The 72,089-nt window shown below is 37.7% G+C and overlaps 1 long non-coding RNA gene across 1 annotated transcript; it reads right to left on the reverse strand.

The window, feature by feature from the left end:
* Window positions 1-18,677: 18,677 nt before the first annotated feature.
* LOC123282257 (uncharacterized) lies at window positions 18,678-50,834 on the reverse strand. The gene is made up of 3 exons (XR_006522290.2): window positions 50,667-50,834; window positions 49,084-49,371; window positions 18,678-19,951 (listed from the first exon to the last, which is right to left on the reverse strand). It is a non-coding gene; the product is annotated as an uncharacterized lncRNA (long non-coding RNA).
* Between the last annotated feature and the right edge of the window lie 21,255 nt (window positions 50,835-72,089).

Here is a 72,089-nt window from a genome sequence, read left to right on the forward strand (position 1 = left end):
TTAATACATATGTCTTCAAAAACCCCACAAAACTCTCCATTGAAGGACTTTATACAAAGCCACAGAAAATCCAAGAGATCTTAATAGATTTAATGTTTTATTTCAAGTTTTACTTATTTGAGAACGATATGAAGAAATAACTATGACTAGTATTCCAGACATGCCCCGAATTCTTGCGTCACCTATTCAATGTCTGTATTGGAAAACAACGCTATTGATGTTCTGTAAAAATGCTAAATGCTAGCTATAAAAACTCAAGCAATGTTGGCAAATACAAAGATGAAAACATTTTGCCACCCCAAAATAATCATCATTAACAATGTTTAAATAGCATTCCAGGTATTTCTTGATATATAGCTATATATTTATATAGATAAATATCTATATAGGTATATAACAATATCTGTATATACAAGAAAGAAGGAAGGAAATATAAATTATTTCATAAAATGGTCTTGAAATTAACTATATTTAAATGACCTTTATTAAGGCATAATTTATATACAGTTAAATTTGCCAATTCTAAGTGTGCACTTTGATTAGTTCTGACAAATGTCTACAGTCACGGAACTACTGGGACAATCAAGATAAAGAATATATCCATGACCCCGCATGTTCCCTGGAGCCCCTCTGCAAATAATCTTTTCCCCTGTTCCTGGCCCCTGGCAGCCACAACTGCTTTCTGTCATAGCTTGCAATTTTGAGAATTTCGTATCAATAAAATCACAAGTAACAGTCTTTTGCACTTGGCTCTTTTTCATTTATCACAATGTTGAGATTAATCCATTTTGTCGTATCAGTACTTCATTCCTTTTTATTTTACATGGTAATTTCCTGAACAGCTATGCCATATTTTGTTTGTCCATTCACTAGTGTTGGACATTTGTATCATTTCTAATACTTTGGGGCTATTATGAATAAAGCTGCTAAGACATTCGAGTTTTTATGTGGGCTTATGTTTTCAACTCTCTTTGCTAAATAATGAAGAATGAGATTTCTGGGTCATATGTTAAGTGTATGTTTAATGTTATAAGAAACTACCACTGTTTTTCCAAAATGGCTCTTCCAGTGTGTAGTCCCACCAGAAATATACATGAATTCTAGTTTCTACACATCTCCACCAACACACGGTATTATCAGTCTTTTAAATATTAGCCATTCTAGTGAATATGTAGTGTTATCTTCTTATGGTTTTCATTTACATTTCCTAATGACTAATGATGTTGGACATCTTTTCATGAGATTAATTTTTATTTATATATACTCTTTGATAAAGTGTCTGTTAAAAAATTCAACCCATTTTTTGCTTGTTTTCTTATTATTGATTTATAAACATTCCTCATATTACTAATACAAATTCTTCATCAAAATATGTGCTTTGCCAATATTTTCTCCCAAGTCGTGGCTTGCCTTTTCACTTTCTCAATGCTGCCTTTTGAAAAACATAATTTTTAATTTTGAAAAAGTCCAGTTGATCTTCTTTTATGGTGTGTATTTCTAGTGTTGTATTTAAGAAATTCTTGTATAAATAAAGATCTTAAATATTTTATCCTACAGTTTATGCTAGAAATTTTTAAGTTTTAGGTCCTAGGTTTATGATCCTTGTTGAGTTAATTTTCTTAATATATAATGTGAGATAAGGGTCTGGGTTCTTTCTTTTATCTCTCTCTCTCTTTCTTCTTTCTTTCTTTTTCATATGGCTACACAATTGTTCCAGGACCAATTTTGAAAAAGTTGTCTTTTCTCCATTAAATTAGCTTGAATCCTTTGTGAAAAAGCAGTAGGTCAAATATGCGTGCTACTATTTTGGGACTCTTTCTTTTGTTTCACTGATCTGTAGGTCTACCCTTATGCCAAGATCACACTGTCTTGTTTCTTATAATTTATAATAAAACTTAAAATCCACAGCTAGAAGGACCTGCAACTAAGATATACAACTATGTACCGGGGGTATTTGGGGAGATAAAGCAGAAAAAAAAAAAAAAAAGATTGGCAATAGTTGTTAGCTCAGGTGCCAATAAAAAAAAAAACTTAAAATCATATGATGTAAGAACTCCAACTTAGTTTCTTTTTCAAAATTATTTTGGCTATTCTGTGTCCTTTGCATTTCTTCACAAAGTTTTAAATCAGCTTAGCAACTTCTACAAAATACCAAAAGACTTTGTTTTAGTTATTTAATTTACTTATATTTCAGTTCATACATGAAGGGAGCCTGATGTGATGAAAGTACAATGGGCGTAGAACCAAGAGGCTGAAGTTTTAGTCCTAGAAGCTGGGTGGCTTCGAGCAAGTCATCAAATTACATGGACCTCTGTATGGTCACTCACAAAATGCAGACATTGGACAAGGTGATCACCAAGGTCTCCATCAGCCCTAAACTCTGTGCTGCAGCTTCTGTATATCTTGGTTAATAGATGTGGGAAGGGAACAAATACTATGGCAGAAGTAATGCCTACCCTGCAGGTTGCTGAAAGCATTAAACGAGTCTGCAGCACAGGTGGACAGGGCCTGGCCCTCGGTAAGAACTGCGTAATTTCCAAAATGAGGAGTTCAGATTAAACAATGATACTCAGTGTGCCACTACAAAAACTGCTCTGATTTTTGAATCAGTATTTGTAAAGATTCTGTATACCAAAACATTGCATTTATTGAATAACCATTACATTACTTTCCTACTTTAAAATAATGACTTACCAGCTTGCATATGTAAATCTTTTACTCTGGTTCTCATGTATGTGCTAAGACCAGAAGATTCAAGCCTTTTGGGGACAAGGTCTGAGGTGTGGCTGGTCATGACCACAGCTGTCAGGTGAGGGTTCCCCTAAGGAGAAATTAGAAAGTGTACCGTTGTTTGTTTATCTTCCACATATGAGTTAAATAATATGGTAATTGTCTTTCTCTGTCTGACTTATTTCTCTTGGCATAATACCCTCAAGGTCCATCCATGTTGTTGCAAATGGCATGACTTTGCCTTGTTTCCATTGTATATATATATATATATATATATATATACATATCACATGTTCTCTATCCATTCCTCAGTTGATGCACACTTGGATTGCTTACAAGTCTTGACTATTGTGAATAATGCTACGATGAATTTATGGGTTGCATATATCTTATGGAAGATAAACAAACAAACAAACAAACATGTAGATACAGAGAAGACATTGGTGGTTACCAGAGAGGAAGGTGGTGGGTGGAGGGTGAAAAAGAGAAAAGGGCACATGTTTATGGTGACAAAAGGAAACTAGACTTTTGGTGATAAAGATGATGTAGTCTATACAGAAGTCAAAATATAATGATGCACACCTGAAATTTACATAATGTTATAGACCAACATGACCTCAATAAAATAAATGGTAAAAAATGGTAACAACAATAAAAAAGAAAGTTTGTTGTTGTTTCTTCTACTCCAGGGTTAAGGGTGGTGGAAGGAGAATGGCTTACCTAAAATTTGTTTTACAAAGAAATTATGTTTTCCAACCGTAATGTGCAAACTGCGGATTGATGCTAATTATTAAAACTTTTCCTGTTTCTAATGATAAAAAGTAAATCCTACTTGTGCAGAAAAGATGAAAACTTCACTGGGGAATACCCACAGTGCTCAGGCAGGCCACCTAAATATATGGAGAAGGTGGGTCCTCGGGGAATAAAGTGGGATGCTGCACAGGGGAAATTCTGAGCCAACAAAAAATGTCTACAAGTCACATTTAGTTCTTGGCTGTCAGTTTGTAATCTCCCAGTTAAAACAATGTTTTTCAGTCACAGACAGCCCATGTCAAAAATTTAATGTGTATTCTTTCATTCTTTATTTATGTGCATAAAGTTTATGCTTAATGTAAGTTTAATTTTTTAACAAAAATTATATCTGAATGAATGATGTTTCTCTTGCTTAGTTCACTTATATACCATGAACATTTACTCATGTCATTAAATAATCCTTAAACACATGATTTTGATGATTGTAAAATTTTTTAACACATGCTCTGATTTAATGATTTCCTCCTTTTGGACATTTAGGTTGTTCTCCTCAAAATGTGCTTAAATGTCTGAATAAATGTGTGAAAGGCTTCGAGGTAACTTGGTTGAAAAATTATTATCTCTGTCCTTTTCCACCCAGATCTGTGTGGACTCTTGAAAGTGGCAGAGGGCTCCCGGAAGACCCAGTGCTGTCAGGTTGGCATGTATGAAATCGAGGGCTTGCTTTGTGTTAACACACGTGCCGGTCCTGACAAAAGGAAACAACGTCACGTCTGTGTTTTCTCACCAAACACACAGTGCTTGCCTAAATATTTGATAAAACTTGGGAAGTGCTGAAGGATGGAAAATAGCATTGATTTATTTATGGCCCACCTGAAATTTTCTGCATGTAACTTTGAATTGATTTCAAGTAGAATAAAAACTTCCTGACCGCATCGCAAACACACTTCTTGGTTTCCACTCCTTCAGATGAACAATTGCAACAACTTCAGACTGTTTGGTCTGAGTCTTTTCTTTCTCTGCTCCTAATCCGCTCTTCATCATTCTGAAAACTGCTCCATGATTTTGTTCCCTGCCCATCAATGACTTCTCACTGTTGACAGAATAAAGCTCAACTTCATAGCTGGGCATTCAAGGGCCTTTATCTGAGACTCCAAACTGCCATTACAACCTTATTTCCCAAGCTCTCCTTCACAAATGGTTTGCTATAGGCAAACTGACATCCTGTTAACAGCTATGGTTTACTAACTGCCTGCTGTGTGTCAGAGGGGGTCCATGTGGTATCTTGAATACCTACACCAACCCCGCAAACTGCAACTGTTATCTTTATCTTGTATACGAGGAAACTGAGATCAAAAAGTGTGTGGGCAAAGAGAGAGCATTTGAATCTCAAGTTTTTCTGCAGTAACTTTTTGCTTCTGACTGACTCTTCAGAGGTTTCTAATTCGCCTTTTGCTTTCCTGCCTCTGAGCTTTTCCTCCTGCTGCTCAGTCTACCTGCCCTGTCCTACTTTGGTTCTCTGTCTGTTGAAATCCTGTTCATTCTGCAAGGCTCGACCATCTGTACCTATCCCGATGGCTTGCACACAGTAGGTGCTCAATAACTAATGAATAGTTAGATTAATGTTTGCTATATCTCTGGTAAAGCATCTTAAGATCGCTAGAGGAAGAATATCTTACTCCTCATAGTGCCTGCGCACGGTAGACAGTTAAGAAGAGTTTATTAAATAAATGAGGTCCCCATAGCTCCTGGAACAAAAAATTACGCAGAACCATGTACCTCCCAGGGTATCCAAGACCCCATGTCAGAAATGCACATTTAGGCAGTAGGAACACACGGGAGGCAGGACAATATGAAAGTACCCTGGAAAATTTTGCTAGTTGGGTCAACTCCAATTTGGCAAAAACAGGCCTACTGTTCCTTCTCCAGGGCTCTTTCTCCCAGCATCACTTATTAATGCTAATTAGTCAAGGGTGCACTGTGATGCTGAACACTTGTGACCCGTAAGAATGAGAGAGAGAGAGACAGTCATTTCTCTAAAAATCCATGAAAGGCAGCGAGAATAAGCGATGGGGAAGGAGGGGTGGGCAAGGGGAACTTCTCTCTAAAGAACTGCACTGAAATAAGTGCAAGTAAAAATAAATCCCCATAGAAAACAACTGTGCAAATGGTCACAGTATTTTCACAGCTGGGTTTCTTTGCCTAAAATACTTAGCACTTACTTTAGAAAACTCTCTTCTAAACAGACACGGTCTGACTGGCCACAGAAGCTGAACCCTGATGGAACTCAGACTTTGAACTTCACTTTTGCCCCAATGGGAATAAAAACAATGACACCTTATAAGCAAGGACCTGAATCATTGTGAATTCACGTCAGGCTGTGAGGAGCAATCTTCATCTCACAGATGAGGACACTGAGATAGGGCGTAGTTTAGGAAACTGGATTCATACCATTCAGCATATTTATATCTCGATTAGGACTCTGGATTTAGAACACTGGAAAACACCAACTTTGTCTGTTTCCATGGCACTACACACACCCCACTTGAATAACTTCCCTGTCACTTATCATAGAAGGATTAGTAGTCTTCTAAAAGGATCTGCATTCACATTCCAGCTATTTATTTCCTGTAGATATTAAGAGGGTATGCCATGGTCTTTGGTTTCAAAGACTGAAGCCATAGGACATGACTAATCATTCTGACTCACTTTTAGGGACTGTCCCCTTGGAAGTGCCACCCTAATAGCATGAGGATGGGTTATAAACACATTAATGAAAATGCACGCTTCATCTCCAAACGACTAAGACAGAAGCCATACCTAAATAAAAAATAATATTGTAACGGTTTGCCATGGTTAAAATGTTGTGTTAATGATGTCATCTTCCATTCATTTATTTAATAAATATTTCATTAGTGATGGGACTTCTCTGTGTCAGAGCGCTAGTCATTGGAATACGGAAGTGGAATTAGAGACAGGCCATGTTTCATTGAGTTTGCAATCCAGCAGACACAATTCTCATCAACTAATGGGATTTTCTTCATCTGACATTTTTTTGGTCAAAGTAAGAGTGTCTTCAAAATTACAAAAAAATATATGTTTGGTAAGGAAACAGTAAACATGAATAGTTATTTCTTCTTGGCTAAATTAAGAAAACATTTTTTGTGCTTACAGCTCCTGGTGATCACCTCCTTGAGTTTGTGTGGTGTTAAATCATTTACATGTCTTCACTTTTCTGTCTCACTTCTCTGCCCAGATTGTGAGCCCTGAGTGTCAGGGCCTCTGTCTGACTCATCTTGGTGCCCACAGTGCCTCACATGAGCCTCATGTCTCCTAGTCACTTAGGCAGTGTTGGCTGAAGGAGGATGTCATCAGTGAAGCAAAAGGAAGGTTGACAACAAATTGTGAACACCAAAGTCACACGTGAAAGCATTGGCTTTTACTAAGGTTTTTATTTTGTATATCAGCACATACTAATATTGACTTTCTTTCTTTCATATACAGTTCTAAGAATTTTAACTTATTTATAGGTTTGTATAACCACCACCACAATCAGGATAAGAATGGTTCCATCACCTCCCAAAAAACTTTCCTTTACTGTCACATACTCCCTCCACTCACAACCCCCGGCAACCACAGATCTATTCTCCTTCACTATACTTTTGTTTTTCGAGACTGGCTTCTTTCGCTCTGCATACTGTCCAAGATTCATGCAAGTTGATGTCTGTATCAATAGTCCATTCTTTTCATCACTGAGTAGTCATGTGTCATATGGTGTACCACAGTTATTGTATCCTTTCCCCCACTGAAGGACATTTGAGTTGTTTCCAGATAAGGCTGCTTATGAACATTTGTGTACGAATTTTTATGTGAACAGTAATTTTCAATTACCTAGGGTAAATATCCAGGAGTAAGATTACTGGGTCATATGTATATTTAACTTTATGAGAAGCTACAAAACCATTTTCCAAAGTGGCTTTACCATTTTTCAATCTCACCAGCAATGTATGTGAGTTTAAGTTACTCTACGTCCTTGCCAACACTTGGCATTGTCAGTATTTTTTTAAATTTTAGGTATTCTAATAAATGTGTAGTAATCTCATTGTAATTTAGATTTGTATTAACCTAACGGCTTATGGTGTTTAAGATCTTTTTCTCATGTGCTTATTTACCATTTTAATATCTTTTTTGGTGAAGCGTCTGTTCAAGTCATTTTCCCATTTTTGATTGGGTAGTTTGATTTCTTACTGTTGCATTTTAAGAGTTCTTTATCCTGGATACAAATCCTCTGTTGGATATGTGATTTGAAAACGTTTTATCCTAGTTTGTGGCTTATCTTTTTTATTCTCCTGACAGTGATTTGGCAAAACAAAGTTTTTAGTTTTGATAAAGAATCATTTTTCTCTTATGGAATGTGCTTTTGGTGTCATTTCTAACACTTTCCCTAACCCCAGACCATGAAGATTTTCTCCTATGTTTACTTTTAAGAATTCTATAGTTTTTTGATCAATGCATTGACTTTTAATGAACAAAGGAAATGAGTTACTTGATACTAGACGTTTCTTCTTAATGCTGTAGTTTGCTTCTCCTGATTCTAAGGAGTTATAGAAGCCTCCTAGACAGGACGGCATGTCTGTGAATGGCTCTTTCATCATATGCAGAGAACCGCAGTCTGATATTTACAATTTAAAATTCCAAAGAAAAGTCTGATAAGCAAGTTTTTTCAGACAGATCAGATTCATTTGGTGATCACGCCTGATCTGAACCAATGCGAGACTAATTTTAGTCTTTATTTATGCCTCTTAATGCAATCTTTATACACTCTCTTACAGAACTATTCACGTATTAATTATGGGGTCTGCTCTAGACCCTGATTGGGGTATTACATGATATTCAATATATGAACTGTACTACACATCTGCCATCGGAAAAATTATGAATTCTGAAATATATTTGCTCTTAAGTGTTTCAGAAAGAGGATTGTGTATCTGAAATTTAAATGTCCCCTGTGATGTGGTAGTTCTCATAGCAGCTACAGCTAACCTCCTCTTCAGGCATCTCCTAATCCTTGTCAAAACTTCTCACTAATGTGACTGAGGAAAGGAGGAGGGGATATTGCGTGCACTGCTTTCTTCAACCTAAATCGATGTGTTTTCTCTTGTAAGGAAGGAGGATTCATGATACCTTTTCCCATCCTTCTTTGTGGTGTTAAATAAACATACTGGCCAGTCAGCCTCTGAATATCAGAGAAGGCCTTGGTTTTACATTACAGATGTGTATGCTGTACACACATGTGTGAGTTAGAAGCAGGATGGGAGAGCTGGGTTAGGCTCAAATGTGGACACCTCAGCCCTTCCTTTGCCAGAACTGGGATGCTGTGTGTCCATCAGAGCCAGCCTGAAACACCAGCAGGGGGATGGGAAGTATGCATGAGACAGTGCCTGGTGCACAGCAAAGGCCCAATAAAAGTTAGGTGAATGCCATCGTGACCACAATATCTTGTCATTTCAGGTGCAACAGAGTCTGCAACTGTCTATCAGGAAGTCATCCCATTGGATGAAGCATGCCGCCTTCTGGGGAAGCTTGAGGGGAAATCAGGGACTCTCCAGCTCTGTAGTGTGTCGTATTATCAGACACTTTGATCCGACTGGAAGACACACAGTGTCCTTCCAATGAATGTGTTTCCTCCTTAATGACTGCTACAAAGATTACAATGAGGACCCACAATTTGATTTCATTCTCCGTCTGACACCAAGTATACCCTGAAGAAGTTCAGGAACTACTTTCTATCAGCTTCCAGAGGCTTATCTCTGGACTTAAAAATTAAAGAGAACAAAACCAGGAGCCAGGAGCAGCAAGAAAGAGGGATTTGGCTTTCCAATTTGTTCAGTTACGTATTTTTGTCTGGCAGAGTTCAATTTGGAAAAAAGCAGTTAGACATGAGGTAGGGTCGGTTCAGGGGCAAGGCCATATTTAGAAGCTCAAAATGCTTGTTTATGTGGTGCCAGAGGAATCGACACTTCTTTTTTCTTCCCAAAAGAAAACAGAAGCTCATTATCCTGACAGAGGAAGTCCAGAAGTTTTTAGGTGGAGATTAAACCCTATTCGCAAACACTGAGGCTCCTGTTCAGCTTCTTGGTTAAGAGATTTTAGTAGCTTTTAAAAATGGTTAGCATGTACATTGGTCGACTTTCTAAATAATTTAGAGAACTTGTGACCTGGAGCCTTCATGGAGTTGATGTAACTGTTCTGGAAATCTCTTGACTTGAACTTGAGACTCGCTTTCATACAGCTGCACCATGTCCACCGTCAACAGCAGTCTGTACCCGGAAAGAAGGAGGGAAAATATGGGGGGATAAAAGAGATTCTCTAAGAATTCTCCTTCTTGGGTTGCAGTTCTACACATTGACCACCAGGTGTCCGTCTTCACACAAGCAGCCTTGCTTGTGTAACGGTGTGCTACTCCACTGTCAGATTATCTTTAAAACCAAAACGATTTTCTAGATGTTGGTACAAATGAGTATAAATGTGCAAATGTAAAGTGAGGTCTCAAAGCCAAAATAAATAATTTGGAATTACTGATCTACGTGGGAGTAATCAATCGGACCTTGTGTTTATCTTCTAACGTTTTTTTGGAAGAACTAATGGGGGCAGCAGTGCCCAGTGGATTTGGGAAACGGCGAAAACAAAATCGTTTGTCCTCTTCCAAAATCTCATCATCTGGTGTTTGTAAACTTCAAGGTTCTTAGCATGCAAACAGGTTTATATGTTCCCAGGGACATTTATTTTGGTAAAAATAGACAAATTATATTCTGAGCTGGCTCACGTATTCCATAATTAAATTTGATGGTTCAGTTTCTACCTTAATTTGTCCTCCAATTTCAATCCTTGACCCTGATATAGTTGAAAAATATCTCTACCAGGAAGTGCAAGAATGAAATTTGATTGCTTTCTTCCCAGAGTTGGGAGTGGCATTGTAATAGGCACCTCGTTAGATCACCCTAGTAAGGTCTAGATGCACAATTGATGCACTGAAGTCCACTCCAGGGAAGAAATGCTGTTCTTGGGGTTTGCAAAGAAACCTCACCAGAATTAGCGGTTTTGTGGATATTTCTTACATCTCCCTCCCTCCTTTTATTATTATTTTTTTGAGTTACCCAAAAGACAGTTGTCACCAATTCAGGAATCTCCTCTTTTGACTCTTGCTTGCCAAAACGTGGAAGTCTCTGAGAGTCCTAGATGTCCTTATTTATGCTTTTAATTAAATTACACACAGACAAGACTAAAAAAATCAACTAATACAGAAGATGTACTTTATGAGAAAGAACTATGCTATCCTATACGACCATTTTAGTGGGGTCTTGGGAGGGAGGGGATATAAACGTACTGTATATCAAAACACCGTGTTGAATCTGAAGACTGCCTTTTTGGTTGTTAATTTTTGCTTGGTTTTGTTTATTATTTTAGATGCCTTTAGGACAGTAAAATCAGTTTCTCCAGCAACTATACACATGAAGCTATTTGTAGCAGATGCAAACACACCCTCAGGGCTTTATGCTCTCGCCAATGTTGGTCTGTCATTTCTGGTCCCTCAAATATTTATAGATATATATACTAAAGCTCAGTTTGCTCCCAAATTCCTTGTTCCTTAACACCCTTTCTCATGTTGTTTGTTCATTAATTTGACCAATGTTTATTTACTACCTACTGTGAACTTCATGCTGTGGATAAAATAAAAATGACTAAGAACCAGTCCACTCTCTCACAAAACTATTAAAACAGGGAATAGAATTCTACGATCTATTTCCTAAATACATTTCTGGACCATATTGAATAAAGTGGAAATATTTAATGCTGCTGGTATTTGTGTTATAGACCAAATTTCTGGTTTTTGGTCATGTAACATTCTTTTAATATACAGTTATGTTTAGAAAGCATTGTTATTCAAATACGTGAAATAATGACTCATATTACAGTGGAAGAGGAACACAGTGATCTGCATGTTTACATAAAATTATCATGCAAGTGATCTCTCCAATATTATTTAATTAACCTAATGGATGCAAGCAGAGGGGCAAAGATTGCTATACCCATTCTATAAAAAGGAAAATAGAAATTCACTTTGCAAAATTATTTTCACTTGGCTTCAGTTATCTGGATATAATTATTTTACTTTTATTATTATATTTAAGTCATTACATCTGTTTGCAAATGTTCTGGAATGGAAGAATTAACAGGAAGCAAGTTGTGCAAGTGAAACCCCTTTTTCTCCAAGTATAGCATCCAGGGTGATGAATGAACATACGGGAGGAAATAAAAGCAGCAAAAACCTGGAAGGGAAACCTCTAAATGCTTAGGTGAACTTTGGCTAGAATGAAATGGAGAGGGTCCATCTCTGTTTCTTCTGAAAACCATTCTTAAACATCACAGAGTACATGTTACAGTAATAGTCAAAAGGTCAAACGAACTTTTTTTCACTAGTCAAGATAAAATGTTGGAGAGAAATTTGCATTTTTTGAGGATGTCAAATCTGGGCCAGTTACTTTGATTTGAAAAGGAACCAAGAAGGGCCACGCTACTTTGTAAAACTGTGAAAACAAGAAGTCTGCTTAACCAGAAAGGGCCCCTGTAAAGTCTGTACAAGACAAATTCAGGGTCAAGAAAGTTCTTCATACTCTTTCATTTATTAGTTGAGCTCTGACTAATTTGCCAAATATAAACTTTTGCATTCATCTTGCTACTTTCCACTTAATGAGGTAATTCACGAATTCATTGACTTAACATTTATTGAAAGTCAGCCACCTGTCAGTAATAGGCAGGTTAGCGAACAGACATGGGTCTTGCCATCAGGTAGCTCCCTGTCTCATAGGATAATAAATGGATCCCCCAACTCACCAAAGTATCACATTATGGATTTGTCATGATATGGACCCAATTCCAGCAGTTTAGAGAATCGATTCTTACTATTATACTTGGCCTTAGAGCGTAACTAGCTTTTGGTCAGCCGTGAGGTGGGGAAGGCACTTTACAGAAAAATGAAGAACACCTGGAAAATACAGACAACTTGGAAAATATATGCTTGGGAAAGAAGCATCGAATAGTGTGGCTAGCAGCAAGAGGTTACAATAGAAAAGGTAAATAGAAATAATGTTATGATAGTTCTTGATACCGTGACAAGGAGCATAGAACTTACTATGTCATAGCTACATTTAGAAAATGCTTTACAGGTTAAAAACAGACCAAAAAAAAGTGCACCATGACTTTACCATGAAAGACTCTTTAGGTTGTAAGTTACAAAACACCCAGCACAAATAGCTTAAGAAGAAAGAGAATTTATTGGTTTGCATAAATGAAAAAGCACATAGGTAGACTTCAGCACAGCTTGAATTCAATGACCAAATGACATCATCAGATCCATCTCTCTGTTAATTCTAGGTAGACTCCATTCTCACGCTCCTGCTAGCAAAGTCTCACCTCGCCCTGATGCTGTGAACTCAATGGTGCGTTATCAAACACCCTGCTGGAAAACCCCATCTCCTGATAATTTAAATGACACTGTCTTCGTTGAGTCCCTAATGTAGTCACACATCAAGTCTTGAAGCAAACAGTGTGGTTAAGGTAATTGGATGCAATGACTGCTTTTTTAGCAGAGGACAGGGACACCACCCCCTGTAGCCTGGGTTCTGCCAGTAATGTCCTCAAAGCACCATGACCAAAAGAAAGGTGAGTCAATGTTTGGCCACAGATATGGCTAAACTGAGAAGTGAAGGAAATTACTAGTAAGTATAAACAGCAAAGCCAATTCCTAGTCCTTTACTGTCGTACTGTATCATTTTAGAACAACCTTAACCACTGACCATGAAAGATTTAACGAAGGAGTGATATGGCCAGCTCCACTTTCAGGAAGGTGATTTGTGGCAGTATGGAAGACAGACTGAAGGCAGGAGAAACTAAAGTGAGCATGACAAGTTAGGGAGATTCCTTGTCTAAAGTACAGCAGGGCCAGTGGGACTGGCCAGGAGAGGGAGAGCAAGAGAGGCATTTCGAAGGTAGAATGAAGTGAACTTAGATTTAACAAGAGGAGGGAGTGGAAAAACCACCTCTTTTTCCTCGTCCCTCACCTTGGAAAGTGTGTTAAAGATCAGTTTCCCCGGAATTTCACATTTCTTAAATTCCTTTCAAATGAGCTAGTCATTCATTTGATAAGTCATTCATCTAATAACTAGTCACAGAGAATGTGTCTGACACTCTGCCAGGTACTGGAAGGAAACTTGAGTGACAGAGATCTACTCTTCCTTCAAGAAGCTGTCAACCAGATACTCTGGCATAAGAAAGTAGATATGAAGATGCCATTAACACAGGAAGAGGAATGGAGTAGCAAGGAGGAGAAATAATGAGGATGGACAGAGTAGATGCTCTGGTGCCACCCACGTCTCCCCTTTAGGACTGAGGCAGCCATCATTCCACCATTGCTGGGAGTGCTCATGGCAGACAGCTCTTAGTTTTATCTCCAGGAATTGTCCTCAGTTGAGAAGAGTCATCTCACTCAAGGACATGCCCCCTGGAAGTGATGGAGTTCACACAATAACTAGTCATCAGTGGGGTATAAATGCCCAACCCCCTTGCCTCAGGCAGGAGAATGCTAAAGGGTCATCCATCTCCAAACGTTCCAATAGGACCAGCTGGAGTCTTTGCTGTATCCTGCATCACAGTTCAACACCTTCCTCTGTGGAATCATATGTCCTTCACTCCCCTATTGGTTTTGATCCAAAGAGTTGTCTCCAATAAACTTCCTGTAAGCATAGCTTCTCCTCAGAGTACCTTACCGAAGACGGTGGACTGGACATGTTAAGTTGAGATGCCTTCAAGAAATCTATGTAGATGTCAAGCAAGCAGGTGTTACTCACACCTGGAGTTCGAGCTGTAGCTGTGGATATAGGCTTTGAGTCACCAACAGACAGGTGATGGTGAAGCTTGGAACTAGATGGACTCATACTTGGGTAAGTAAGGGATTAAAAATGAAAGAACGAATTGCTCTCTTCACTAATGCATGTTTAACCACAATCCTTTTACACACTATACTCCTTTAAGTGTTCATGTGCTATTTCTCAAAGATTTTTCTTCTGAAGAAAACTGACTGCTGGCATTAGTACTTTGAGTTTTGTGATTATTATGAACTATGTTATACATGCAAAAGAACATACGTATGTTAAAAACAATGATGTTATGAAATGAGCTCCCTTGTCAGTGTAAAACATAAAACTGAATTTCCTCTGTACCTTCCCCTGATGCTTTCTCTCTCCGCACCCCACAAAATCCTTGCAGGGCTAATGCTTAGCTAGTGCACGCTGAGATGACCATACTTGAAATAGTTACACATTGTTAGCTGAACCATTGCCTCAGGGTGCCCCAGCCTTTCAAGTACCTTTCCTGGAAGTCTCTGGACAAGTCCATCATCTAGCATCTTAAAGGAGTGCTCCCTGACATAGCAGGAGGCAGAGACCATTCTGACTGGTCAGTGTCTATGACACACCAGGGGCTGCATAGTATGAATAAATAAATGGTTTGAAAATCATTATTTTGAATGTTGCGTTCATCATTCTTCAGTTTTTCTTTGAGGGCAAGAGTTTGTATCCTTAAACAATATAATGTATATATATATATATACATTCCATCTGTGTTTTCTCATATGAAATGCTGTTCATGGCTTTTGCCAATTTGTCCATTGATGGCTGTATTTCTCATTGATTTCTAGAAATCACATATTTACATTTCCTTAATACCAATGCGTTGCTAGTTACTGGTGTTGTAAATATCTTCATTTTCCTTGTTTTATTCATGAATTTTTTTGATAATAGATGTTCTTAATTTCAATATATTAAAATTTATCAATATTTTCATGTGTGTGCATGTGTATATGTGTATGTTTGAGCTTAAGATGTCCTCTTCTCCTACCAATGTCATAAAGACTTTTCTATATTTTGCTCTAAAGATTTTAAGATTCAGTCTTTCACATTTAAATCCTTAATCTATTTGAAATTTAGTTTTCCATGATGTGAATCAGGTATCACGTTCATTGTTTCCACATTGATTACTAATTTTCCAGTACCAATTATTATTTACCCAGGTGCAATGTCATATTTGCCTTATATCAAGTTTCCAAATACATATAGGTCTGTATCCAGGACATCTGTTGTGTTCATTGATGGTTCCATTCCTGTTCCAGTATGACTCAGGATCATTAGTAAAACTTTATGTAAATGTCTAAATATCTGGAGGAGAAAGTCTTTCTACTCTGCCTTCTGCAGGGAGCTCTTGACCATTCTTGGCCCTTTGCTTTTTCATATAAATTTTAGGATAAATTTGTCAAGTTCTATGAAAGATTCTGTTGGGATATTGATAAGAATAGCATTAAACCAATCAATTAAATTCATAAAGAATTGATATGGTTATAATATTAAGTATTTTCAACCATGGGCATAGTGTACATCTTCATACAATTGCATATTTAAATTCATTCAATAAATTTTTGTAACCCTCTTACATTTATTTTGTTATCTTTATTCATGGGTGTTTTAAATTTTTAATTAATATTATAAATAAAATCTAATTTTTTCTAATTGTAGCTAGTATATGTAGAAAACTTGCATAACTTTCCTGTAAGTCTAAAAGTAAGTGTCTGCAGACTCTTCTGGGATTTCTATATAGAACATGATGTTATCTGAAAATAGGAATTTTCCCCCCTTTCCAACAGTTACATCTATTTTTATCTGACTCATTATATTGGATAAACCTCCAAGAAAATGTTGGATGGAATTGGTGAGAGTGGGAAGACGTATCATATTCCAAAATATTCCTAACTTTAATGGGACTATCTAAGTGTGTTACTATTTAGTATAATTATTTCTTTAATATTTTGCAAATGCCTTTTTTTTCAGGTTGCAGAATTACCCTCTACCCCTAGTTTACTAATGAATTATTAAATATAAGGAATGGATGTTGAGGGGCTGCCCCTGTAGCACAGAAGTTAAGTTCGCATGTTCCACTTCGGTGGCCTGGGGTTCGCCAGTTTGGATCCCGGGTGTGGACATGGCACTGCTTCTCAAGCCATGCTGTGGCAGCTGTCCCACATATAAAGTAGAGGAAGATGGGCACAGATGTTAGCTCAGGGCTAATCTTCCTCAAGAATAAAAAAGAGGAGGATTGGCAGCAGATGATAGCTCAGGGCTAATCTTCCTCAAAAAAAAAAAAAAGAAAAGAAAAGAAAAAAATGGATGTTGAACAATATTGCATGCTCTTTGTGTATATATTGAAGCTATTATGTGAATTTTGTGTCTGTGATATTTGCTCATGTGGTGAATCACATTAATAGATTTTGTAAGACTGAACCAATCTTGTATTCCTGGAATATACTCAACTCAGTTATCATGTATCACTGTTTTATACAATAAAGAATTCTGTTTGCAAATATCTTTCCTAGTTTTTTGCACATTTGTTTATGAATGAGAGCTTGTCTGATTCCCATGTCAAGATGTCTTTATCTTTTGTTTGTTTGTTTTGCGGGTTATATGAGCCTCATAAAAGTAGTTGGGAGTAAGTAGCCCCCGTTTTTCTGTTCTTTGGAAGATTTAGTGAAAGAAAAAAGTTATCTGTTCCTTAAAAATCTGGATCACTCAACTCTAAAATCATTTTGTGTCTCATGGTCTTCTGGAATCAGTTGTTATTTATATTTTCCTGGGAATCTGTCCATTTTATCTAGGTTTTAAAATAAATTAGCATAAACTTTTCATATTTTACCTTAAAAAATATCTCTGCTTCATCTGTCATCATGTCTTCTTTTAATTTCTAATATTGTTTATTTGGGCATCTCTGTTTTTTTCCAGATCAATCTTGCCAATTTTCATGTCTTTTTAAAGAACCAGTTTTGCCTATGTTCATACTTTCTTATATCATTGTCTTCTATCTTAATTATCACTGTTCTTGCTTTTATTATTTCTTTTTTTTCTTTACTAAGGTTTAATCTGCTCAGCTTTTTCTAACTCCATACCTTGGATACTTACCTAATTAGATTTTGGACTTTCTTATTTTCTAGTATAAACATTTAAAGCTTTCCATTTTTCTTAAACTATCACTTTAGTTAAATCCTACAAATTTTGAAAGGTGGCATTTTCATAATCATTCTGTTCCAAGTACTATCTATTTTCCACTATGAATTTTGGGAGCTTCTTTATACAATTTTTATAATATTTCCAAAATTATGGATTTTTAAAAACTAAAATTATTTTAAATAGTTTTTAATTTACACGAAAGTTTCAAGAATTGTACAGAGAATTTAGAAAGTTTCTATATATTCCACACCCAATTTCCCCTATTATTAACTTCTTATATTACTATAGTACATTTGTCAAAGCTGATAAAGTGATATTGATATATTGTTAACTAAAGTCTATTCTTTATTCATATTTCCTTGGTTTTTACCTATTTTTTCTGCCCCAGGATCCCATCCAGGATATCAGATTACATTTAGTTGTCATGTCTTTTTAGGCTCCTCTACGTTATGAAAATTTGTCAAACGTTCCTTGTTTTTGATGACTTTGACAGTTTTGAAGAGTATGGTCAAGTATTTGTAGAATGTTCTTCAATTTGGATTTGTCTGATGTTTTTCTCATCAGGGTTATGAGTTTTTGAGAGGAGGTAAAGTAGCGTTTTCATCACATCATATCAAAATACATAGTATTGACATGACGTTATTAATGGTGTTTACCTTGATCATCTGCTAAAAGTAGTATTTGTCAGGTTTCTCCATGGTGAAGTTATTCTTTTTGGCCCGTTCCACACTATGTTCTTTAGAAGGATGTTCCTCTACATAGTCCACATTCACAAAGTGGGGAGTTATGCTGTTATGCTCCCTCTCATTGAGGGCGAGCATCTGCATACATAATTTGGTGTTCTTCCTCATAGCAGATTGTCTCTTCGCCCCCATTTATTTATTCAATAATTTATTTATATCAGTATAGACGTGCAGGTATTTATTTTATACTTTGGGTTATAACCTAATACTATGTTATTCTATTGTGTTGCTCAATTCATTGTGTGTGTGTATGTCGGAAATACATGTAAAACTCTCCCATTACTGTGATGGCAAATTTTTCAATTTCCCTTTATATATCTGCCATTTTTTATTTGTATTTTTTACAATTACATTTTCAGAAAACTGCAAGATTTGATTTATTTTTTGTTTCCCTGATGCCTTAAAGCTAAAATTTTGTGTAGTAACCCTCTCTATAATAATACTTTTTACTAAAGTCTTATCTTTCTGACGTAAAATTGCCCAAGGTTTCTTTTGACTAGAGCATGCCTGCTGTAAATTTTTTCCATTAATTTACTTTAATCCTTTCTGTGTTCTTTTGTTTTAGAGATGTCAGTTGTAAGTATGAGATATCTTGATTAAAAAGATACATCATTTAGTTTTACAATCTTTGTCTTTGAACAGAAAAACTTAATTTACATTTCCTATGATAACTTCACATATGCAGATGTATTTATACCTCATTCTAAGCTTTCTATTCTGCTTTTTCTATATTTCTTTTTTGTCCTATTTCTTACTTATTTTAGAATGTCTAATTTTTTTACCCCTATTTTTTAGAAGGTATACATTCTGGGTTTTTTAGTGGGTACGATAGAAATTTAACACATATATACAACATACCAACATCTATAATTAATTGATATTGTTTATCTTATTTCAGAATAGTATAAGGAACTTCAAAACTCTTAACTTAGACTGCCCCTTATTTATTTTATGTTACTATTGATTAATTTATTCACTGCTTTTAAACTCCATGAATTAAGCTCAAATATATATTTTTACTTTTTTAAAGTGCAATTTATTCTGCATTTTAAGACTTTTTCTTGCTTAGTATTGTTTTAAATGATATTTGCTCCTCATATTACTAGAAATGGAAGTACCACCTTGGATTTTTAATTTCCCGGAGCTGTCCTTAAAATATCCACAGGCTTGGGTTTCACAGTTCCTATATGTCACATCATCGTGACACATCTATATTAATTCTCTCTTTCTTTAACAAGGGCCTCTTAGCAATTTTAAAATGTCACTTTGCAGTAGGACTAACTGAAGTTTTCTGAAGCTTGATTTTCTTTGTTTGGTTTAAGACCATAACTGCTTTTCTCTTGCTTGTCATGAAGGTACTATTTCTTTTTGAAACATGAAGCCCTTCTACCAACTATCTTCTTCACCCAAAAGAATGGATTTTTAACAAGCTTATTACAATGACGCAGTGGAACAGTCCACCTTGTTATGTACCAGTTCCATTTAAAGTCTCTGTTTTGTAGTAGAAGGAAATCAAAGCATACTTCCCCCAGTCCATAGAAAGAGATGGAACATCTGAACATTATCTGGAGCAGCCACATCTGGTACCAAAGAGAGCGTGGAGAACTCAGAATATACCTGCAACCACAACAAAGATTATACATAAGCATGGAGCATGTACAAGCTGATGGAGAAATATCTCTGGTATAAGACTCCATTTGTGAAATACGGAACTTATTACTGGGTTTTCAGTTATTAACAAGTGTACCAAAGGGTCTTGTGACTCAGCTGCACAAGAGAAGGTTTACTCTTGTCTGAATACAATCTGTCAACGCACCCATTCTGAGTCTAATGTCCTCCAGACCCAGACTCTTATCCACATTTTTCCTGGGGCTCTGAGACTCGTACAGTTTTACTTTTAACATCTTCATTGTTAAACATGACCCTAACCAGAAGTGACAGAGTTCAGACCACTCCAGTGCCGAGGGAGAAGGAATGCTTGTGACAGAGCTGTTACCCAGGGAGAGTGGCAATTGTACTCATGCTCATCTCTGCCCAGGGGAGGCTGCCCATTGGCTTTGATTACAGGGGCCAATGCTAAGGATCTTAGCCAAGTTCCACTCACATATAGGAAGCACACCTTCTGCAGTTTTATGAGAAATTGTGGGTATTAATATCATAAATCTCACTGATTGCTGAGACGGTCCTGCGTATTGGGGCCTCATTGTTAGTTTGTACTTTGCTCAGACCTGGCCCTAACACCAGGCTCCTTTCAAATTATTTTGGCAGGTGTGTAGGCTGCTCAGCAGTAATTAGGAAGAAGAATGAGGGAAACAGACCAGGCTCTCCCTTCCTTCTGTAGTTTGGTGGCCTGCTCCATGCCCTGTGCTACAAACCAGAAAGGGAGGGCTGAGGTTGTCATCCGGACCTGTGACTAGTTGGAAAATAGAAAATGGGAAAGGACTGAAGGATAATTATATCCCCCCTTTAGAGCTGACCTGAAACTTAATTTGCCATTACATTTCCCCATATATTCATAATGATGTTATATATTTAGAATCTCTGAAACTGTCGTGATTTGAAAGTAGCCCATCCTTATTGTTCCTAAGAGAACTTTTACTGTTATGAGACCATGTGTCCCAAATTTAGGTTTGGAAATTGTTTTCAGAATATCCTCACTCTGCCATAACCTCAACAGATAATCTCTACTGTCATTTGTCCCCATTCAAGTTGAAATTAGTGACAATGCAGAGTCCCAATTTATACACACTTGGCCCTCCAGTACCTGAGCTTTCTTCCTTCTGATATGACTTTAAAGACACCATTTAAGGTTGTGAGCCTACCACTTTCACGGATCAAATAAAGTGAGGAAACAAAAGAGATGGGTTCTGCATGCAGCCCGTGAATTAGCTTTTTTCTCACCCAGGGCACTCTCTTCCACTGGGCATGACCCTCCTTTGCTGGACCAGCTCACCAAGCTTCAAGAACAGCATCCCAGGCATACCAACTCATCCTCTCCCTGCTGCCTATGCTTTCCTGTCCTCAGACCCCAGCAGGTGATGATTTCAGACTCACCCACAAATTAAAATTCTCATGCACGTGACAGTGTTTCTTCTTCCAAGGTAGCATTTAATCCTGGTGTGTCTTGAATCCAATTCTTTTTAAAGATTGGCCATGAGCTAACATCTGTTGCCAATCTTTTTCTTTTTCTTTATCTTTTCTTCTTCTCCTTGAAGCCTCCCTGTATATAGTTGTATATTCTAGTTGTAGGTCCTTCTAGTTCTGCTATGTGGGACACAGCCTCAGCATGGCTTGATGATCAGTGCTAGATTGGCACTCAGGATCCCAAACCAGCGAAACCTTGGGCCACCGAAGCAGAGTGCATGAACTTAACCACTCAGCCACGGGGCAAGCTGCTGGAATCCAGTTTGAATCACAACTTAGGTGTGGGAATGTCATGCATATGCTCCAGTCATGATTTCAACAGGACTAGATTTTCATCAGACCATCTGGCACTTCAGGAAAGAGCTAGAACTGCAGAATATCTAGCCTCAGTGCTCTGATAGAGTTGTCCGCTGGGGATTTCCAGTGTGCATACTGGTCAAAGCCCATTCCTGGTTCTCATTTGCTGTTTTACTATTATTTTAAGTTACTGATGGAGCTCTTTCTCATTGTACTGTCTCCAAAACTGCTTTAACAGCAGTTGCTTCCATGACCAGATATAAATTCAAAAATATTAAGCTGGGCTACTTTCCAAATTGGCTTAAAATTTTGCATCATCACCAAGAATGCATGAGAATATCCATTTCTTCACATCTATGCCAGCAGTAGGTGTTGTGATTCTTTTTCATTTTTGCCACTTCTGCTGGGTAAAAAGTGATAGCACGCTACTCCTTTATTTTGCAGGTATGTGGCTTCCATAGAATTTGGATGTATTTTCACGTGTCTGGTAAACTTTTGCAGATGATTTTTCAATGAGTTGCCTCTACATGCTCTATACCAAATTTTATGACAGTTTAAAAAACTATTTGGGTACTATAATAATTATTCCTTTTGTCCACCCTGTGCATTACAAACATTTTCCAAAAGTAATCATGTGTTGGTAATGTTTATATTTTCCACATACATTTTTAGTTTACAATTTTGTTTTAATTAAAAATTTTAATTTTTATATATACAAAAATATTTATAGATTTTGAATTTCTAGGCTTAACTAAGAAGATTTTTCTTACCCTTGGATTTACTTGGAATATTCTAGAATCTCCAGTATGCCATCCCATTTCTAAGAATCTATCTCATGAAAATAAGAATATCAGGACATAATGATATTTGCAGAAGGATATTATTTTAGAATGTTTCACTGTGGAAAATTAAAATATGGAAATAAAATAAATGTCCATCAATCAGGGAATGGCTGAATAAATCATGGAGAATCAACATCACTAAAAGAAGAAAGAAAGAATGATGTAACAGTTGCCTAGAAGAGATTTCCCATGAACTATTTTGGAGTGAGGAAAGCAAGTTGTAGCAAATCATGCACAACATGAAGCTGCACTGGTAAAACCAAAAGTAACAAAGAAAATCCATGTACGAATATGTATCTTGTGTACATATTTCTGTGTCTTCCTCTGTAGGAGCACAGAAAACTACGGAAGGTTATATACTGAGTTGTTGATATGAGATGGGAAGCAATAATGAGGAGGTGGGGAAAGAGAAGAATGGAGAAGGAGAGAGACAAAAAAAAAATTAGAGAAGAGTGCATTAAAGATAATGTATGAGAACAATATCTGCCTTAAAACATCAAGCTACATGTTTAGTCTTCATTTGAATGTCTTACATCACTATAGGATTCACCTTTCATTTATCATCACATTACATCATAGAGGAGAGAAAACTAGGTTTTGTGGTTGGTAAGGGTGTGATGGAATAGAAACAAGCTGGGCTTAGCTTGGCTCTCAGCTACTTGGTGTCTCGCATCACATTTTTAAACCCAGCATGAGCCTGATGTTCCCAGGTCCTGCCAAGCTCTGCAGTTCTTCATCCATGATCTAACCCAGGGTTGCTCAACAGCATTGCTCCTGCCATTTGGTATTGGATGATTGGTTCCTGGTTGTGGGGGCCCATCCTGTGCAATGTAGAATGCTCTGCTACATCTGGAGTCTCTAACTGTTAGGTACCAGTAGCACCCCACCCAGTGGCGATAACCAAAAACGTCCCCAGATTTATCAAAGGTCCCTTGGGGAAGCAAAATCACTCCATTTTGAACCACTAATCTAATCTAAATGGTTATTGTATCCTTTTCCTGAAATTTATATTTCTGGTAACAACTGGACACTTCTCAGTGATTCCTTTGAAAATTGACCTCTTTGAATTATTTCAGTGCCCTTTATTTTGATTAAGTGTGTGTCACCTTATCATTACTGTGAAAGGGAGATAGGATCTTGTTGTTTTCCTTTCGCTGTGGCACAAACAAGTTATAATGACTCATTCATTGTGGACACAAGAAGCCTCAGGCTTCAGGTGCTCCGGGAATGCTCATTATAAATCATAATTATCTGAATTGTTAGTAGCTCCTATTATAGGGCTCGGGAACAATGACTTAGAATTTTTTTAAAATGAGGGAAGTTCCTTTCTACTTATTTTCTTTATTCCTACAGTAATCACACATACACAGGAACTGCTTTATTTTTTATTGCACTCTTTTATCTTAGAATTCCGGACTTTTATGAAAGAGACAATCCAGGGCAAAGAAATCAATCACGAATGTAAAAACTGTTAGGGCTTTGATGGTTTTTCTCTAAGGCTATGACTCTGACTTCAGATAGTTCAGAGAACTCTGGAATCCTGAACAGTCCAATTGTTACAACCTGAAGGAAATTTCCCCAAATGTCCTGTAGAGATTAAGGATTTCAAGCCAGGGGGAGTGTTGTTGTTGCCTCAGGGAGACTTTTCAATCAGCTTTCTCAGATCACCAAGAAGTAGAGAGGGCTATGATGCTTCGTGGTATTTACAGTGCTGTTTTTTATTTGTTTGTTTTGTGGCAAAATGTGATCTCAAACTTGCTTCCATTAGCCTGTGAGTGAGGTTGGGAGGAAGCAACTAACCCCACCACCTCCAGCAACTGAGTGGCCACTGAGATTTATTTAGAAAAACCTAATTGCTGACTGAAATAAATGTCTCAGGCCACTTCAGAGCACAAGTAAAACTTTTCTTACCTTCCTTCACAACCATCTTAAAAAAACATTTGTTTACTCATTTATTCAGTTAATAAGAATTTTCCAAATACTATATGCAGGCAGCGTTGTGCTGGGGCCGCAATGTAAACAAAAATTGTCCCTGCCCTCATTGGGTTTAACATCTTGTGAAGATGCATTAAGTATACACTTTCGTAAATAAGTGTTACGTGTTCTGAAGAAGAGGTACATGGTACTATGTGAGATCTGCTCTACTCTGGAGGGCAGAGAAGACGTCCTTGAGGAACTGATGCTTACGCTCAGATAGGAAGGATTATTAGAAGTTAACTTGGTAAAGAAGGGAGAGAACAGAATTTCAAGGAGACATGTAGCATGTGCAAAGTCTCTGTGATGAGAGGGAGAATGGTGAGGATGAGGAACAGAGAGCAGACCAGTGTGACTGACACTGACTGACATGGTAAATGGAGAGAACCATGGGAGATAAGCTTTAGAGGCCAGACCTTTCAGTTCAAAACAAGTTTTGTCTATATATTACAAGCAATGAGAAGATCATGAAGAGTTCAATGTTATTTAAACAAGAGGTTGACAAAATTATGTTTTGAAATTATTCTGGCTGAGTTTAGGGAACTGGCGTGAGGGTGGCCAGAGGAGATGCTGGCAGGTAATTTAGTAGACTATTTAACTGGTCCAAGTAACAGAAGATGATAGATTGCATTAGAATGTTTGTAACAGTAGCAGTGGAGATGGAGACAGTGAGCAAATTCAAAAGATATTTATGGAGTAATAGCAATTGGAATTTGTGGTATGTATTGGTGGGTGAGTGGAGATGAGAGGAGTGAGAGAGAGACCATGAGGATAACCCCAGAAAAACTGGATTCACGAAGTGAATGTTATTCTGTCTGAATTTTAGATGAGGCTCAAATAATTTAACTAACTTTACCGAAGTTCAAAGAAGTGATCCATGGCATAGCCAGAGTTGAACCCAGGTGAGCTCAACAGCAAAGCCAGTGGCTTATTCATGGCTAAAACAGTTCTTTTTCGAAGAAGAACATTAGCCCTGACCTAACACCTGCCACCAATAATCCTCTTTTTTCCTGAGGACGACTGGCCCTGAGCTAACATCCATGCCCATCCTCCCCTAGTTTATATGTGGCATGCCTGCCACAGCATGGCTTGACAAGTGGTGCGTAGGTCTGCACCCGGGATCTGAACTGGTGAGCCCTGGGCGGCCAAAGCAGAACATGCGAACTTAACTGCTGCACCACTGGGGTGGCCCCCTGAAACAGTTCTTATATGCTTTGTAAGAGAGTAAATTTGACCCAGGAAATAAGACACTCAAAAAAAGGCCTTCTGGGTAAAAACAAGAGTGCCGGTATTTTTATTTTAGTGAAACATAAAATACATCTCATACCATGGACCTCTTCTTGTACTTCTACTTCACTCACATTTTATTTGGCATGTGACTAACCCTTAACTTCCAATAAGCTAATTAAAATGTGATTCTGGAAGGAGGGCAGGAATACCTGCTGCATTGTTTTCCAGTCTTCCCAAAATCCACCATGGGAAAAGCCAGAATAACTAGATAGCAAAACCAAAAACACACGGATAGTATTTAAAAATAAAACTGAGTAGCGAGTTATAGCCATAATTCTTAAACAACAAAAGGATGGGACAAACTACCAGCAGCCACAAGATATGCATGGCATTGGTGTTTGAATAGCCTGACATAACAGGAGCAATTCAAAATAGCCAGTGCAGTGCAGTGGAAAATGTCATGGGCCAATTTTAGATTATCAGCTGAAACTAGAAGAGATTTACCCCAATGTAATAGTAATAGCGAATTAAGGAAAGGGGCCTATGGTAAGTACTAAGGGGCTAGAGTAGTCAATGCCCAATGAATTCTCAAAACTGATCCACCAAATCTCCCTGACAGATCTACACACAAAGAAGGAACTTCTGAGAGTGTAATCAAAATTGATAAGGAACAGTGGAGATGAAGTAACAGGAGGTCCAGATAAAAGTGGGGAATGGTAAAAGAGTCAGGAAAACTCAAAAAGCAAACCAACGTATTTTTGAATATAACAAGAAAACAATAAAAGAGGGAATTCGGTGGAGTAATAAAAGCTTCCCTAAACCACACTTCTTTCTAAAAGTTGGGGAAAATTAATTTCATGTAAAAATGAACACAGAAAAGACTTGAGATTAAATTCTATACACAATTATTACAAAAACAAAAAATAATAAGGGATAACATCCCTACAGGCAATGAAAATACATCGGAAAGATATGTCCTCAAACAGAATAAACTATAAACTTCTATTTCAAATAGAATGAAATAGAAGAAAGGAAAACACAAATCAGAATTAGAAAAAATAAGTCGGATTTAGAAAAACTCATAAATTTAGTGACAAAACTCAGAAAACAATTATAAATAGAAGAAATTTTTCTAAGAAATGAGGACTAAACTAGGAAAAACACAAGGGCTAATATACAAAACAGGTAATGCACTGAGGAGGTGAGATGGTGAAAAAGAGGTGGAAAAGCAAGAAAGATCCAACATAGGTAGAATAGGAGTCTCTGATGCTGGAAACCAATGCAAGAGAGTAAAATACATGCTAAAAACTGCAATTTAAGAAAATTTCCTGAAATAAAGAATAGCTTGAAACTATAGAGTGAAAGAGCATGCTACATCCCTGAGAATATTGAACCAGAATGACCAACATTGAGACAAATTTTAGAAAAATTACTGAACCTAACGTTTTTATTTTATTTTTTAAAATTGTACCAGTTGCTAGGAAGTTGTTGTTTGACAAATCTCATTTGTAATTACCTCTTCAGGAATTTACTGGACTGAGAAAAATCACAGTGTCCAAGGTCATACCCACTTTCTGGGGCACTGGTCAACTCTGGGTCCAGTTTCCTCTCCCTAACTTGAGACAATTCTCAGCTGCAGAGCTCCCTGCAGGGTTGGGTGAAGCTTTGTTGTGACTGCACCACAGCTCAGCTTCTCCCTCTACCCAGTCTTGCTTTCTTCCCTTCCCCCAATTGATGTTAATCCTGAGAACATTCTCTAATAAACTTCCTTCATGCTGATTGTCATATCAGTGTATGCTTCCTTCCTAATCTGAAACAAGCATGTAGGCAAAAACAGCATGTGACTTATAAAGAAAGAAAGCAGTTTATCAACAGGCTATTTGGCAGCAACACTTTATGAGAGAAGAAAATAGAGAAAGATGTTTAAGATACTGAAGAGAAGAAAATGTGAACAAAAGTTTAAAGGGCACAGACAAATTACCAATTTCAACAAATTCAGGAAATATTACTCCTTAGAGGCCCTCCCTAAAGAGCTTACTAAAGAATGAGCTTCAGACAATTGAAAGAATTAGAGACACATACACATAAGGACTGCAGAAGAGAATTTAATGTATAGTTACTTGTAGAACTAAGACTAAATGAGGATTAAAAGAGAGAGAGAGTATAGAATGCAATGGCTATATTCACAGATGATGTAGATAGAATACAGTGATTAAAAATGGAGAGAGAATACATCGTCCATATGAAAAGCTTATTTTTAACTATTCTTCGCAAGCGAATGTGTGGTAATAACAGTATTATCATTATTCTGAGACTGTTGAATGTGTATAATGTGAGATAAGTCAATGAGCAGTGATGGGATATTCTCGTCTTGGCATCATCTATGTTCTTGAGAACCAGGATTTCCAATGCAGAATAGGAGCTGGCAGACTATGGCTCGTGGCCTCACCACCTTTATGTTTATAAATGACATTTTATTGGGCTATAGCCACACCCATCACTTTACATATTGCTTATGGCTGCTTTCATGCTACAATGGCAGAACTGAGTAGATGCAACAGAGACCATGTGGTCTGCAAGGTAAAATAACTACTATGTTACCCTTTACTCTAAAAATTTGTGTCCTCAATTACAAAAGAAAGGAGTTTCAGTGATAACACAGCTGAATATATATATTCATATGTATATAGATTCATATATATCATATATATATCATATCTATATATATGTATCTATCTATATCTATATCTATATATCAGATATATATCAGATATATATATCAGACATAGCTGTTAGGTAAAAACCAGGTAGTCCTGATTTTGCATTAGAAGTATTAGTAGGAACTTGTGATGTGTCTGTGTGCGAATTAATTTCCTAGCTCTGCCCACTGAAGAGGCTTAGAAACAATAATAAAACAAATAGCAGTGAAAATCCCCGTTGATCATACTATAGTCTTAAAATATATTTGCCTGCCCAAAGAATCCAGAGCTTCTAGGAGATGCGGAGTATACAAGATAATCATACTAGATAGTGAGAAAGCCTTAAAAGGATTCAGGAGTCAACTTGAAAAGGTTCCCATTGGCCAAAGAGGCTCTACTTTGTGATTCAAAAAAGGTAATAATTGCAGTGACTTAAAACCCATTGGATATGTTTAAATCCATGAGTTTATACTCATATTAAAACATGAAACTAGTAGTTCATCAGGAAAGATTACTAGGAGCCAATTTATTTTATTGAAAACTTATAACTAAGGGACAAGAAAAAGCATTTGCCCTGTTTTTCAGTATAAGCTATTCCAGTGGGTAACCAAATAGTAGATAAGGGGAAGTTTCTCTTACAAATATTTCCCATAATAAATGATAAATTTAGAACGATACCATAGGCAATTCCCCCAAGTATTGAGATCTTGTCGTCAAGCAGCAATGGCTGCTAAAACCACAAAAAGAGAAACAACCATATGTCAAATACCTCCCATTGCAAGAACACGTCGCCACCTATAGTCCCTCCAAATGAATAGAAACTGAGTCTGATGAGGATTTGTCTGATCAGATCCAGTTTGCAGCAAATACCAAGCACAGAGGAACATGGTGAACTGAACCTTGTGCTGGCCATCAGCAAAATCCAGACCTTGGGGGAAACATCTAGGCCAAATGCCTTTTACTCAACACATAAATTGTAATGAGAAGTAATGTATAAAAGAAGAAACTGTACATTAAAAGATTAAAAGACGTGTCCATTTTCTTGAAATGAGCAAGACTGAACTATAGTTTCTAGTGATGCTCCGGTGGATGATAAAAACATTAAGAAAGTAGAAAAAGCCATAACTATAAAAGCACAGATCATGCTTAAATTTGTGGGAGTGGGATATGAGTGTGATAGCTTCTGAGTTGGCAGCACATTTTATTTCTTGCCCTGGGTGACGGTAACAAGGATGTTCATCTTATAATAAGTCATTAAGTCCTGCATTTGCTTTGCGTGGATTTTTCATATCTATACTTTACTTTATGACACAAAGACATGAAAAAGGAAATGTAACTTATTTGTATAGGCCCCAGTTTATCCTAAAATATGCAATAAATGCCTAGAGAGATATACTGTTATACTTGCACAAGTAAAGTATCAAATGTATGGTTTATGCTTCCTAAATATGCAGAAAAGCTGTTTCCACTGAGAATTAAGATAGAAAATTAATTTATGAACACAATATATGGTTTTACTTGTATCCAACTGAGCTAAGTGGCATAGTATTATATCTGGAATTTATCTAATCTATGTATCTCATGAATCCTCAAGGCTGTCTCTCATTGGGATAAAATCTTTGCACTCCAAATGGTTGGCTGTGCCCAGATAAACAATATCATTGTGAACAATACCCAAGAATTGCCTTACCACATAGGCTGAGAAAGGGGAAAGACCACGGCTGAAGGCAGTGGCAAGGATGAAAAATGCTACCTGATTTCCAAGATTATATCAGCAGAAATTCTCCGGAGCAAGGAACAAAAGGATGCTGAATGTTTAGGAGCCTCCCTGGGTGCCCACAAGACATTTGGTTCCTTATTGTGGTGTTTCCACAGCTGTCTGCTTATAGAAAGAGCTGCAGGAAATATGTCATCCTTCTTAAAAACAAGCAAGGGACTCTAAACCCTCATTATTGGCCCAAAGCAGGAAATAGAACAAAGCCCAACATAATACAGTTCTGCTGAAAGGAACCCAACTTAGGAAAGAGTGGTGGGTTTTTCTTAGGATTGCTAGTCTAAACTGTTCCCAGGCCAGTTGTCATTAAAAGACATGCTTATTTAATGACCAACAATTTATGACAAATTGCAAAGGCTGTCAATAGGAGAAGGAAGCCTGTGCATCAAGATGTAATCCTTTTGTGATGCACCAGGAAATATTAACCATGGATGACAAAGTAACATAAAACAAAGATGATTGTTGACATGCCATTTTTGGATGCAGGCCAGCACTGTTACTGCCTGTGGAGAGGGGAAGGCCAGGCAAAATCACCCATAAGTATAACTGTACTGGTTGTGGTGCTGGCTTCTCTACCACGCCACCTTTGTAACCTAAGGGAAAACATTAAACTGCAAAGGAGAGGTTTCTTTCTTACAGCAAAGACTAGGTTAAAAAGATCAGTCTCTTTGTGACGTTCATTAGCAAGGTCATTAGCCAAAATCAGTAGGTCACCTTTCAGAAGAAGTCAAGTCATGGTTATTCTAGGAGGTGTATGAAAACTCTAGTGATACTGCTTTTAAAGAAGATCTGTGCATTGTCCATGTGCCTGGTGTAAAATATTAATAGATAGCAATTGACAATATACTGTGAAGTCTCCACTTTTATCTAAAAGTAGGTACCTACAGTTATCCGGTAGTTTTCTTCGGAGAGGTTTAAAAATGATTTAGTCATTAGTTCTTCCTTTTACTCAAATAAACACTTTGCAAAATTGATAGCTGTCATGTATCTCAGTCTGATCAGAAACGATTCAGCTGTATTAACATCCTCCCATTAGGAGGCTTGGGCCCACCCAAGACTTAAGCCTCTGAGGACCAAGCTTCTTGTTACATTGAGAAATTCTTCTTCACTAGAGAGGGAGAAAAAATATTGACCCAATGTCCTACACCGAGAGTCCATTGCACAAGGGATAATAAAATCTTGGTCCTCTGTGAGCATTGAGCCACAGCGTCAATCTTCCTCCCACTGTGTGCCCATTTTGCCTGACTGTCTGGTCAGCCTTCTGTCTGCATCCCTAGCTCAGCCCTCTATCTGTCTAGTCAGCTGGATCTTTTCTTCTTTCCTTCCTTCTCTCCCTCACTTTTTCTCTCTTAGAAAATCATTATTCAAGATATGTGTGTGTGTGTGTGCACTAGCGATGTTCCTGGATAGCGTGGAAGATACAGAAATGAATAAACTCAATCTCTGCTCTTAAAGAGTTTTCAATTCAGTGTAATAGAGAGACATGCAGAAAATTAGCAATAATATGAGTTTAAGCAAATGCATATCTGCAATCAAAAAAGCAGAAGCAAAGAGCTATGAGACCATTTCCTGCCCATCTTTCTAAATGCTTCCTGTCCTTTCAAGTCAAGCCCTAATCTCACTCTTACATATCATAGCTTTTAAATGTTACCAAACCCAACACACGATTACATGTACCTTATATATTCTCTCTAATTTGTCTTCTTGGTCAGATAATAGACTTCTGGGGAGGTGGGTATGCATTTTAGTCTTATCCAGTATTTCTGACATTGCTAATGGCTCCACACAATATTGGACATAAACAAAATGGCTAATGCTAATAGCAAATATTGAGTCCTTGCTACATGCTGTGCAATGTTATAAGGACTTTATATGTATTTACTAACATACCTGGTCATCATCACAAATTTTCATTATAAAGATGAAGATATACACACAGAGAGGTTAAGTAATTTAAGCAATATTGAATTATTTATTTACTTTTTTGCTGAGGAGGATTCCCCCTGAGCTAAGATCTGTTGCCAATCTTCCTCTTTTTTTTTTTTTTTTGAGGAAGATTAGCCCTGAGCTAACATCTGTGCCAATCTTCTTCTATTTTGCATGTAGGGTGCCTCCACAGTGTGGCTGATGAGTGGAGTAGGTCTGCAACTGGGATCCAAACCCGTGAACCTGGGCTGCCGACATGGAGCGCACAGAATTTTAATCACTGAGCCACAGGGCCAGCCCAGCAATGTCAAAATTTTTGAGGGCACCTAGTTGATAGCATTCATCTTCTCATTCAAGTTATAAGTTCTGAATTAATTTAGAAATGAGCTAAGCATAAGACAGTATTGATATATCATTTTTTTGCTCATTAAACCTGCATTGGAGGAAGTAGCTTAACAAACAAAATATCTTAATACTGACCCCCAAAACTAGAGAAGCTTACCCACCCAGCCATGGCAGTGCTGGATTGAGGAAGACAAGTATGCTTGTGCTCTGTGGGTAGTCATGCCCAAGAGGATGGGGAGTAACTGAGTTGAGAATATCTAGATGATAATTTCCAAATTTACCAAGCTGATATATTTCTCCATCTCCCTTGGAGTGAGGTGAGTAAAAGGGAGAGAGATAGGCCACAGTGTTCATGATTGGGTTCCTTCCACATGGAGGAAATAGAAGCAGTTGAGAAAAAGATGTTTCCCACCAATATTTCCCAAATTTTTGTTCTCTTAGTATCAGATGTAACCATTAAGCTTACTGTTATCCAGGAGTGTGACTATCCTCTTTGGTGGTAATGATCAGTACGTTTGTCCCTATTTTTAAGAGCTGCTGCACAGTTCCACAGGTTGTCTTTCTGACCTCATTGTTGGAGAGTTTAGATTTTTGTTCCAAGAAGATTGTGAAATGGATTAGAATAGTATAAAGATCCAATCAACTACAGTCAACTCTATCAACATAGCATGGCAGAAGCATGGCAAGGAGACCAAATTAAAATACTAAAAATCAGAATAAAATGGTAAAAATCTAAAAGCTCCAAATTTGAACATGAAGTCCCTCCCATTTTAACTTTCCCAGAGAGATACTAATGTTCAATGATTAAATTTCAAGTTAATGTCCAAAGACATTCAAGACTAAGAGAATTAAAGTCCAACTATGATCTATCTTCCATATTCAAATACAGAGAGAAATTAAAGTTCAGAGATTAAATCTCCTTGAGACCTAGGATCTAGAGAAGAAATCAAATGTGAATCAAAAGTCCAAGGAAGTTCAAATTCCCCACAAATTCTTACTTGTTTTACTATCAGTTAGAAGGGTTGTTACTCCTCAAGTACAATGAGGTTCCTGTGGTTGGTGTAGCCTGGGCTATATTTGACTAGAGTGACTGCAGCTCAGTCAGGCTTAAGACAGGATAAGAGCTCAGCTCTGAGTATCTGGTCTGCTTTACTTTTTCAAGAGTCTCAAGAGAAAATAGAACACAGAAGATTACCTAGCACAGGTCCCACACATATCAAATTTAGAGTATCAAATACTCTAGAGCGGTATTTAGGGAAAGTTTCATTCCTAGAACCCAAAACTGTGTACTGATCCACAGTTCTTTATCTGTGTTTCCAAAATTTAAAAAGCATATGGTGGCAAATATTCACCTCAACTGACTGACGTGATTCATAGTTTTCTGTGTCACACCAAGTTTGAGTATTCATATATTTTGCTGCAAAAATACAAATGTTAGATTATGGGGTGCTTCTGAAGACCCTATTTGAAGGATTATGTGATACTCAGTATAATCTGAATAACTCTGAATTCAGAAACATATACAGCCCTAAGGATTTCTGACAGCAATTATGGACCTGTAATGCCAAAGAGCACCAAAAAACTGATGGATTAAAATAGATGGAAACTTCATTTTCTTCAGCCACATCAAGTTGCGAGTTAGTTGCTGTCAGGATTTATAGCTGGGGAACTCTAAGTCAGTTGGAAGATATTGCCTTGTAAAGATTAATTTGGGCACAACACATTTATCAAATCCGGAGAGGAAATCTCAATACGCATTTCGTCCTCTCTCTCCAAATGGCATTTAAGACATTGTTATCCCCTTGCACGCTTGGAAATTTGTCATGATGGCAGTCCTAGTCACCAGGTCTTATCTGAGGTGCCTTTCCTTCCCATGGCATCAAATGGCTCCCAGGAGCTGCAAGAGAAAACTGGCCCAACATGAAAGTGTTCCAAGTTACATGGCAAGGGGTGTGGCTACAGGGAGGGGAAGAATCGGTGACCATTTCTGTAACCTATCGTAAAATCCTTCCACGTGGAAGGAAACATGGTGGGGAGGGGCAGTGCTCTTGTTGACATTCACTGGCACGTAACTAGAAAGTGGTGAAGACAGGATTTAATCTGACTGTAGATCTGCTCTTAACCCTATACATTAACCTGCTCCCTCCATTGCTTTCTGACTGATTGACTCCCAAGTCTTTTCCAGGAGAAAGAGAGTCTATTCATCAGTATGGACTTGGCCAGAATGATAAGTCTAAGTGCAAGCAGAAGCTGAAGCACGGTTGCTCCATCACCCTGGACATTGCTGGGTGCATGGATGACAAGCATGGGGATGATATGGGTGACTCTAGAGCTAGCATGCACTATAGCTCCTGTTTTTGCCTGGAGCAAAACAGGATGATCCTCTCTCTTCATCTCATATCACTGGCCATATATTTAGATGCAAATACCACACAGGTACACACCTCAGGTGTGAAGCAAAAAGACTGAGGTCACTCTCACCCACCCTCTGCCTTTAGCATGCTACCCCAAGGAAATCCACTTCATAACAGTTTTCAAATAACTCCTGTGACTTGGGAGCTCAAAATAGGAGATGTATTGACATTTAAGGCTACCTTAATTTAAAAAATAAGTTTTGAGTGCTTCCAAATGAAACATATTTTATTTTCAAACAAAAAAATTCCCTGGTTTTTTCATTGCTTTTTTTCCCTCTTTCTCTATTCCCTGACTCTTACAGTCTTAAAATGTAGGATGCCTATTGACCCAGAGTTCTCTGAATGAGGCTGATCATCACATTAAAAGGTTTGCTTTGGCTACTGAAAATGAGCTATAATGTGATTTCATATCTCTTAGTTTTCCATTAATTTCAAATAATTCAAAGCATCAAACATGGAATTTAGGAAGAAGAAGTCCAGAAGTTTATAGAGTGATAATATTTGATCAGTGAAGAAAGTATTCTAGAAGTAGAAAATGAAGTTGGGGCTTTGGAAATGATATGAGAAGTTATGTGGCTTGATTGTCTTTGTTAGAATGTGGGCTCAGACGGTAAGGCCCAGGATTTAAGTCATACAGCAGCACTTTTAGACATGCCATAATCCCGTTACAGAATGTCTATATTTTAAGAAGGTGAGGAAAAAAGTGAAACAAAATCTGCAGGAAATATACACAAAGAGCAAGAAAGCTGCGGATGCCATGAGAAGTAGAAATATTGGTGACAGATGTTTTTGAATTATTGGCAGTCCCTCACTCCAGACAGTATCTTCATCATCTTTCTGACATTGCCTCTTGCCCCAAGCATGTGACAGGTATCATGCTGGCTTTTACAAGTGTGCTTGACAAAGGGATGCTGTGAAATAGCATCACCCCTTTCGCCTAGTACATTTACAACTGCCTTGTAAACAACTTTCCTTAATCTAGTCACCCAGCAGGACACTACTCAATTGAAAAAGAAATCCTAGACCAAACCAAAGGTTCTCAAAAGAAATACTCAGAAGAAGACAAGACATTAAATCTATTATGGATGGATGATATCAGCTTTTAGACATCTTTGTCAAGCAGAAAAACAACATGCCAAATATTTTATGTTCTCTATACTTCACATACTAGTAACCTGGTTGACGTATATGTTTTGGTAGATAGATAGATAGATTTCCATTTATGTATCATTGGTTCATTGAAATCATTGAATTAATAAGCTTTGGTGAGCATCATCAACTTTCTGAGTCTGTGAGGAATTTGGATACTCCAAAGAAATCTTTTCCTAGTTTAAAGAGGGCAAGATTGATGTTACAAAATTTTTGAGACAAGCCAGAGGAAGGTAATGAGTAAACCAGACTGTGAAAGTGGGAAGATAAGAAGAGAAAGCAAAACAAGTTACATGTTTTAGGGCATGTTCAACTTAAATCCACATCCTAGGTGACAAACACCTTCCAAATGCTTTTTCAAATTCATTTTCCAGTGGATTTCTGCTTCTGACTAAGATGGAATAGCAGGTCCTGGATTTACCCCTCCATCTGATACAAGTCTAATAAATAAATTAATTAGTTAATGGCAAAAATATATGCAATAACATCTTTCAGTCATTAGACATCAGGTAACAAAGGGCAATGATCCCTAAGAGATGGTAAACAAAAGAAAGAGTCCTATGATTACCCTAGCTTACTGGTTGGATGGAATTTCCAGGTTGTGCCCAAGGAAGAGAAAGCCCAGGCAGAGACTAGTGGATATGTTGAGTTGAGATGACACTATAAGTCCAGGGAGGACAAAGCAGCTAGATTTCACAGGCAGAGTACCAGAGGAGAGAGCTGTGCAGAGAGAGAAGGTCACCCTTGGATCTGCAGCTGAGTACTGCTCAGTACAAATGTGACAGGAAAATACCTGGGGTGGGAGGACCAACTGAAGAGATTAGAAGGAACAATCCTAGAGATAACACAAAGGTGGGAACAATTCAGTTTCCTTCCAGGCAGAGTAGAAAACCTCACAACCTCTAGGCCATCAGATAGAATACTCAGAATGGTTTTGCCTCAGTGGTTGGGCAAAATTAGCTCTAGACTATAAACTCTTCTTTTCCCATCTAACAAAGCTTAAAAGCAAGATCCAAAAGGGTGAAACTGTTTCCAGGTAGCTTATCTATGTCACTGAACAGAGCTCAAGAATATTCGCAGCAATGTAAAATATCCAGTACCTGGTGAGGCAAAATTCACTATAAATGAGGAGAAAAGTCAATTAATTGAAACTGATCCAGAAATGGAATAGATGATAGAATTAGTAGACAAAGTTATAACTATATTCCATATGTTTAAATGTTAGGCAAAAATATGAATGATAAATAGAAAAGACCCAAATCAAACTTCTAGAGATGAAAATTACAATATCTGGGATGGAAAAGATACTAGGTGGCATTAACAACAAATTAGACTTTGCACAAGAAAGGATTAGTGAACTTAAAGGTATATCAATAGAAACTATCTAAAATGAAACACAGAACAAAAAATACAATTTTTTTAAAATGAAAACATCATCACTGTGCAGTAGGACAATTTCAGTGGCCTAACATATTACAGACTATGAAGGAGGGGAGAGAGGGAGGGGGCAGAAAAAAAAATCTAAAGAAATAATCCTAAGCGTTCTCATCACAGGGAGAATTTTTTTTCTTTTTTTCTTTCTTCTTTCTTTTCTTTTTGTTGTATTTATATGAGATGATGGATGTTAAGTGGATCTATTATGATAATCATTTCAGAATAGGTGTAAATCAAACCATCATGCTATACATCTTAAACTTACACAGTGATGTATGTCAATTCTTTCTCAGTAAAACTAGGGGGTGGAGGGGAGAAAGAACTAATAACTGAAAACTTTCCAAACTTGAGGAAAACTATATACCCACAGATCCAAGAAGTTGAATGAAACCCAAGCACAAGAAACATGGAGAAAACTACACCAAATAACACCATAATCAAAATTATCAAAATCAGCAATAAAGATAAAATCCTAAAAGCACCCAGAGCAAAAACACATGTTATCTACAGAGGAACGAAGATAAGAAGGCCATCAGAAAAAACGCAAGCAAGAAAAAGGTTGCAGATCTTTAAAATATGGAAAGGAAACAATGCTTGTTAAGCATGAATTCTGTACCCAGCAAACAGTCTTTTAGAAACTAAAGCAAAATAAAGATGTTTTCAGACATATAAAAGCTGAAAGAATTCTTCACCAGCAGACTAGCAGTACAAGAAATGTTAAAGGATGTCATTTGGACAAAAGAAAAATGATACCAAATGGGACAATGTATTTAAACAAAGGAATGAAGAACATTGGAAATGGTAATTATACTTTTAAAAAATAATTTAAGATATAAATTTAAAGATAATTGACCATTAAAAGAAAATGTAATAGAAACATATTGTGGGGTTTATAGAATACATGGAAGCAATAAATGTGACAACAATAGCAGGAAGAGAGAAATGAAGTATGTTTGTGGGGAGCTCCTACATGAGAAGTAAAGTGGAATAATCCTACTTGGAGAAGGACCACGATAAGTTAAAGATGTGTATTATAAACCCTAAAACAATTACCTAAAATAATAATAAAATAAGAGTTATGCTTCTAAGCTAAAAAGGAAACAAAGGGAATTCATAGAAAATAACTAATACAAAAGAGAGCCAAAAAATAAGAAAGATAAAGAGCAAATGGGACGAATAGAAAAAAAATTAGCAAGATGACAGATTTAAACTCAACTTTAATCACATTAAATGCAAATGGTCTAAGTATTTAAATTAAAAGCCAGAAATTGTCAAATTATATAAAAAAGTAAGACCCAGAATATGCTGGCTACAGGAAATTCACTCTAAATATAAACATACAAATAGGTTAAAAGAAGGCAAAATCAAAAGAAGGCTGGAGTGGCTAAATTACTAACAGACAGAATTGGTTTCAGAGCAAAGAGTATTACTATGAATAAAAGGGTCATTTTGTAACTAATAAGGGATCAATTTATCAAAAGGATATAACAATGGTGAATGTTTATGCATAGAGCTTCAAAACCCATGGAGTAAAATTTGATAGAAAGCAAAACTGAAAGAAATAGATAAATCCACAGTTAGAGTAAGGTATTCTAATATCCCTCTCTCAATAATTTATGGCATAAATAGAAAATCAGTTAGGATATAGTAAACATTATTAACCAAGTTTATCTATTTGACATCCGTAGAACACTTTATCCAGCAACAACAGAATAAAACTTCTTTTCAAGTGCACATGGAACATATACCATATTTTGTGTCCTACAGTACAACACATCATAATGTGTGGGATGCCAATAGAGCAGTACTTAGAAGGGAATTTATAGCATTTAACATCTTTATTAGAAAAGAAGTGTCTCACATCGATGACCTGGGCCCTCACCTTAAGAATAACCAGAAAAAAAAAAGGCAAATTAAACCCAAGGTCAACAGAAGAAAAGAAATAATAAAGGTTAGAGCAGAAATCAATGAAATTCATTCTCCATCACAAAAGACTAGAGATCAACATCAGCTTAGTGCTATGGGTATATTTCTTAGAATCTCAACCATGTATAAAATGATTCTCACCACCATTTTACAGGGGCGATGAAAGAGGAAACATAGACCACTTGACCAGGAAGAGTAAGGAACAACTAGCAGAGAAGGAACCAAGTGTACTCGCTGGCTATCAGCCCAACAGAGACATTGCTTCTCTTATTTGATGGCAGATGATCAGGGGAGAAATCCAGTTTGGACAGAGAATGCATTCTCTGGATCTGCTCTTTGGGTATCAGAATCCATGTAACCCAACAGCTAAAATTCTTCCCTATTCTTTTACTTTCTTTGGCTCCATTGCAATGATAAAATGATAACCATGGACATGGTGCCCATTTCCAATGACCTTTGACGGCTAATGTTAGTTCTCTTTGCTTTTCATTTTTCTAGATGACTTACCAAAATCTATTATCCTTTCTTCTCCCCATGTCCCTCCATCTCCCAGATTTAGAACCTCAAAAATGAATAACACCCATAAAAAGTAGCAACCAGTCCCAGATTTCTTATTCTTGGGCAGAACTCATGAAAAGAAGGTCTCTGCATGAACATGACCAAATTCCCGGCAACAACAATGAAAAACAACCGTGTGTTCGAACATATGTCCTGCTCCCATACCGGTTCCCACCCTCTCCCTTCCCACCTATAGCACTGAGCAAACTCCCTCACGTCCTGTCCACCAAGCTGCTGTTGTCTTGGGCAGTGCAGAAGGAGAAGTAGCCTTTACTGGGTGTCTGCTAAATCTTTATGAGAGAGGCATTACTATCAATCCCACTTGACAGATGAGGAGACTGAATCAGGAAAGCAGTTTGCTCAACGTGACTTAAGAGTGAGACTCAAGCACAGATCCTCTGACTTTAGATCTCATGCTGTTCTGCCATGGCACACAGCTTCTAAAGGAGCCATACTTTATCCTATAAATCATTCTTTCACTATTTCTTTCCTTCATTCACTTAATCATTTATTCAACAAATGCTTCTTGAAAACTGCAATGTGCCAGACACCATGCCAAGTGCCAGGAACACAGAGGCAACACACCACCCACAAGTCAGTTGCTCTCCTGGCCCCTTGGGATCCAGGTAATTTTAGCTTGAACCCTCAATTCCATGCCCTGTGGGTTGTCCAAGGCCCCCCTCTCAGTTTCTGTCATCTTCTTTGGGGGCTATGATCTCAAGTCACCTCTCACTGCTAGTGTCTGAGATATGATGCATCCTGTGATTCACACAAAAATATCCCATTCACACAAAAACTTATGACTGTAGTGAGCTTTACTGGGTGGTTTTGTGATGGAAAGATGGGAAGAGAGGAAGAAAAAGTTTACATGGCAAAACCTAAAGCAAATGCAAATTGCTCATTAATTACCTCCCTTTTAAAATGTTCCTTAGTCTTCTCCCACTGGACAGGGCCCATTGGCTGCCTCTCCGCACAGTCCCCTGCCTCACAGGGCCTCTCTGTGTTCTCTCTTTTTCCTTTGATTTGTTCTCTCTCTGTCTCCCTACTCCATCTTCTTATTAAAAAGCAAATTGCTCTTCCCTTCCCACACAGATTCAGGTTAGCCATGGTTCTTGCCCATAAAGTCTTATTCTTCAACTGCCAGGAGCTCAAAACTTATCTTTACAAATGAAGATAGTTCCCTCCCTAAAAAATTCTGCCAGATGTTAATATAATCGAGTTTCACATGCTGAAAGAGAGAAAATTAGGTGAAGGAAGGAATACTGGGAAAGAAATCTTTAAATTGAAGATTGCAGTGGGATGGTAATGTGCTGGAGGCCCATAAAAGCACTAAGAGGGTTATGAGAGGAGTATCCATGCCAAATTTAGAGGGTATTTCAGTTATCTACACTGCAAAAGATCTCTCCAAACTTAGTACATGAAAATAGTCATTTGTTTGCTTATAATTCTGGGGATCAGAATTTTGACAGAGCACCATGAGGAAGGCTTGTCTGCTTCACAGTGTCTGGACATCTGCTGAATTGGTTGACCAGTGGGATCAGGCTGGAACAATTTGACAGGGGTCATATGGCTGGCGCCTATGTTATCACTGTGCTTCATTCTCCTCTCTGTGGTCTCTCCATGCACTAGCTTGGGATTCATCACAACATGGCTGTCTTGAGGGGGCTGGACTTACATGTCATCTGATAGAATATGACAGCTGCCAGTGCTCTTTAGGTTTGGGATCAGAAGTCTCAGAACATCATTTTTGCTTCATAGAAAATCAAGGCGGGAGAAAATATACTCTGCCTCTTTAAGGGTGGGACAGCGTATGCAGGTGGGGAGGGAAGGAATTGATTATGGCCACAGAGAAACAGGAATAGCCCAGGGGAAGCAGTGGCTGAATGGAGTTTTGAATGAAGGTGATATCTGAGCAAAGAGAGAAAAGGTAATTCGAGGCAGAAAGGGCAGCATGGGTAATGATTACTATAAAATGAAAGTGCACAAGAGTGGGAGAGAAGATAATGTGATTGGGAATTGCAAGAAATTCAAAATAGCTGGCATGTGAGATGCTAACCCTGAGTGAAATGCTGCAGAGTTAAGCAGGTGCCAAACCACAAAGAAGGGTGCATGCTCTGCAAAGGACCCTGGAGCTCACTGAGGATTTGGGGCAGAGGCATGATCAGCTGTGTGCTACTGGCAAGCTTGTTGCTACAATCCACAAGAGAGATGACAGGGATCTGGATGAAGAAAGTAGCAGCAGTGAAGATGGAAAGAAGTAGGCAGATTCAAAAAATATAAAGAAGATAGGATCAACAGGACCATCCCCTGGGGAGGTGACCACATGTAAGGAGCAGCTTTTACAAGGATGGAAATTAGTTAACTTTTGGAGAAGTTAATTTTCTGAAACCTGTAGATGTCCAGAATTAATAGTATAAATAAATCTCAGCCCAAGAGAGAGAGAGGTCTGGGGTTTAAAAATCAAACTTGAGGTTCATCAACAAGCAGAAGTCGAGGATATGAAAACACACGAGGTCACCCAAGGAAAGTAAGAAGAGAAAGACAAGAAAAAGTCTGAGTGTAGAACCTGGGCGGGCAGCAAAATTTTAGGTTAAAATTTGCAAGCCCAGTTGTTTTGGAAGACCTTAGAGAAAACAGACTGTTCAGGGCTCCAAAATTTCTTGTGCCTGGTAAATGTATAGTGAATGCCCATCCAATGGATGAGTGATTGTAAGGACAGAATTAGAATTTCTGCTTTCTCAAAGTAAAGATGTCAAAAATTTTATCTGTGTCTACTCAACACATTGACTTGAAATTAGGAGTCAAAAGCTCTGATTTCTGGACTTTCTGCCTAATAGGGAAGTAACATGGAAAAGGGCCTCAGTTTAGACATCTCTGCTTACAAAGGAGGAATGCCCTAGAACAAATATCAGGGAGCAGCTTTCTTTCCAAGTTGCATCTAGATATCCAAACTTAAATTCTTAGACTTTTTACTCTTTAGTGTTTATAAAGCACATTTTACTCTCCCTTCCTGAGCCCTGGATCACTAGTAAATATCACCCTATTTAAAAGCATTGAAGCAATTGATTCACCCAAGTGTAGCATTGTCTCTGGTGCTGGGGACATCAGACATTCCAGGACTGTGGCTCCTGAAAATCTGATGTGGGTTTTCTTTCCCTTTCAGCCATTCTTCCATGGAAAAGCTTCCCACAAGAAGATGGACAGAACCAAAGTTTCCACCATGGAAAACCTACACTAGGAGTTCCTATTGTTCTCTTTAAATGTCTAAGCTGTCTCTATATGGCTGTGACAGCTGCCAGCCAGGATGGGGACAGGACTCATGAGGTGGGGATGTTTTCCCCTGCCACATTGTGCTTTATTGGACCTAACAAAGGATCTGGCCAGCTGCTGTGTGGCAGAGAGTAAGATGCTCAGAAAGCCCTCTCTTTTGGCCTATTATGTGATTCTGAGAAAGGAAGCTCAGGCAAGATCAATACATCCTCTGTGTAGACGTCAAATGGCTTGTGACGTTGGTTCTTCAGAGCTGTTTTTAGTGAGGATATTCTAGTCTTATGAATTTGACATGAATTTGGCTTAGTGCCCCGACAGAATGCAATGTAGGCATAATTCGATCTTCCTGTAATTGTCTGTTTAACTTGGCAATCCAGACTAATTTTTTCCTGTGAAGTGAGCCCAGGACGTCACCAGGACAGTGGTTGGGTTAATTAATGAGGCATAATAATGCACATACTAAAGGCTTATGATCTGAGCTTTCTTCCTGCTGTTTTCCTCTCTCCTTCCCATAGTGAACTGCTGGTCCTACCGGAATCTGTGAATCACGTTTCGTTAAGTGAGTCTCTTCTTGTAAACAACATCAAGGGGAAAATAATGACTCGAGAACCATCTGTTTGATTGAGTCCTTGACTTTTTTTTTTTCTCATTTCCCCCTATTGGTTGTTAAAGGAAGTAAATAGGAAAAAAAAAAATTCTAATTATATTGCTGTTTACTGATTACAGGATAACTTTTATTGTATTTATTTTAAATACCACTCCGATCAACACCCAAAGTCCTTATTGTCATTCTGCTCCTTCCCACTCCCTCTTCTTTTTCTGTTTCGCATGTAGCTAATTACTTTCAAGCCTATTCTCAAGATTGTTCAAATCTGTGCAGCCCAGTGGCACCAGGAATAGCTTGTTTACTTTGGTATCAACAGTCAATTGGGGAAAAGCAGCACTTTCAAAGGTGACAATGGCAAGATTGTTGGAGACTGTGTAAGATACGGCTTCAAGTCCGAGCAGTTTCATCTGGTCTGGCTGAGTTTGAGGAAATCGTTAAACACTCTTTCCTAATATGAAAAATGTGCCTTCAACAACTTCAATTCTAGAAATAGTTATCAAGTACGACATACGGGGCAGGCAGTGAGCTAGGCCTCGATGTAGTAATAAGAACATCAGCCTTGCCCATCACAAGAGATCACTAGGATCAAGTGAGATAAAATACATTAGAGTTCTCTCTAGATTATAAAGTATCACCTAAGGCTTAGATTTATTGAGAAGATAGTCACAGTAAGGCATTTGATAGTTGAACTGATCCCTTCATGACCCCAGAGACAATTAGTTACATTATCATTCAAAGTTGGGCAAAGAGGTGGTGCACTAGGTAAAGCTTGATTTCTACACCTTGTTGTTCCTCAGAGAGAAGAAATGTTGCCTCCATATTTGGCTCCCCAACTGATGCCATTTTGCTGCTGTCATTTTGCACATGATTTATTTCAGATGAAAATTCCTTGATTTCACAACTCCAAAATTTTTGTAAAACTTAGTGCCATTCTTGATCAAAGTCGAAATTTGCCTAAAGCAATTTTTGTTAAAAACAGAGTATAAATACTGTGAAGGCTAGCACACTATGTTACGTGCCTGCATTTGGCTCTCATCACTGCCAAGAGTTTGGAAGTCAAAATCTTACCGGAACAAAAGGTTTGGACAGAAAGGGTGCATTCCTTGTGAGTCATGAAGCGATGAAGTCATAGCTAACTTCTAGTCTGACCAATTTCTTGAAAAACTAAGTACATCAGGAAACAGTATTCATCAAAGGAAATATTTAGCCCGTCCTACTCATGAACCTCATCAATTAAGCCACTTCCATACACAGTGATAGTAACATTATTCGTTTTGTTATCCTCTCATTAATCCATTACTCACCTTTGGGGAGTCATAACAAATATTTGGGTTTTTTTCTCAACAATCCCTTAAGAAGTACTTTCTGGCACACAGTATTTTAAAGTTAATTGAAAATTATTTCAAGAATTTGGTCACTAACATACAGTTACCAGAAACAGAAAAGTGGATATCACTAAAAATACCTCCAAGATAGTGCAAAAGTAGGTTTTAGTATTACTGCTCTAACTCAAAAGACAAAGGTATAAATGAGACGGTGTGTATTTTCTAAGAGTTTACAATTTTAGAAAACAGCAATCTACATAAACATATGAAAAAATGGAAGATTAAGATGGCAAACATGGCTTGAAAATTGAGGACAAGAACAGTAATGGAGTATGGCAGGAAGAAAGAGAGAGAGAGTTGAAATTGAGAACCGTTTAGGGAAGTTATAGTTTCGGACCCAGAAGGAATCAGGAATATATCAACTTAAAATTATTCAAAAATGTTTTCCAAATGGCAGTTGGTCATGGCATTGGCCTCACAAAATTAGGAAAACTCATCCTGTTGAAGGAAAGTTCAGTTTACAATCTAGTAGTCCAGGTAGGTACTGAATACAAGTTATTTAAAACACAAGCTGGTGAAAGCTAAATGCCATGTAAGTAGCTAGTTGGAATGACTAGGGAAAGTTCAATGGAAGCAGCATTCAATATAGGCCTGGGAATCCTTTTTCTGGGATTATTTCATTTTTTTACTCTTTCAAATTTATTACTCCTTAATTCTATAACTAATGTCCTAGCAGTGCTCCCAGGAAAGAACTCAGTCCTTGTAATAGAGCTGGCTTGTCTGCTTGTGACCTTTTTGGAGTCCTAAAAACCTGCCCACATGCAGCCAGCCTGCTCCCATAACTCACCCAGACCAGCTCCCCTTCTTCTGCATTACAGCCACATTCCCTGACTTTGTCCTCTTGGTTCTTTGCTGTCCTGGATTCCACAGCTCAGATTCTGCTCCAAACCCATGACTTCAGTGACATTCAGCCCTTCTTCCCATCTACCCTCACCAGACTCTCACCTTTGCACTCCCTTGCTTTGAGGATTCCCCCTGCTAAGAGACCCTACTGCCACTATCATATTCTCAATTGATCCAAATAAATAGGCTAGCCTAGGTCACCCCCCTTATGGCTGGGGAAGAGGATTGATCTTTATCAGATGTCCATGTGATCATTCTGTCATCAAATAATTATTCATTGTATACCCACTATTTATCAGGCTCTGTTTTAACAAGTTATTAACAAGACAGATAAAGCCCCTGCCTTCAGGGAAATCATATGTGAGTGAGGGAAACAGATAATAAATGAGTAAATAATAAGTAATATAATTTCACATTTAATAATAATATTAAAACCTGCTGTGAATAAATAACAGCTAATAATAAAAGCTTACATTTATCGTTTTCTTTGTACACTATCCTAACCACTTTATGTGGATTTTCTTGTTTAGTCTTTAGAACAACTCTATGAAATAGGAACAATTACTATTCTTATTTTACAGATGAGGAAACTGAAGATCAGGAATGTTAGGAAGTATCCCCAAGGTCTCACAGCTGTTAAGTATTGAGAGTAGGATTTGAAAACAGGCAGTCTGACTCTAGAACATATACTGTTAATGCACCAGGTGAAGAAGGACTGGCTTGGAAGAGATATATTTGAACCAAGATCTCAATGAGATACAGCAAAGACCACAAATGCTCTTGGTTTTTCCATTGTCAAGAAGTGTCTTCCCTGCCAACTGCACACCCAAGGGAAGCCCTAAAGTTACAGACACTGAGACCCCTTCTCTCCTACAAGTTTACTCAAGCCTCTTATCCAAGTGGGATTAATCCTAAACTTGGCAGGTGTCGGGGTCTCAGTAGGTCTCCTTCCACCAGAGCACAGGGCCTAGTAAGTCCAGGCCAAGGGTGTGGGCTGAAAGGGATGCTCCAAGAGCTGTGTCAAGAAGAATAGCTTCCTCCATCCCTTTCCATCCCAAGAGGGCTCATGGACAGCTACCATATGGCTCTTCTCCCTGCTGTTTCTCTAGGTTGCAGCAGTGAAAACGTAATGTCCCTCAATTTCTTTTTCTTATTTATAAACTTGTATATGCTTGTTACATCAACTTTGGAAAATGTGGAACAATATAAAGAAAAAAATTTTACTCAATTCTATCACTCAGAAAGTCTTTATTCCCCCTGCTATGTATTTCTACCTTTTATTTTTCTCTATACAAATTTTATTACGTGTTGAGCTCAGACTGCACATTTTACTTAACATGATGTTATATAACCTTATAATACATATTTTCCCCACATTATAGTACATTTAAAGGCTTCATAGCATTGTATCATGTGGGTACATCACAATTTGCACATAATTCCCTCAGTGTTGGACGTTTAGATTGTTTTCAGTTTTGTACTAATAGGAACAATGGAGAAGTTGACATCTTGATGCAGAAAACTTTTGCTCTATTTCATATTATTTCCTTAGGATAAATTCCCAAAGTTAGAATGATTGAGTCAAAACATATGAGTGCAATAAGCCTATTGATGCATGTTATTAAAATGCATTCCAGAAAGATTATACAAATCTATATTCCCACCAGACTGTATGGCATTGCTAGCAAGACTATGTCATTACTCGAATTGAATATTAAGAAAGGATACTGAAGAAAGTTTCCCCTAGTTTATAATTTTTTCTAGGCCCAATCTTGAACCATGTATCATAGAGGTTTCAACTAGATATCTTAGAGCTAAGCAAGAGAAGGGGTGCTGGCTAAGCAGTAATAGCAAAACTCAGAGAGTGGGTAGACTCAGTCCACATAGGGAGTCTGCACAAGAAGAAGAATGTGGACCTCTGAAATTTGGAGCAATACATATACCCTAAAAGAAACCAAACAGAAAGCAAAAATATGCAACCAACAGCCAATATGACCAATAAAAATACGTCCCTGAATTATAGCTATTTCCCCCAAAATAATTTGTGATTTTACCTCAGTATGATTTAACTCATACCATCAAGTTGCCTTCAGTTGTTTTCCGTTTATAAATCTTTTCCTAAATGTGCTTCTCTGAGCTGTGGGCCCGAGAAGCAGTGACTCAGCAGTAGGACAAGGATGATCTTGGGGCCGGAGGCCTTTAGTCCCTGCTGAAGATTTTCTTTAGTGTGCTAATGCCCCGCAGATCCAGAAAAGACTAGAAATATAGAGTTACTTTCATTGAAGCAAACATCTTTCTTTATTTTTCCTTTGGCAGCATGACAAGTATATTTAATAATTACATAATTTATTACCTACTTTGAGATTAAGGGCACCTGTAAACATCTCTTTTGCTTGTTCTTTGAATTAACTAAGGGCAAATCAGGGATTTTGCCAAACAAGGCAAGGGGAAAAAAAATCTATGGGGAAACAATAGGGTTGTAGATGAGTCAAATTAAAACCATTCCCTTGTCCTACTAAATGATTTAGAAAATGAAATAAAATAATTACCACTACTTTGAGCCATGAAAAGTTCTCAGAAAATTTAGAAGGCAAAATGCCAGAACCTCAGTCACTAGGGGAAGCATGGAGTGTTGGAGAAAAAGCGAGGACCAGCGAACCCTGAAAAGAAGCAGAGAATCATGCGCAGGGAGGTGAAGAAGAATGCAAGATTTTCTGACCAACCCAACCTGGACAAACTGATATTTTTACTTTCCGTCTAGTGAAAATATAAATATAGGTCACGTAAATATTATTTTTAATGTAACTTTTAAATGTCCCCATTTCGTGGCTAGACTCTATGAGGTTAGACAATATTTCTCAAACTTTGATGACTGGAGGTAAGGACAAAAGGGCTATTCAAAAATTGCTAGGAAAATAAAATCCTCCCCCACCTTTGGCTGTGAAAGTAGAAACACGCATCCTCAGTAGGGTAGCCTCTTCGGTCGCTTCAGTGAGCCCTCTTGGTCAATTAAGTTCTCATTATCCTTGGTATCACCAGTGGGCTTCAATAAAGTAATCCAGATGCAAGTTCTTCCTCTGACGATGTTGTGTTCTGTTTAATAATGTGTCGTGGGGGATGAGGTTCTATAGAAAACTCACCCCACAGTGGTAGCTGGAGGTCTGGTATTTCAGTAGAGCACATCTGGGAGTCCTAGTCCCCAAAATGGTATTAAGTAGATCTGCAGAGAGGAGCAGTACTGGAAGTCAGTGTTGATAAAGAGGTGGACAGAGGAGAGAGGTTTGAATAAGCCAAAAGAGCTGGCAGAGACAAAGATCAAACAAAAGAAGTCAAAGAAAATAGAAGCAATCTCTGACAGCTTGGATATTTGACATTGTGGTTTTTCTGGACTTTATCTTTTTAAATTGTATTAGATTTTCATCTTAGGCGATTTGTGGGAAAATGGTAATATCCCCCCAATTTAGATGCTGCTGACTCAGAACAAATGATAGTTGAAGGCCAATGTAATGTTCAAAGATAGCAATTGGGAAATGCTTAAGATCTCCATTGTGTCCTTCTAAAGGCAGTTGGAATTCCATCTAAAGGCCCTGGCTGTTTTAAAATGGATTGCTTAAGAAATCAAAAATTCTTGCCATAGGCATTCATAGGTTTCATGCAACATAGTTTATTGTGAATAGTAATGATTTTGTTTTCTTATTTTACTAAGTAGCATCCATATTAGTATCTACTTATTATGCACCTAATGGCTGCTAACCTAGAATAATGCCCAATTTATTTCAAAATTTCGTATAATGCAGACTTCCCACTAAACCATACCATTCCCTCCCCACTTGTCAACTTCACTTCCCATAGCAACTGCAGTTGCAATTTTAGGAGACCATGAATATTCTTTTAAGATTGTGGATCATCTCTTTGTTTTTAATCTCTAATTGTACACTTCATGCAAACTACTACTATTGTCAGACAAAAATTTGGGCCTAATTATTGACTTCACTTCTTCCAAAGAAATTTTTTTTTCAAATTCCCTCAGATACTTCTTCCAAATCTGAAAGGTCTTAATTAACCAAAGTCACTTTTACGGCAATGTGCGTAAAGGGCAGAGTGGCAGATAGTGGCGGATTTAGAATCTGACAGACTTAGGTCTCAGTCTCAGCTCTAACATTTACAAGGCATCGAACTCGAGGACTCCTCTAACATCTCTGTGCCTCAGTTTCCACATCTGGGAAATGAAGATAATGATAGTACCTATCTCATAGGTTTATTGCGAAGAATAAATGAGAAAGTCAGTGTAATTTACATAGCCAATCCTCCCAAGAAGTTTGCTATTATTTTCCCAATTTGTGTCTTCCATCAGGGCATCCTACTGGCCACCACGTTGCATTTAGCCTTTCAGCCACTAGATATTCATTATGTTCCCCTCAGCTTTCTGGTCTCTTCAGGACATAATCATAGATCTTTTGGACATTGTTGGTGGGTCTTGCTTTCCTATGTTTTGGCCTTCTAGATAGTTCTTACCTGATCTCTGGTTCCACACAGAATTCCATGTGGGATCTGGCCAGGGCAGCATAATGGGATGACTGGCTCCTGGTACAGAAGAAGCCGCTGTGGTTTGATTGAAATCATGGGAAATCAGATAAGTGCTTCCTCCGTCACTCATCAGATGCTTGAGCTTTGGTTCTTCCACTGGAACACGGAAAGAACAGTGCATAGATCTAGGGGTTATTAGTGAGAAAATTCATGTGCAAAATGCTATAGAGATAGAGGAGTTTATTATTACCTATACATCATACCTTTCTTTATGAACCATAGGAGCATTTTGCTGGTTCTGTTGTATAATAATAATATAATTATGTAATAATATGTTCCATATTTAGCTTATTATATGTCAGACTCAGAAATGTGCTTGTCACATGTGCCCACAGTTAATTATTCCTCTGTGCCAATGCAGTCCCCTTGATTCTGTTCCCGTTCACCACATGTGGACAAATTTCTCTCAATATTGTAGTGCATAATTCTCTCTCCCCAAACTCCTACCACAAGGCACAATGTAGTACTTGAGACTACACTGCTTCCTACTTCATTGTATTTGTTCTTCTTTCCCTGGACCACATCTTCTAGTTCTTGTTTATCATTTCCATTGCCTGCACAATAATGTTTCAGGTACTCTTTTCAGTTTCTAAAAGTCGTTTGTCAATTCTTTGTTAAAAGGAGCCCTGTTCCTGGCTTCTCATGGCTGGCGTTATCACTCAAACAAGAAACCCTATTTATCCTCTGATTTAGCTCAATCCCACTGCATCTAGGTTGTACCTGTTTGTATCCATTAATTTGCGTACTTAAATGTCTTTTCCCAGGGTCATGGCTGATGCTCCTCATTAGACTGTACATGGGCCACCTAACACAGAGAAGACAACATCTCCAAATGTAACTGAACCATTGAACTCTCGTCTCATCAGAGAAGGCAGTAAGACTTTGTCAGGAAAAATTGTGCAAGGCTTTTAAATTGACCAAAATGATTACTGAGTATCTTTTCAGTGAAAAACTAGTTTTTATCTCTATTGTAAGGTTCCAGGTTATACGATTCCATAATGTCTACATTTTTTCATTATCTCTAAGCTATTTTTTAATTCTATAAGTTATAGAGACTGGTATTAATGCAAATTATTCTTATTCATTGGAATTCAAGTGAGTTTTGCCCTGTGGAGGTAAAACTGATATAACCTTGTGCCCGTGTCATAAGCCAATTTTGTGTCTATTACACAAATTCATTCCAGCATCCCTGATTGCCTAGATATGTGTCTGCTCTTTAGATTCTCCTTTGAACAAGTTTTTAACATCTTACTAGTTCCCTCATTAGTTAACGAATTTAAAAAAATCTTTGACACTTCGTTTTTGTTTGTATGAAAGTCAAGACTTGCCCCTTTTTTTAAACTAAATTATCATTCAATAATTTTATTTAGCTTTTTGTCACATGCGTAATTATAGGACCTCCAGCTTTTCTTTAGAGGGCACACTCTACACTCAGTAAAGTCTCTTTGTATTGCTCTCAGGTTTTGTACTCAGTTGGCTTATCTCTAAATCTGCAATACCGCAGGAGGAACTTTGCTCTGCCTTTTAGAACTCATCTAAACATAACCAAATTCTCAAGTTATCATTTTTAAATTTTCACTTTGGTCAGCTTGAAACATCCAGGTAAGCACACTTACTGCTTCTTTCTTTCTGTTATTATCAGTATTGATCTTCTAGATGAATTAATTGATACTTCTAGAAAAGTCCAGAGCATTCTATTTTATGGCAAGGAGTCAAAAACTAGGCAAATTTCAGTAATAGAATTCCAGTGAGAGTGGCTGTTAGAGGAAGGAGGAAAACAGAGAAGGCTGGCTTGGAATGCTTGCTCTGGACGGTGAACTTGCCCCTTGGCAGCTGGGGACTGACCGAGAGTACTACTATTTTCCTCTCTCTTTCCTAATGGCCTGGAATACCCACGTAAGTAGGAATCTAGTTCATTATTATATCCTCAGCACTTAATTCAGGTAACATAAGTGCTCAGTAAATATTTGTTAAATTAATAAATGAATGAGTAAAAAAATGAAGCAATAAATCAAAGAAAATAGATTATGAGAAAACTGGGAATATCAATCTCTTGGATAATCCAAGAACAGACTATAGTTTTCTAACCTGAGAGTTCCATGGCTCTCCCACATATTAGCTCTGTAACCTTGGGCAAGTCATTCTTGTGGGCATTGATGACTTTTGCCTGGAGATGGAGGTACTGGAGAGGCGGAGTGTCATTAGAAGCTACACAATGATTGGATCGTGACTTGTGATGGTGAATGAAGAATCATGAATGGATGAGGTGGAAGGAAAAAGTGACATGGGTTCCTTTAGAGGTAGAGTATCATTCATTTTGCATAAATGAAAGGTCTGAAGAAGGGTAGCACAGCTGAGCAACACAGCTGACTGGACTAACAGAGTGATCCAGGTATATGGACAGGGTAGAAGTTGTCTTGGGAATAAGTTCTTCTTGAGATACGAGATTACTGTTTTCCACCTGTTATCGCACAATCTTAAAAATATTCTTGCTCATATTTGGCTGAGGAATTAAATCAGCCTGAATACGTTCACATGATATCCACCACCTTCTATAATATTGGTATCAAATTACCTGTAAAATTTCATCACTTACACTGTCCTACACATATCCTTTGTTAAATCAAACTCAACTTCTCACTGTTTCCAAAGCTGCCTTGCGTTTTTCCCATTTTCAAGCTTTTATTTGGGTTGTGTCTTTGCCTGGACTATCCTCCCACAACTCTTGACCTTTCAGATACAGAACCCCAACATATTCTTTAGCTGTAATGGAAACCCTTTTATAAATCCTTCCCAAAAATATGCCATCACCCATCTTTTCATCTCTGGATCTGATACAATTTATGATGTTTATCTCAGTCTACCATATCTCACTAGTATGTACTTATGGATCTCCCCTCCCAAATACAGAATAAGGTCCTTGAGGGCAAGGACTATCTTAGCTGTCCATTCCTTGAAGCGCTGAGACCATTTTCTTATACATAGGGAGGCTTTCAATAAAACCATCTTGAATTAATGAATGAATACATGAACAAATGAACATATCCATACCATTTGTTGTTGCAATTATCTCTACCAGATGTTGAGGAGCAAATTTAGACCATTACTAGAATTTCACAGATTGAAACAAACTTCAAAGTCCTTCTCTGAGGAAATTTATGCTCAAGATCCAGACTTGCTTGTTCCTGGGAATTTAGCCATCTAGAGCTTCTTTACATTTCCATTTTTCTCTGTTTTGTGCTGCTAGTAAACATGCAAATCTTCAAAGACCTTGCATAGGGTCTTCAAGAGATGTGCTGTTGAAAGGAACATGCTCCCCTTATTGACCTTTACCAGCAAAGCTGCTGTACAGAGAATATTCTAAATACATTGCACACAGTGGAACACCAGCCCCACGTGTTATGCATTGATGGATGGTAGTTTATAAAGCACTGTAAAGAATTTTGGAAGGATAATATTAGAACATAAAGGATGAGCTTGTTTTTCAGGCCACATGATGAATTAGTGGGTTTATTTCTCAGTAAGCCTATTTATTTTCAATAAGGTTATGTTAAAGGATTAAAATATTTGACACAAAGGACACAAGCTCTTTGCTTCTCCCTCTTAAATCAATAATGCTTTAAGGTTGCTTGCCATTTTCTTTTTAGCCATAGTTGAAACTAGATCATGGAGAAAGAGTGCGTGTACACCTAGAGGTTCTGCCACTGTGTAACAGCATACTAACACTAGACTGATGAAGTGGAGAAATGCTCTCATAATTGCTACGTATCAGGGCTCCCACTTGCAATGGGATCACTCTTTCAATTTCATTAGAGCATCTTTCCTCATTGACTTAGTTTAGATTGTCTACACCACAGGGGAATTGTTTGCTTGTATGTTTATTAGATCTACTTTGAATGATAGCCAGACCCATGTTGCCTCATTAGCTGTTACTTTGTCAGAGCTGCAATCTTAGTAGAATATAAGCCCCACAGAAGTTTGGAAATGCAGATGACATCAATGGCTGCCAAAACCAACTTGAAAAAGCCATCTACCTTCTTTTGAGGAGTCTGACCTCCACTGCAGCCCTCTTAGCAACCCTCTCCTTTTCTTGTTCCCAATCCAACTGGGACAAATGTGTTGGCCCTCTGGTTTTTCAGGGAGGCAGGCCATGCAAGAAATACCCAATTCGTGAGCTGCTGCAAGCTGTCTTCCTGATTTAGAAGACTCAGGGGGGAAACAAAAACCATCCATAAAGGCATTTTATTTTTAACATAAGCTTCGGCTTGAGTTGTAAAGTGTATCTCATTGGTCATCTTGGTCTGAAGTCCATTCCATTCCCTAAATTCATCAGTGTGTAACTGCCACAGCTGCCAAGATTTTGGCACCTGCAGGGGCTCCCTGAGAGGGGCTCTACAAACAGATGGTTTTATAGGCAGTGAGCCTAATGGCAAAAATCTCAAGATTTGTTTTTCAAATAAGTGCATGTTAAGTGAAAAAAAAACTTTACAATGTCAATGAGCCAGAGAAAGTTTCGTTGGTTAAAAGGAGCCTTATGAGAAATATATCATACAGCTTCTGATTTAGAAATGTAAAGAGAAACAGATTGACCTAGATTCAAATAAGAGGCAGAAAGACAAGAAAGACTACAATCTTTAATGAGTGTCATACCTGTGTCCAAATTGAGAACTCCTTCCAGCTGTAATGTTCGTTTCTAATGAAGAAGTATTTCTTAATTTAGAGGCTAATCCTCAGAAATCGCTTTGGAGGCCAGAGCATTTCTTGGGTTTAGGTGGTGCATCTGCTCACTTTGCTTCAAATCTCAGAGAGCCATAAAATCAAGTGAAGGCAAGACTGGATTAGAAATCAGCAGAGTTGAGCTCTGAATCACATTCTCCTGATACCTCGCTTTGAGGTCCTCGATTTCTACTATGCATGCTACAGTTGTCACATGGGTTGGTAGTAGGACCACAGGTTGGTGGATCAACTAAGCAGGTGCTGGGATCTGGGCTCTGAAGAGATGGGTATCCCAACCATGGCTGTAAGCACAGAGGAGGAAGCGAGGAAAACATACTACCCTTAGACAGTGTACAGCATGTAAGAGCATCCTACCCACCTACAGACATTTCTGGCAGCACAGAGGATTCCCAAAGGCAGTTGCCAATAGTTTCTGAGAGTAAGCAGTCACCATGCTTTTCTGCCTCTACTCCATCCCCCAAATGTAAATGGTTGCTTATCTTATATACAAAGGCCCTCAATGAGAGATTTTGCTGAAAAAAAATCAATATTATTCAGACATTTTTTTCATTTTGAAATTTTTATGTAAAAAAAGTAAGATATTTTATAGAGTCAAATCGAAAACTTAGCTGAATTTTGGTGACAAAGCAGGATACTTTGACAACTTTTAAATCTTACTTAGACCTTAGACCTATGCAAATCTAGGTTTCAAAGCTGGCTAAGTTCCAGGTTTGTGTTGCAAGATGCTAAGTAACAGATATCAGCATTTCCAAACTCTACACTGCATTCTTAATACCAATCTACGTTTACATCTTTAATAAGTGAAAGATGTACTAAACCACATGCCATGGAAGTACATTACTGTATGCCTTTTACTTGGAAGCCACACAGCATAATGGAGACAGGTGGTGTGTAAACACAAGGAAACTGAGATCGTGGTCTCTGCCCTGTCCCACCTGCCTGGTCACCTTGGGCAAGTCTCTTAACCACTTGAACCTCAGTTTTCTCATCTCTAAAATGGCTTTACTGCCCTCTTTACCTCTGAGGTTAAAGAAGATAAGGTTAAAAACACATTATACATCGTATATGGAATTCTACAATAAGGAATGTGCATCTTACGTACACAGAATCTCTCTAAAAAGGCAGGTTTGGTAGAAAGTTGGTTTGATCATTGAGTTATGATGATTTTTATGGCAGAAGAATAGACAGAACCATTCATTGGTGAACTCATCCAGATTTATAGACACCCAATCTCAAGGTGATAACCTTTTAGTTAGCTTACGTTCATGAATGCCTCCTGCTTTATTAAGGCAAGATTCCCCTTTCCTGTGAGGTCCCTCTTCCTCCCTCCAATCTCTGATAACCCTACAGGGGACCTCATCTCTGAGCCGATAATCTCTCAAGAGGCACAGGTAAGGTGCTCCCTTGATGTTCCCTTTACGCATCCTATGACGGGGCTCAGTGACTGGTCTTCCCATGGACAAAGCTCAAAGCAGCCTAAAGTACAGTCTAAAAGTCTTTGAAAGATCCTATTTTGTCACTGAAATGCAAAGAAATTTTCCATACGACTCCATGTATATCATGATTTCTTAGAATAAAAACTTCAAAGTGAAAAAAAGTCTTTGAGGGGCCAGCCCCATGGAGTAGTGGTTAAGTTCAGCACACTCTGCTTTGGTGGCCTGGGTTCACGGGTTTGGATCCTGGGCGCAGACATACCCCACTGATTGGTGGTCATGCTATGGCAGTGACCCACATACACAACAGAGGAACACTGGCCCAGATGTTAGCTCAGGGTGAATCTTCCTCAAGCAAAAAAAAGAAGATTGGCAACAGATGTTAGCTCAGGGCAAATCTTCCTCATCAAAAAAAAAAAATCTTTAAGTAATACTGATTTTTTCTATTAAAGAACTATATTTATGCTCTAGCTACCACTTCCTCTTCTCTTTCCCCACACTCTCTCATAACCCAAGAGTTTCTTTCTTAAGAATTAATTCCTCAAATTATCTCTTCTTGGGAGCCTTGCAGTTCGATAAGGACTTTTAAAGCCCAAGTTCTAGAAAATGGCGCAGTTAAGTTGGGAAACCCCTTTGATGACCTCAACCCTCCAACCATCTGATCAGGATCCTTGGTGCTCAGCTCATGGATTCCTTCCTGGGGGAGACCTATGGGCAACTGTCCCTCTTCTTCTGGCTATGAGGGAGTGAGTAAACCAGAAAGTGGTATTCCATCTCTGAAATGTTGCTGTCCGCTGAGAGACATGTTTCTGGTTTAGCCCTGCTCACAAGTGAGGTCCCTGTGTGGAACGCCAGCTTTGCAAAACTAATTTCTCTATTCCCCAGGCAGAGACTGCAGATGCACCAAATGTGCTATTGGTCAGAAAGGGGAAGGATGGAAAGCGCTGAGGGTTCAGCCTTGCCCAGTGCCATGGCAGAAAAAACAGCCCAAAATCTAACTGATGAAGGGTCACTTGTAGTCTCCTCACATACAACAAATGACACATGTGCAAAGTGAAGGCAGACCTCCATCTCCCACTGAGGTACTGCAGACAGTGTCTGCCTGCACAATCCATCTCCAGGGCATGTGTGAGGGAGGTGGGCAGAATGGATAATGTGAAACATAAAAAAGTGCAGCTGAGACACAGAGTCGCAATTGCAAATGGCCCTTAACCAACACCAGGCCTCATCTGCTGTTGGCGTTTGAAGTCTGTAGACAGAGGTCTGTGCCATTCTCCTCTAATTTCTCATGCTGGAGCTCATCAACAGTGGAATGTAGGGAGACTAAGCCTCCGGCGAGTGTCTGCTGTCAGGAACCAAAACCAGGTCCATGGGATGGGGCAGTGCATGCCCTGGATGACCGAGTCATCTCCTAGAGAGACACAAGGTGATCGGCAGCAGTGCCCACACAGGGGAGGGCTGTAACTGGTCTGTTTGTCACATAGAGGAAATGCAAGTCAGGTTGTGAAGAGGGAAAACAGTGCCTGATGAAGGAGGGACAATGAGGAGCTAGAGGAGTGACTTCTCAGAGATGTTCTCAGAGCTCCAGCCCTCAAAAGGGAAGGGGAGTTGTTTGGGTTCACTGAGAGTAGCACATAAGCTTGGCGTTTGATGGTACATTCTCTTCATCCTCCAAGGTCCTCTTGGGAATGGATGATCAATTTGAACACTGTCCTCTGTTAGTCAGACAACACCACCACCTTTGCCTTTCTGCATTACAAGAACATCAGAAGTTCCAATTGCTGAAGGAGACTCAACAACTAAAATCTCAGATTCAGGTCAGCCTGAAGTTACTGGTAATTAATGTTATGATTCAACTCAAGCCCCCAGCCGGGACCAATCCACCAAACCACAGACATTCCTCAATCTCTTTTGTATGAAGTCTGGATCAACCCATTTTCATTCATTTTTCAAGAACTCTCTGATCCTTAGTATAATGACAAGACACATTCAGATTTTCTTCTTGCTGTGTCAATTACAGATTTATAGGGGACACTTCCATGTCTAGAATTGGGAAAATAAATTACTAGGCAAATCAACAAAAATATATGTCATATTTATTCCAAAACATCTAGCCCTTACTTGATCCTTTGAACTATCAAATGAAGTTGGGGGAGAGATTCCTTAATTTTCATCCATTATTTCATTCATTCAACGATTATTTATTGAGACCTACTATGTGTCAGTTCTGTTGGAGTTGCAGATCAACGCCTGCTTAAAAGCAAATTATTGGAGAGTGATGTGTTTTTCAACAACCACAACCTCAGCTCATTTGCTATGAGCAGTTCTCAATAAATAACTTGCGAATTTATATGGTCCTGCTGACCACTCACCTCCTGAAGAAAATTTATTTAATAAATAATTCATTTATTTTTAGGCATTCTGTCTACAACATAAATTAGGGACTTCTGGTCCAGACAAGATGGTATAGACTTGTTTCATTCTGCAACTCCCCAATAAATACAATTATAAACCTTGGGAATAACAACCAAAAGAGAATCCTGAAAGGAAGGAAGAGGAAGGCAAAGGGACCTCAGCACTGGAGGAACAATGTGATGGCAGTACCTCTCACAAACTCCCACCAGAAGAAGATAACCTAGACCCCATGTTTCCTGACCCCCAACCTAGCAACAGAAAGTGACTTGGGTAGTTTCTTTCTCACGTGTATTGAACGAGAGCCCAGCCAACAATAGCAGGCAAGCTCCGTGGAACTAGCAAAGGGACTCCACTAACAACAAGCCACCAGGGGAAGCCTTGTCCTTCCCCACCAGGACTGGGACTTTCTTCCCCGACCCAGAGACACCAGGCTGTTGGGCAGCTCATCAAGGAGGATCTCACGATGATCACCCTGGTTTAGAAAACATTCTATTTCTCTGTTGGACCTAAGAATCTCCTCCCCACCAAGAAATACTCAGCAGCCAAGTGTATCTGCAAAGGGGAGTCAGCCACAATAAGTGGCCATCCAGGAAACCCCTTTGTTCCCAAAGGCCTGAGACTCCCCTCCTGTACCTACAGACATTGGGTGACTAGGCAACACCGTGAAGAAGGATCCTCATCATAACAGATGGCCTTCAGGAAGCCTCTTCCTCCCAATGGGCCAGACACTCCTTCTCCACCTAGATGCAGGAAGCTTGGAAAAATCCTTACATTTCCTGAACAGTGACCAATGGGAGTCTCAGCTGCACCAGATACACCAAACTGACCAAATTAACATGGCAAGTTTCTGAAAATAAATCAGCCATTGGAAGCACAGCCCATGAAAGTAGGCCAGGATTTGCATGCTGAACCTAAACAGGAGAATTGCCTGCTAACACAGAAGCTTTAAATAGGATCCAGAATTTCCTAACCTAACAGTTAAAATGTCCAGGATACTATAGAAAATCACCTGTCCTAATAAGAACCAGGAAAATTACAACTTGAGTGGCAGAACACAATCAAGTGATGCCACCATGAGGATGACAGAAATGTTAGAATTACCTGAGAAGGATTTTAACACAGACATCATAAAAATGCTTCAATACACAATTACAAATTCTCTTGAAACAAATAAAAATATCCAGAAAAATCTCATGAAACAAACAGAAGTTATATGAGTATCTGAAAAGAAACAGATTATTTGAAGAAATAATGTCTGACCACTTCCCAAATCTGGTAAAAGACATAAATCTATTGACTCAAGAATCTGAGCTCAAATAAGAAACTCAAAGAAATCCATACCCGAACACACCATGATTAAACGTCTGAAAAGTAAAGACAAAGAAAAAGATCTTGAGAGCATTCAAACAGAAACAACGTATGACCTATAGGAAAAAAAACAACTGAAGTGACAGCAAATTTCTCATCTGAAACCACAGAGACTAGAAGAAAGTGGAACATTTTTCAAGTGGTGAAAGAAAAGAATTGTCAGCCACAAATTCTATGTCCAGGGAAATTATCCTTCAGAAATGAAGGAGGAATAAAGACATTCTCAAATGAAGAAAAACTAAAAGAATTTGTCACTAACAGACCTACTCTTAAAGAATGGCTAAAAGAAGTTCTTTCTAATAGAAAGAAGGAATCTTACAGCATCAGGAAGGAGGAAAGAACAATACAAGGAGCAGAAATATGGGTATATACAACAGATGATCCTCCTCACCTTGAGTTTTATTAAGCATTCTTGATTGAAACAAAAATTGTAATGCCATCTGATACTCAAGGCAATGATATTTAAAAGTGGCAAAGGTAAAGGGACATAAATGGAAGTAAAGCCCACACTTTACTTGAAGTGGAAAAATGCTGATATCAGTAGAGTGCAACATCATATATGTATATTGTAATACACTCGGCACTAAGAAAACTATAGAAAGAGAAACACACAAAAAAATACTGCAAGCAAATTAAGATAGAATCCTAGAAAATGTTAAGTGACCAATGGGAAGGCAAGAAAATATAAATAGAAGAACAAGAAACAGAGGAAACAAACAGAAAACAAATAATAAAATAGCAGACTAAAATTCCAATGTGTCAAGAATATCTTTAAATGTAGAAGGTCCAAATAGGCCAATTAAAAGGCAGAGATTAGCAGAATGGATTAAAAAAAATACAACCCAAGCATACGCTGTTTATAAGAAACTGAGTTCAAATTCAACAACATAGACCAACATAAGAAGATAGAAAAAGATATACCATACAAGTATTATTCATAAAAAAGCAGGAATTGTTTTATTAAAATTAAAATATGATAAAGTTGACTTCAGAGCAAAGAAAATTACTAGAGACAAGGAGGGTCATTATGAATCATTAAAACACTAAAGAATCAATCCACCAGGAAGACACAACAATCCTAAATGTATACATAACAAACAATGGAGTGTCAAAATACATGAAGCAGATTTTGGTAAAGGTGAAAGGTGAAATAGACTAACAACATTGAAGCCTTCAACATTCACCTCTCAGCAACCTATAGAACTACTAGACAGAACATCAACAAGGATATATAAGATCTGAACAACACAATCAAGCAACAGGATCTAATTCACTATATAGAACCCAGAATACACATTCTTTTTCCAGCTGACTATGGTATGTTCACTAAGATAAACCAGATCCTGGGCCATACGAGAAACCTCAATTTTTTTTTTAAATTAACATTATACAAAGTATATTCTTTGAACATAATGGAATAAAACTAGAAGTCGATAACAGAAAGAAAACAGAAAAATCCCCAAACACTCAGAAATTAAATATCGTGCTCTCAAGTAATTCATGAGTCAAAGAGAAAGTCTCAAAAGAAATATAAAAAATACACATAATGAAATGAAAATGGAAACTTAACATGTCAAAATATTTGGAACACAGGTAAATCCAAGAGAGTGCCAGGAGAGAAATTTATAGCACCAAATGCCTATATTAAAAAGAGAAAAGATCTCAAATTAGTAAACTAAGTGCCTTCTTCATGAAACTAAAAACAAGAAGGGCAGAGGCTGGCCCAGTGGCATAGTGGTTAAGTTTGCAGGCTCTGCTTTGGCGGCCCAGGGTTTGCAGGTTCAGATCCCAGGTACAGACCTATGCACTGATCATCAAGCCATGCGGTGGTGGTGCCAAACATACAAAACAGAGGAAAATGGGCACAGATGTTAGCTCAGGGCCAATCTTCCTCAGCAAAAAGAGGAAGACTGGCAACAGATGTTAGCCTAAAACCAATCTTCCTCACCACCACCACCACCAAAAAAAAGAGCAAAGTAAATCAAAAGCAAGCAGAAAGAATAAAGATAAGAACAGAAATCAATTAAATTTGAAAAATGAAACAGAAAATCAATAAAACAAAAAGCTTGTTCTTCAAAAACATTAATAAAGTCAGTAAATCTCTAGCAAGACTGATAGGGTGGTGGGGAGGAAAGAAACAGGAATGAAAGGGTAAACCACTACACACCCTGTAGACAGTAAAAGGCTAATAAGATCACACTGTAAAAAACTTTATACTCATAAATTTGACAAGCTATAAGAAATGGACCAATTCCTTGAAAAATCACAAACTGCCAAAACCCGACCAAGATGAAATAGATAATCTGAATAATCCTGTAACTGTTAAAGAAATTAAATTCATGGTTTAAAAGCTCCACCAACAGAGATCACCAGGCCCAAATGGTGTCACTGCAGAATTCTACCAAACTTTCAAAGAATCAACTTCAGTTTTACACAATCTCTTCCAGAAAATAGAAGAAGAATGAACACTTACCAACTCATTTTATGAAGTCAGTATTACAAAGATACTTAAAACAGAAAAACATAGTCCAAACAAAACCCCTACAGATAAATATCTCTCATGAACTTAGAAGCAAAAATCTTTAACAAAATATTAGCAAACTGAATCCAACAATATTTTTAAAAATTACACAAGGAATCATAAAATATGTGGTCTTTCAAGACTGGCTTGTCTTGCTTGGCAGTACAGTAGTGGTTGTCTAGGCTGGGAGTTAGTGGTTATTGGGGAATGAGGAGGGACTGCTAATGTATATAAGGTTTCCTTTGAGGATGATGAAAATGTTAGAAACTTAGATTGTGATGACAGTTGCAAAATTCTATGAATAAACTAAAAACCATTGAATTGTACAGTTTAAATGGGCAAATTTTTTGTTATGGAATTCTCTTTCAAATATAAATGTTAAAAAAGTTACACACTGTGATCAAGTGGGATTAATTCCAGATATGCCAGGCTAGTTTAATATTAAAAAAATCTAACTATTTAGGCCATCATATCAACAGGCCAAAGACTAAAAGTCATATGATCATATTAATTCACATAGAAAGGGCATTTGACAAAATCCAACACCCATTCATGGTAAAACTCTCAACAAGTTAGGACTAAAAGGAAATTGTCTCAAGAAGATAGATTATTTACATGAATCTCACAGCCAGCATTATACATGGTGGTGAAAGACTGAATGCATTCCTCCTGAGATGGGGAACAAGGCAAAGATGTCTCCTGCTACTGCCTTTTTTGTTGTTGTTGAGGAAGATTCATCCAGAGCTAACATCTGCTGCCAGTCTTTCTCCTTTATTTATCTGTGAGTCACCACCACAGCATGGCCACTGATAGACGAGCAGTGTAGGTCCATGCCCCGGAACTGAACCTGGGCTGCCAAAGCAGAGTGTGCTGAGCTTAACCACTAGGCCACTGGGGCTGGCCCTCCTCCTACCACTTTTATTCAAGATAATACTGGCAGGTCTAGCTATTGCAATAAGGCAAGAATAATAAAAAATACATTTTGGAAAGAAATATACACATACATAAAATATATATGGGAAAAGAAGAAATAATACAGTCTCTATTTGCAGATGTTATGATTGTCTATGTAGAAAATCCCAGGAATCTACAAAAAAAGAACATGTAGAACTAAAAAATGAGTTCAGCATGGTCACTGCATACAAGGTCAACACATAATAATCAATTGTATTTCTCTATACTAACAATGAACATACAAAACCAACATTTAAAATAATACCACTTACAGTTGCTCCAAAGAAAATGAGCTGCTTAGGTATGAATTTAACAATACATGTATAGGATTTGCATGCTGAAAATTGCAAAATGCTGATGAAAGAAAAAATTGTTAAATGAATGGAAAGACATACCATGATCATGTGTTTGAAAACTCAATATAATGAAGTATCAATTCTACTGAAATTCATGTGTAGATTTAATGAAATTCCTATAAAAATCTCAGCAAGTTGTTTGTAGTTGTAGACAAGTTTATCTTAAATTTATGTGGAAAGGCATAGGTCTGAGGATAGCAAAAACAATCTTGAAAAATAAGAATGAAGTCTGAGGAATGACTCTGCCTGATATTAAAATCTCTTCTATAGTTACAGGAATTAAGATACTGTGCAGAGGAATAGACATATAGATCAACCAAACAGAATAGAGAACCCACACAAATATACACAATTGATTGACAAATATGCAAAAGCAATGTAATGGAGGAAAGACGAAGTTTTCAACAAGTGGTGTAAATGGTGCTGGAACAATTGGATATCCATAGATTAAAAAAAATAAAGCAAACCTGACTTCAAACTAAACGTCACACCTTATACAAAAATTAACTCAAAATGGATCATAGACTTTAATGTAAAATGTAAATTTGTAAACTCTCATTACAAAAAAGCATAGGAGAATATCTTCAGGATATAAGGCTAGGCAAAGATTACTTATACTTGACACCAAAAGCATGATTCATAAAATAAAAAATTGATAAATGGTACCTAATCAAATTCAAAACTTTTGCTCTGTGAAAGACACTTTTAAGAGTACGGAAAGACAAATTATAGGGTGAGATAAAATATTTGCAAACCTCATATCTGCCAAAGAAATACTGTCTAGAATATATAACAAACTCTCAAAACCCAACAGTCAAAAATCAAACAACAAATCAAATTAGAAAATGAACAGACATTTCAGGAAAAAGAATATAGAGATAGCTATCAAGGAAATGGAAATTAAAACCACAATGAGCTACCCCTACACACCTATTAGAATGGCTAAATTAAAAAATAGTAACCACAGAAAATGCTGCAAGTATGTGGAAAAATTGGATAACTCATACATTGCTAGTGGGAATGTAAAATGGTATAGCCACTCTGGAAAATAGTTTGGTAGTTCCTTATAAAACGAAACATATAATTACCTTACAACCCAGCACTTGCATTCTGGTGCATTTATCCCAGAGAAATAAAAACCTACATTCATACAAAAATCTGTACACAAATGTTCTTAGAAACTTTAGTCATAAGAGCTGAAGACTAGAAAGAACTCATGCGTTCTTCAATGGATAGATGTTAACCATCTATAGATGTTAACATAGACGTTAACCATAACAAAATGTGGTATATCCATATCATGGAATACTATTCAACAATAAGAAGAATGAACTGCTGATACACATAACTTGGATAAGTCTCAAGGGAATTATGCTGTGTGAAAGAATTCAATCTAAAAAGTGACATATTGTATGTTCCATTTATATAACATTTACGAAAAGAAAAAATGGAAGTGTAAAACAGTGTAGTGGTTGTCAGGGCATGGACTGAAGAGGTGGGAGGTAGGGAAGCAACACGAGAGATCCTTGTGGTGATGGAACTATTCTGTATCTTTACTCTGATGGTTGATACACATACCTACATATGCTATAAAATTGTATAGAACTATGCACACACACACACACACATACAAATGAGCACAAGTAAACTTAGAGAAATTTGAAGAAAACAGTATAAAAACCACTCAGTTCATGGACCATACAAAAACATACCCATGGGGAAGTTTGTTGAAGGGAGATGAAATGATTCTCAGGACATGAATAAGGCCATATTACCCTGGAGAGATTTTAGATAAGACATCAAACTACTAGGTTATGGTAAAGAATGGGAGACAACAATAACAACCACAAAATAGGGGACACAATGGGGAATGGCTTAGAGGAAATAGTCTCTCTTGCCATTTGTGCCACGAGTATTGAACTTGAGGAGACGAGGAGTGGCAGGCCAGTTTGGGAAGGTTTTATAGATGATGCTAAGGAAATGCCTCCTTTTTCCAAGCAGAGTGTGTTGGCCTCCCCAGCATCTCCACCTCCCAAAAGGGTGTCTGGAGCGGTGTTTTGTGAGGTCTAAACCCTCATGGCCACTGTTGACTGGGGGAGTGCCTTGTTGACCAAACAAAGCTGAAGGGGTGTGGCTCCTTGTTGTCCTGGGGAGGGGTATATACACAGAGGTCAGGACCCCTGGGGTAGACATCTGGGAGATTTGAACATGGCTAAGGTGAGCAAGATACCACAGGAGCCTAGCAAAGCAAGGAGACCACAAACCACGGCACCAAAAGGTGGAAGGAGAGGAAGCATCCCTCTCTATCATGATAAGATGACCCTACCCAGCCTTCTCCTCTTTTTCTCCATTGGCCACCCTCTTCCTAAACTCCTATCCTGTCTTTGCCTGGCACTAGCCCCCTCCTCAGCCCACCCCCGTTCTCATCAAGTTCCCCTTCCCATGCAGTCCCTATTCCTTTACCCAGACCTCAATACCCTCTGGGCTCACCCTCTTCTGAAGATACATAGTTAGGGTAAAAAGACCACTTCATGTGAGTTTAAGAAAAAAATCCTGTCATACAACTCCAACTACTTCAAGTAGGTGGAAGAGAGTGAGGAAAGCCAACAAATTTTGTCCATTATCATAGACTAAATGGGAACCTGAGCCAAAATCAGTCAGGCTAGACCCAACGATCCTGCAGAGTAACACCACCCCAAGACTTGTACAGCCAATAATTGCAGAGTGAGAACCAGAGACCTCAGAACTATCTGCTGCATCTCTAGAAGTCTAGCTGTTGAGAAATGGCCAACTGCATAAAAGCTGACTCAGGCACCAACGTGGAACATGGATGGGGAGGATTAAAATGAAATCAATAAGGTGTGAGAAGCCCCTTAAAAATAATAAAATGTGACACGCTGCACAGAAACAGAACTTGTTACACTAGCTCTTGAGATTGTTCCAAAAATTGAGAATGAGAATCACAAAGAGAGGCTCAACAACTTTTTTACAAAGTAGTTCCAAGTCCTCCCACATCCATCTGAGGAGAAAATGTGTATGCAGCCCACCAGGGTCGAAATATATCCTTGCTAGAACAGGATTCCCCATTGATGACAGAACAATTGAACAAGTTCTTTACTTGGTACTCAGCACTCATTTCAGTATGAGTGAAATTGGCAGGAAACAGCAATGCCCATGTGTACCTCTGATAGGCTTGAAGGCCAGCCGGGAAGAAGAGAAAAGGGAGAAAGCAAAGACGTCCCAGGGAGACCATGGCCGCTGTCAGTACTGGCCTGTGCCCTGCTGAGTAGCTCTGATCAATTGGGAGTAACTCAAGGCCCTGAGCCTTTTGGTTCCCTGATGTTCCGTCTACCAGGCAGTGAGTCAGCATAAAAGTTAAAGCCAAGAAGAGGATGGTCACGTGGCCAATCAAGCAGAGGCTTGACCAAATTCTCCTCTTTAGCCAGATGCTGCCCAAGTCACCTCAGCTCACCTTCTCCATCAAGTGTTCCTCCCCTATAAATCCCAGAATGGAGCTATCACTCAAAGTCAAGTCTCACCAGAGGCGGAAGTGGTCAGGATTTGCATATATATAGGTTAGAACAGTGATCTTTAAAAATTTACTTTGTATATCCAAAAGAATTTTGTAAAACTACACTCTGCACTGTTTTAAATTGACATCTGTAATTTTTATCATGAGTGTATATGTTCACAAATGATATAATTTCTAGTTTATTGCAAATATTGATATTTTAAAATAAAACTGTTACATCGATCTTTTAAATATGACCAACGAAATCCATATATCTTAGTGATTTGCTTCTCATCGTAGTACATTTAGAAAAATACATAAATAAGCTCTTCTTCACTAAGAATAAATTCTACATTGTTCCCTTTTCTCCTTGAATTTGTATTTCCTTTCCAGTCTCCTTACAGAATTTTACCTTAATGTATTTATGCTTAAAAGTCTTATATTGATCACTCTATCATATTTTTCTAGCATAAGACGCTAAATGTTAACATTTTCTTCTGGATTGAATAATATTACAATTATAAGGAGTAAAATTGACCAAAGCAGCAAAAATATATGACAAATTTTATAAATAATCAAACACAAATGTAAAATTTGGGAAAGTTGCCTCATGTATGGATGGGCATTTCAAATATAAATTGCTTGATGTACCTATGGAAGAATATCATATATTGTGAAAATGAGACAGGATTCAACATCAATTTTATTTCGATTTTGTAGTTCTTTTTTATTGCTGAGAAACCTTCTTTACATAAGTAGATGGAAATAGAAGCAGCTTTGGTATAGCTTCAAGTTTTATGCCAAAAATCACAAAAATGATTTAGCATCAGAAATTATTTTAATAACCCTTCATCTGACAATTTTCTAGATTTTCCTTCAATTTTCTTGACAGCAAAGACTTGGAAATAACTTGACTTGCCAAAGGATTTGTTAGACTGTTATTATTTTATTCACTTTCTTGATTTTCAAATAGATCAAACATACTTCATTATAACTTATCAAATACTCATTATACATGTTCCTTGACCACTTAAAGGCATCTTGTTTATGGAACTACAATTAGATGAAGCTATTGTTTTTAAAACCTCATAAATTTGGAGCTTATGGCACATTTTATGTTGGTAGTTACGAAGATTATTTGTGCCAAATTTGTATTTTCTACATAGCTTCAAAGTACATAAACGTGATGAGAGAGAAAAACATTTGAGAATCAACATAGAGTTAGATGAATGATGTCTTGATCAAAAACAATTGTATTTACATGTATGTATTTGACAGAATTAAAGTAGAAGATCAGCATCTGAGAAAGAGGAATTAATGCTAATAAAATAAAGCTGTTTTTAGAGCTTCTTGCATGTTGTGTTCAGAAGTCATTCTGTCCTAGACCAAGATGAAAGAGATATTCTGCTTTTAAGAGTACAGTTTAATTTACTTTGTGAAAATTAGGAGCCGAAAAGAGAGAAGATATTGGACCACTAGTAGTTGTAGGACTTACATTACATAATTGTAATGTTATTCAATCCGGAAGAAAATGTTAACGTTTAGAGTCTTATGCTAGAAAAATATGGTAGGGTGGTCAATATAAGACTTTTAAGCATAAATATATTAAGATAAAATTCTGTAAGGAGAGTTGAGTTAATTACAAAAAGCAATTAATTGTTGTAATGAAGTACATTATTTAAAGTATAATCCACAATATATTCCTGTTAATATAATTCTAATAATTACAAGGTAGGGATGAATTAATGAGCAGAGAAATGATAGACAAGTGGCAGCAGAGGAAGATTTGTACCCAGGAAACAACAGTGAATATAAACTCACATTATCAAGTACTCTCTTAATTACTTAAGTAATTAAAAATTTATTTTTAAGAGCAATTTTAAAAACTAATGAAAATATTTCCCCTATGTAATTTAATAAGCGTTCAAGAAAATATGAAACATTTTCTTACCTCAATATATGGAAACTACTTGAAGACATCATACAGATCCATGAGACATGAACATTGAACTTTTCACCATCCTTGAAATCATGCAGAATATACAAACAAGACCGAGATTCAGGTCAATGAGAACATGCATCAAATTCTTTCTCATTATTGATAGTGAAAACAGAGGGTGCCCTTCTTTATGGATTCATAGTTCTTAGAATATTTTTTACAAACACTGAATATTCCAACTAGAAGGAAAGAAAGAAGGAAGGAAGAGAGGAAGGGAGGGAGGGGAGATGGATGGAGGGAGAGAGGAGGGATGGAAGTGGGTATGGATCCTTGCCACGAATCCATAGCCTGTTTAAAATAGGGCATTGCTGTCTTCAATATGGTTTACTAATATGCATTCACTTTACCTGGGTCTCAAAGGACTCCTATCAAGAAGAATGAAATCTCTGAGAATATTTAAGAAATGGAAGAGGCAATTATGTCTCCAAACATCCCACTGTGTAATATATTTCAATTCAGAACATCTCGACAAAGATCATTTCTCCCATCATTTTCTCATTTAACGGAAATATGTATGAGATAAAGATGAAGACCCTGCTGTGTGTTATGGTACCTTGATTAGAGGAGGCTTTGTTGAAATGTATTTTTTGAATTGTCCTATAGTTTAGTGACCCATAGATTTAGGCTTTCTGGGTGGTGTGCCTTTAGTAAAATGAGGGAAAGATGATTTTAAAAAGAAAATAAAAAAGGCGATTCCACTTGAGGCTCCTTCAGCAGACGTGATCCGAAGGTAAAAGTATTTTAGGAAAGAGTTCATATGGAGGTTGAGGGTCTGCCCTGAAACCATCACTTTGTCTTTGGCAATAATTTATAGCAAATTACCTACCATGTGAGATGAATGAAATAATGAGATAACGATGTCAATACTAACATGTGGACAGCTGATAATATCAGTTCAATACTTTCTATACCAGGAGCATTTACATTTTAATGCGAGATCATGCATTTTAAATGGTTGTATTTTAATTACATCTAGATATCTTGAGATATTTTGGGATGGGTAGATTCCCATACTTCCTCTAAAATTTTGCTCCATTTAACATATAAGGCCAATATGAGATATGGGCTTTGAACTTGTCTATTGCACTTAACTCCTGTCCTTAAATTATATACTCACTCTTCTAAGACAGTAAAATTTGTTTCTCTAAGTACACCCATCAGATAACATCTATTTCATTCAAATGAAAGATAACACATATTTCATTATTAGCAGTTACGTGTGTGGATCTTTGTTGCATCAAAGGGTCCTAAAGAACAGAATAAAAAGTCATCATGACCAGCTTTTAAAAGTTTAATTCACTGAGACAGAGTATAAAATTTACATTTAAGTAATCCAGATTAGTGGAAATAAATTATTAGGTAAGAAATAATATCAGGCAAGTGATGAGTCTTCTATTTCAGACTCCCCTCTAGCCTCCAAAACAATACATTGATTTTTGAATGTCACTGAGACCAAATAACTCACTTGATTACTTAAATTTTTCACTTTTCAATTTCCTCAGTTTCAAAAATCTGAACAGAACTTTAGGGATGGAGGCTCTAAGACTTGAAATTCTGTATCAGCCAACATCAACTACAATGTGTTTACTTAAGTATGTATTCAATAAATTGATTCTACAAAGCATATCAGTATGGGTCCACATCAAAATCCCTCACCTACAACTCAACAACAGCAACAAAACACAAAGAACAGCATTTAAAAATGGGCAATGGACTTGAATAGACATTTCTCCAAGGAAGATATACAAATGGCCAACAAGGACATGAAAAGGTGTTCAACATCACTAGTCATTAGAGAAATGCAAATCAAAACCACAATGAGATACCACTTCAGACCAATTAGGATAGCTATTATCAAAAAAATGAAAAATAATGTTGGTGAGGATGTGGAGAAATTGGAGCCCTTGAGCATTGCCCGTGGGAATGCAAAACAGTACAGCCACTGTGAAACAGTTTGGCAGTTCCTCAAAAAGTTAAACAGACTCACTACGTGATCCATCAATTCCACTCCTAGATATTTATAGAAATAAATATTGAAAACAGGACTCAGATACTTA

This window comes from Equus asinus, chromosome 30 (genome assembly GCF_041296235.1).
Source record: "Equus asinus isolate D_3611 breed Donkey chromosome 30, EquAss-T2T_v2, whole genome shotgun sequence".
In the NCBI taxonomy this organism is placed as follows: domain Eukaryota; kingdom Metazoa; phylum Chordata; class Mammalia; order Perissodactyla; family Equidae; genus Equus; species Equus asinus.